This window comes from Asterias rubens, chromosome 11, assembly GCF_902459465.1.
Source record: "Asterias rubens chromosome 11, eAstRub1.3, whole genome shotgun sequence".
NCBI classification, from domain to species: Eukaryota; Metazoa; Echinodermata; class Asteroidea; order Forcipulatida; family Asteriidae; genus Asterias; species Asterias rubens.
Window position 1 is genome coordinate 1,249,972 of NC_047072.1, and position 72,089 is coordinate 1,322,060.

At 39.4% G+C, this 72,089-nt stretch overlaps 4 protein-coding genes across 5 annotated transcripts; 2 read left to right on the forward strand and 2 right to left on the reverse strand.

Moving 5' to 3' along the window:
- Positions 1 to 19,112: 19,112 nt before the first annotated feature.
- On the reverse strand, positions 19,113 to 29,019 carry LOC117296517 (protein DGCR6-like). The gene is made up of 5 exons (XM_033779487.1): positions 28,882 to 29,019; positions 25,854 to 26,155; positions 23,290 to 23,450; positions 21,702 to 21,808; positions 19,113 to 20,602 (listed from the first exon to the last, which is right to left on the reverse strand). The coding sequence occupies exons 2-5, from the start codon at positions 25,958 to 25,960 to the stop codon at positions 20,375 to 20,377; spliced, it is 603 nt and encodes a 200-aa protein (XP_033635378.1). The 5' UTR covers positions 25,961 to 26,155; positions 28,882 to 29,019; the 3' UTR covers positions 19,113 to 20,374.
- Positions 29,020 to 29,338: 319 nt separating this feature from the next.
- Positions 29,339 to 38,650, forward strand: LOC117296516 (importin subunit alpha-5-like). Its single transcript, XM_033779486.1, has 13 exons — positions 29,339 to 29,422; positions 30,669 to 30,886; positions 31,110 to 31,238; positions 31,557 to 31,738; positions 32,312 to 32,484; positions 32,727 to 32,809; positions 32,957 to 33,151; positions 33,581 to 33,649; positions 34,220 to 34,276; positions 34,448 to 34,624; positions 35,156 to 35,338; positions 35,906 to 36,055; positions 36,952 to 38,650. The coding sequence occupies exons 2-13, from the start codon at positions 30,827 to 30,829 to the stop codon at positions 37,039 to 37,041; spliced, it is 1,548 nt and encodes a 515-aa protein (XP_033635377.1). The 5' UTR covers positions 29,339 to 29,422; positions 30,669 to 30,826; the 3' UTR covers positions 37,042 to 38,650.
- A 1,585-nt stretch (positions 38,651 to 40,235) lies between these two features.
- Positions 40,236 to 51,828, forward strand: LOC117296648 (lactadherin-like). 2 transcript variants are annotated; one of them, XM_033779672.1, is made up of 4 exons: positions 40,236 to 40,997; positions 49,354 to 49,402; positions 49,952 to 50,280; positions 50,380 to 51,828. In XM_033779672.1, the coding sequence occupies exons 1-4, from the start codon at positions 40,863 to 40,865 to the stop codon at positions 50,518 to 50,520; spliced, it is 654 nt and encodes a 217-aa protein (XP_033635563.1). In that variant the 5' UTR covers positions 40,236 to 40,862; the 3' UTR covers positions 50,521 to 51,828. The 2 variants fall into 2 exon arrangements, with proteins under 2 accessions (XP_033635563.1, XP_033635562.1); XM_033779671.1 differs by lacking the exon at positions 40,236 to 40,997 and adding an exon at positions 46,665 to 46,999.
- A 4,516-nt stretch (positions 51,829 to 56,344) lies between these two features.
- On the reverse strand, positions 56,345 to 66,399 carry LOC117296607. The gene is made up of 4 exons (XM_033779624.1): positions 66,362 to 66,399; positions 57,966 to 58,190; positions 57,358 to 57,594; positions 56,345 to 57,017 (listed from the first exon to the last, which is right to left on the reverse strand). The coding sequence occupies exons 1-4, from the start codon at positions 66,397 to 66,399 to the stop codon at positions 56,846 to 56,848; spliced, it is 672 nt and encodes a 223-aa protein (XP_033635515.1). The 3' UTR covers positions 56,345 to 56,845.
- Between the last annotated feature and the right edge of the window lie 5,690 nt (positions 66,400 to 72,089).

Here is a 72,089-nt window from a genome sequence, read left to right on the forward strand (position 1 = left end):
GGCTTCTGATTTGCACCCGCCATAATAATAATTATAATAATAATATCGAAGTCTTATATAGCGCACGTATCTACCAAACGAGGTACTCAAGGCGCTGAGTATATACAAACTTTCAGAAAGATAGGTTTGTTGCAGTGATGAATTCTGAGACCCAATTATTTAGCACCTTATACGGGTTTACAAGGTGCTACGGCGCATACAGCAGCCAGGAACACCGGGGCGAACCCCTTCTCTTTTCGATAAGTGTACTGGGTTCTTTTACATTGCGTAACACAACACGTGGGACCAACGGCTTTACGTCCCATTCGAAGGACGAAGTAATGGTTAAAGGCAGTGGACACTATTGGTAGTTACTCAAAATATTTATTAGCATAAAACCTTTCTTGGGGACGAGTAATGGGGAGAGGTTGATGGTATAAAACATTGTGAGAAACGGCTCCCACTGAAGTGCCATAGTTTTCGAGAAAGAAGTCATTTTCAACGAACTTGATTTCGAGACCTCAGATTTAGAACTTGAGGTCTCGAAATTAACCATCTAAACGCTCACAACTTCGTGTGACTAGGGTGTTTTCTTCATTCATTATTATCTCGCAACTTTGATGACCGATTGAGCTCAAATTTTCACAGGTTAGTTATTTTATGCATATGTTGAGATACACCAACTGTGAAGGCTAGTCTTTGACAATTACCAATAGTGTCCACTGCCTTAAAGTGCCGTAGAGTGTTGTAGAGTGCTGACACGTTGATCCAGAGGTAGCTGGTTTAAATCTTGTCTTTGTTCAAGCCCAAAGTGTATAACAAAAACATGATACAAAGGATGTTTTTGAAAAGTTTTTGTTATTCAAAATGACCAACGTGCATTCCAGTGTTTTACAATTTATTTGAAAGAAAAACATTTCACATCCCATAACCTTCTTCATGTTAATCCTTCCAGAAAATATCTGTATCTTAACCTAGAGCAACTCCTTAAAAAAACCTCTGGTGTTGTTATTCTTTCCTTGCAAACTTGTAATGAAAGAAAGAAAAGTAAAAACAAAAGAAAATTGAAAAAGACGGTCTCTGGCTGACAGCTTAAAGTTGAGACGTCTATCTTGGGGTTTAATTTCCTTATCGCAAGGGTTGGGCTGGTTGAGACTAGACAACATGTCTTATTTATTAAATTGTTCCTCGTGCTTAAAGGCACTGGACACGTTTGGTATTCTATCAAGACCAATATCCTCACTTTGTGTATTCCAAACCTTTTAGGCATATTATCCCGGGAAAATGTTTGCTTACAGCCATTGGACCCTTTCGGTACACAGTATTGTCCAAGGCCCACACTTCGTGTACCACAACATAAAATAACAAACCTGTGAAAATTTAGGCTCAATCGGTCATCGGAGTCGGGAGAAAATAACGGGAAAACCCACCCTTGTTTCCGCACGTTTCGCCGGGTCATGACATGTGTTTAAAATAAATCATTAAATCTCAATCTCGAGAATTGATATTGTTTCAATGTTTTCTCAAAAAGTAGAGCATTTTTGTAATAATATTTCAAGAGAAGTCTTTCACCATTACCTTCGGCAAACCCTGTAAGTAATTTGTAAATCTGTGATTTTTTTTTTTCTGTACCGAAAGTGTCCATTGGCTTTAATAATGGTCACCGAAGTTGCAAGACCATACAATGAAAGAAAAACCCTTACTCGTTACACAGGGTGCTTTCAGATGTCTGAAAAACAGTTACAAAGCCATTTTCTGATTTAAGTTTTGGGGCGAGAAAACTTACCTCGTTGCGTATAAAATTACCCCTGTGCTACTAAAGTGATCTTGTAGCATGCACTGCAGTTGGTTGCCTTTACTTGCCTCGTGTGACAAGGCCCATGCACTCGAGAGACCCCAGGGTCAGTTGACCAGGATTCCGGGTCTCAGAGGGCCTGACCCATTTCTGAGTCAGGGTTGACCCGGAAACTTAAAATGAACTAATAACAACTGGGTTGTGAATCGTGTAAAATTGACACGTTTTCTGAGTCATTATGCGTACTGACTATTAATGGGGCCAGGCACCTTGGGACCAGGGTTCCGGGTCAATAATTCTGACCCACGCTGCAAAAACTGAGATGTATTGACACTATGGTTTGTTGTCACATACAGATACCGAACTTAAGAATCAAAATTAACATCTTTGTCATGTTCATCATTTTGTGTCATCACACAACTTCTTGCCAATGGTCCTGTACGCGGAACCTAGTAATCCGAAAGACAAAACAATCTTGGACAGTAATCTTACTCAAGGAGTGTCCAGACCAGGACGCGAACCCCCACTCTGCTAACCAGTAGAATTGATTCAAGTCACATTCTCGTGTGAGAGGTCCTTAAAGGCAGTGGACACTATTGGTAATTGCCAAAGACCAGCCTTCACAGTTGTTGTATCTCAACATACGCATAAAATAACAAACCTGTGAAAATTTGAGCTCAATCGGTCGTCGAAATTGCGAGATAATATGAAAGAAAAAAACCTTGTCACACGAAGTTGTGTGCGTTTAGATGCTTGATTTCGAGACCTAAAGTTCTAAACCTGAGGTCTCGAAATCAAATTCGTGGAAAATTACTTCGTTCTCGAAAACTATGGCACTTCAGAGGAAACCGTTTCTCACAATGTTTTACACCATCAACCTATCCCCATTACTTGTCACCAAGAATGTTTTTTTGCCAATAATTATTTGGAGTAATTATCAATAGTGTCCACTGCCTTTAAGCTATCACCCCAACTTACTATGAAGTCGCATAACAGTACAGTGCGCGCTCGCCGTCAAAATGTGCTCACGGGAGAATACGGAACAGGTTTGGGAATGCAGAGCATCACAAAACGCTACCCCACAAAACAGTAGTTTCCTGGGGGATGGCACGGGAATTGAGTCAAGTCTACTAACCAGAAACACCACGGCCCAATTTCACAGAGCTGCACAAGCAGCAAATAGTGCAATCCACGTTGAAAAGTGTGACATTGTAGTTTGGCTGGCATCCTTATTCTGGTAAGCATCATTGTTGTGCTTAGCTGCTCATGAGCAGCTGAGCAGCTATATGACGTATAGGGCCCTAAGATTGAGTCCGGTATGCTTAACCGATTGCATGACCACAACACACCACAAGATAGATGTTGAAACCACACACGCAAACAAAATTGACCAAAGATACTGAATCCATTACACGACGTACAAACGAGACTTAATGAAGTGGATCATTGGCGGAAAGGAAGATTGTTTTTAACCTTTGCTGAGTAATAAATTGGATTAGAGTTTCTAAGGATACAGTTACAAACAGATCTAGATGTGTTTCAAGTCGGTCGGGTCTGATGGATGTCGAAAGGTTCACTGCACTTTATTCACGGCGGTCCAGAATATGAAGAAAGTGGTGTTGTATAGTAGTGCTGGCCAATTTCAGTTTTGGGTTGAACAAAGACAAAATTAGTAGATCTTCAACAGCTCTTAAAGGCGGTTGACACCTTTGGTAGTTGTCAAAGACCACTTGTACTCACTTGGTGTATTGCATGCATAATAACAAATCTGTGAACATTTTTGCTCAATAGGTCATCAATTTTGCAAGATAATAACGAAAGAAAAAAGACACGCTTGTTCCACTAATAAAAGGTTTCAGCTTTGAGTTTGTTTTTTATTTGAGTGAGAAATTACCTCTCTAAAAAACTACGTTACTTTTAAAGAGGGAGCCGTTTCTCACAGTGTTTTATGTTTTATAGCTCCCTATTGCTCGTTACCAAGTGAGTTCGGCTAACAGATATTTTGAGTAATTACTAATAGTGTCCAGTGTCTTTAGGTAAATGCCAAAATCACTCGTCTGGAGTGGGGATAGAAGCTCCAGCCGTCTTAAAGGCAGATGTAGTCTCACAGAAATCCGGATTGAACATCAGCTCCCCCTCCAACACCAATTTACTGTCTCTCTTTGACAAGCTGTTGATGAAGAACAACCGAGAAAGGAAACGGGTACTTACGGGTTCTCAGGCCTTGTTCAAATGCAAAACAGGTTTGGGAAGTGTAAATAACGCAAAATAACACATGTTTCATATTTTCAATAACTCAGGGGACTTATTTCTTAAGAGGAGATGGGCAATCAGCCGTCTTGGCTTTTAAGTTTACCCATGAGAGCTCAAGATGTGGATGTATTCTTAATACGAATGTAATCCCTTCTGATTATTAATTTATTAAACATGAGAGTCCGACTGGCTCGTTTAAATATGGAAGTCCTGTTTGAAACGAGTGTGGAATTTGTAAGTCTGAGTTGATGGAGCGAGTTGGAAACCAAAAGCTGTCAGTGCGAGGAATTTGTTAATGAGCAAGATGCTATCAGAACCACATTTTGATGAATTCAGGGTTCTCAGAATGTCTTTTAAAGGCAGTGGACACTTAGATGGTAATTACTCAAAATAGTTTATCGCATAAAAACTTACTTGGTAACAAGCAATGGAGAGCTGTTGATAGTATAAAACTGTGAGAAACGGCTCCCTCTGAAGTAACGTAGTTTCGAGAAAGAAGTAATTTTCCACGAATTTGATTTCGAGACCTCAGAGTTAGATTTTGAGGTCCCGAAATCAAGCATCTGAAAGCACACAACTTCGTGTTACAGGGGTGTTTTTTCTTCCATTATTATTTGGCAACTTCGACGACCAATATTGAGCTTAAAATTTCACAGATTTGTTGTTATATTTTGCATATGTTGAGATACACCAAGTGAGAAGACTGGTCTTTGACAATTACCAAAGGTGTCCAGTGTCTTCAAGTTTGGAAGTATTTGAGATTGAAGGACATTTTTAATTTCTATAATTTTCCGTCATAGGCTTGACGGTCACTCCAAGGTGAGGGCTTTTACAAAATTTGCAAAATTTACAAATTTTATGTGCTTAGCAAACATTTGCAGGAATTAAGTCATGGGCATGTGACGTGGTATTTTGGCTGGTGACCTTAGTCTGGTAAGCATAATTTTGTTGTGCTTAGCTACTTGTTATGCTTATAAGTAGCTCTAAGTAATTCGGTTCTGATTTGGGTTGTCGAACAAAATCAGCTGCCACAAGGGTCGGTTACTACCCACTCATGGTGCTGAAACAGGGTTGATCCCTTCACAGTCCCTAAGGATGTAGGCATGGGTATCATCCACTAGGAGCCACCTACTCCTGGGGCTGAAACAGGGTTGATCCCTTCATAGTCCGTAAGGATGTAGGCATGAGTATCATCCACTAGGAGCCACCTACTCCTAGGGCTGAAACAGGATTACCCCCTTCACAGTCCCTAAGGATGTAGGCATGGGTATCATCCACTAGGAGCCACCTACTCCTAGGGCTGAAACAGGATTACCCCCTTCACAGTCCCTAAGGATGTAGGCATGGGTATCATCCACTAGGAGCCACCTACTCCTGGGGCTGAAACAGGGTTACCCCCTTCACAGTCCGTAAGGATGTAGGCATGAGTATCATCCAATAGGAGCCACCTACTCCTAGGGCTGAAACAGGATTACCCCCTTCACAGTCCTTAGGATGTAGGCATGGGTATCATCCACTAGGAGCCACCTACTCCTGGGGCTGAAACAGGGTTACCCCCTTCACAGTCCGTAAGGATGTAGGCATGAGTATCATCCACTATGAGCCACCTACTCCTAGGGCTGACACAGGATTACCCCCTTCACAGTCCTAAGGATGTAGGCATTGGTATCATCCACTAGGAGCCACCTACTCCTGGGGCTGAAACAGGGTTACCCCCATCAGTCCGTAAGGATGTAGGCATGAGTATCATCCACTAGGAGCCACCTACTCCTAGGGCTGAAACAGGATTACCCCCTTCACAGTCCTAAGGATGTAAGCATGGGTATCATCCACAAGGAGCCACCTACTCCTGGGGCTGAAACAGGGTTCCCCTTCACAGTCCCTAAGGATGTAGGCATGGGTATCATCCACTAGGAGCCACCTACTCCTGTGGCTGAGACAGGGTTACCCCCTTCACAGTCCATAAGGATATAGGCATGGGTATCATCCACTAGGAGCCACCTACTCCTGGGGCTGAAACAGGGTTACCCCCTTCACAGTCCGTAAGGATGAAGCATGGGTACCATCCACAAGGAGCCACCTACTCCTGGGGCTGAAACAGGGTTCCCCTTCACAGTCCCTAAGGATGTAGGCATGGGTATCATCCACTAGGAGCCACCTACTCCTGGGTTTTAAACAGGGTTACCCCTTTCACAGTCTGTAGGGATGTACTCTCTAAATGTAAAAGAGTAAAAAACACCACTCTTTACAGTTCGAGTTGTCCCTCAAATGGCTCTTTAAAAAGAGTGGTGGTTATTTTACTCTTTTGGAGGGTTTCACTCCGAGAATTGATAATTGTTTTAATGTTTTCTCAAAGAGTAAAGCATTTCATGGATTAATATTTCAAGACAAGTCTTTTCACAATTACCTTTTGTAAATCCTGTAAGTTGTTTGTAAATCTGTGAACTACAAAAAAAAAATCTGTTCCGAAAGAGTCCACTGGCTTTAAAGGATTTGGGTACTTTTTCAAAATGTCCATAGATTTACATTAAACTTACACAGTTTGAAGATAATGATAGTGGAAAGCTTCCCTTCAAATATTACTTACTGAGGTGCTGCAGTTTTTGAGAAATGAGTAAAACAATGTCATGAAAATACGTTTGTAAATGCTGGTCTCATGAGACCAAAATTATTTTCATGACATTGTTTTACTCATTACCCCCAAACTACAGCACCTCAGCACGTAATATTTTCAGGGAAACTTTCTACTATCATTATCTTCAAACTGTGTAAGTTTAGTGTAAATCTGTGGACATTGTGTTTTTTGTACATACACCCTTTAAGCCTCGACTTACGCGTGTTTTTACGAAAGATCCCATCCATTTAGACTGATTATTAGAGGAAGTCCAATAAGTAACCGGATTGTTATCTGTTTGGCAAAAGTTGTTAAATAATGTCAATAAAAATTTGTTCAATTTCCTTAGTTTATTACATACAAGAGGGGATTGTGCGCATTGTCAAGCTGTCAAAAATAGTAACTTGACCCCTGCGTTTCTGAAACATACGGAAGCCCATTAGTGCCACGTTGCCTGTTTTTTTTTCTTCTCCCGTGGCCACTAATAATGGTAATTACTCAAATTAATTATTAGCACTTGGTAACGAGTGATGGGAGAGGTCAATTTGATAGTATAAAACATTCTGAGAAACGGCTCCATCTGAAGTGACGTAGTATTTGAGAAAGAAGTAATTTTCCACGAATTTGATTTCGACACCTCAGAATTAGAATTTGAAGTCTCGAAATCAAGCATCTGAAAGCACACAACTTCATGAGACAATGGTGCCTTTTCTTTCATATCTCGCAACTTCGACGACCAATCGGGCTCAAGTTTTCACAGGTTTGTTATTTTATGCATAATCATGTTGAGATACATCAAGTGAGAAGACTGGTTGCTGCGGATATGACACGGGTTGCTACGGGTATAGTACGCTGGTTACTATGGGTGTAATACACTGGTTACTATGGGTATAGTACACTGGTTGATACGGGTACAGTACATTCCGGGTTGCTGAGGTTTAGTACATTAGTTGATACGGGTACAGTACATTCCGGGTTGCTGAGGGTTAGTACATTGGTTGATACGGGTACAGTATAGTCCGGGTTGCTGAGGGTTAGTACATTGGTTGATACGGGTACAGTACACTCCGGGTTGCTGAGGGTTAGTACATTGGTTGATACGGGTACAGTACATTCCGGGTTTCTGAGGGTTAGTACATTGGTTGATACGGGTACAGTACATTCCGGGTTGCTGAGGGTTAGTACATTGGTTGATACGGGTACAGTACATTCCGGGTTGCTGAGGGTTAGTACATTGGTTGATACGGGTACAGTACATTCCGGGTTGCTGAGGGTTAGTACATTGGTTGATACGGGTACAGTACATTCCGGATTGCTGAGGGTTAGTACATTGGTTGATACGGGTGCAGTACATTCCGGGTTGCTGAGGGTTAGTACATTGGTTGATACGGGCGCAGTACATTCCGGGTTGCTGAGGGTTAGTACATTGGTTGATACGGGTACAGTACATTCCGGGTTGCTGAGGGTTAGTACATTGGTTGATACGGGTACAGTACATTCCGGGTTGCTGAGGGTTAGTACATTGGTTGATACGTATTTATATAACTGACATACAGATCCTTGTCATTTGATTGGTGGACGTGACATTCACTATTACTCCCATCCGCACCGGCGATCAAAAATACCCATTCGCCCATGGGGAATAGCATTTCCCATTCAACAGTTAGGATCATCCTCGTTCCCAATGTTTTTGAGCAGTACAGCACCGCCGCGCCGCTGCTAAAACAAAGGAGCACCTGTGCAGAAGGTTGTAATCCGATTGCTATTAAATGTGTGCATTGTTGGCTCTACGCGGCGCTATCTGATTTTTGAATTTGTTCCGAACCAGTAATTTGTATGATTTTTAATTTTATACTTTAAAAACACATCAAATGACAAGGATCTATGTTAGTTATATAAAACAAATATTGAGTGGCTTTAATTCGTGGAATGGAAGGAATATTATCGCTCGGTAAAATTCCTCCCATTCCACTCTGAGCCACTCAATATTTGTATAATATGGAACGCCCCGCCGTTTAGAACATTTGTTGCTACGGGTATAGTACACTGGTTGCTATTGTACAGTGCGGTGCATTCGCGCAGCTTTCTATGAAAAGCAAGACATATCATGTGACGGCTCTAAACTGACCACGGCAGAATCTATAAGTAAGTTGCGGTCAAAAATAGATAAATGCAAGTGAAAATGTGCACATGTCATCACCCCCAGGAGAGTTCAGGAAAATTACAGGCAGCTCCTACTCGTTTCAGTTGTGATTAATTACGTTCACGTTTAAAGACACTGGACACTATTGGTAATTGTCAAAGACCAGTCTTCTCACTTGGTGTATCTCAACATATGCATAAAATAACAAGCCTGTGAAAATTTGAGCTCAATCGGTCGTCTAAGTTGCGAGATAATAATGAAAGAAAAAACACCCTTGTCACACGAAGTTGTGTGCTTTCAGATGCTTGATTTCGAGACCTTAAATTCTAAATCTGAGGTCTCGAAATCAAATTCGTGGAAAATTACTTCTTTCTCGAAAACTATGGCACTTCAGCGGGAGCCGTTTCTCACAATGTTTTATACTATCAACCTTTCCCCATTACTCGTTACCAAGTGAGGTTTTATGCTAAAAAATATTTTGAGTAATCACCAATAGTGTGCACTGCCTTTAAGAGTTTTCACTGGTGGCTGTTTTGAACGTCTGCAAGTTGCCGAAGGGAAGGATTTTCTATATACAGTTTTGATGGTGAGATTTCCAGAAGTGTTCGGGTAATTTCCTCACACAACTACTTCAAGGGGATGGGAATACTGCCGGTGGATTACCTCCAGGCTCCCCCGGGGGCATCTCGGCCAGCTCGGCGCTCTACTCAATACATCTTGTTTTTAATTCTGCAGAGATACAATAATATTTAAAAATTCCAGGTTTTATGGGAGGGAGGGGGGGGGGGTGCAGGTTTAGTTTTGGTTCATGTGAAAACGAAAGAGAGAGTGGTAAATATGAATGTTTAGTTAACAGTTGCTTTGGGTGGAGAAGCTTTAGTGGTTCTGTTCAGCAGAGTGTGGGACTATCGCCATACCTTATCTTGATTCAAATACATTAGGTTTATCAGTAGCAGTTTTTGCCAAAATGTGGCCGTACATTATCTTGATTCATAGTGATTAAGCATACCAGTATAGCAGCAGTTTTGGCAACATCACCAATGATGTACATTATCTTGATTCAAAGACAGTAAGAATACCATTAGTAGCAGTTTGGCAACATTACCAATGCTGTACATTATCTTGATTCAAAGGCAGTAAGCATACCATTAGCAGCAGTTTTGGTAACATTACCAATGCTGTACATTATCTTGATTCAAAGGCAGTAAGCATACCAGTAGTAGCAGTTTTGGCAACATTACCAATGCTGTACATTATCTTGATTCAAAGACAGTAAGCATACCATTAGTAGCAGTTTTGGCAACATTACCAAGGCTGTACATTATCTTGATTCAAAGACAGTAAGCATACCAGTAGTAGCAGTTTGGCAACATTACCAAGGCTGTACATTATCTTGATTCAAAGACAGTAAGAATACCAGTAGTAGCAGTTTGGCAACATTACCAATTATCTTGATTCAAAAGGTCCATAGTGTATTAGCAACAGTTTAGCAAACATGACTGGTCCATACCTTGAATCAAAGCTTTCGAGAGCACCATTAGCATAATTACAAGCCCTCTATATCACAATTACATACATTCAAGTAAACACTAAGCACTAGTGTTGCATTCATTGCCAGTGATTTACCTTATCTTGATTCAAATGGAGTAAATAGTGGCCGCACTGCGGTACCAACAGTTTTGCAAGCATTCCCATACCGAAACTCCCAAAAGAGCTAATAATAATTTAATAACAACCAATTTTGATATTCACACCGAGGGGCGTCTCAAAGCGCTTCCACTATACCCCTGCAGCCGATTTCACGAAACTTTACGCAACTGCGTTCCACTTGCGGAACGTATATGGCGCAAGTTGCTCCGTAAACGTTGCGCAAGTGGACTTGCGCAGTTGGTCATTTATTTTAATTAAGGGAATCAATGTGTGGTGAAGAGATGTTCAACTAGTGGTTTAAACCCGCCGAGGCCTGGTTCTTGATAATTTTACCGAGACGAAGTCGAGGTAAATTATCAAGAACCAGGCCTCGAGACGAAGTCGAGGTAAATTATCAAGAACCAGGCCTCGGCGGGTTTATAACCACTAGTTGAAAACCGATTCAACATCCACTTTGATTCCCATTCTAATACCTTTTCGGTAAAAAAACAACTACACTCTTTTGTCAAAAAGTAAAATAAATGCAAAAATTATAATTGTTCAATGATTTCTTTCAACACAACACCCCAAGCTATGAAATGGAAAGGCCCTCCGCCGCCCTCGGGTAAACAACTCCTTATAAGGGATAGCTGTGCGCATCGCGCGTATCGTGTGATGTGTCTTAACTGTCCCGGCCGTTGCTCTCGACCAATAGATGAATGAAAAAACTGTCTTATAAGCACAGGTGCAATCCCGTGTTTCAACACTTTTTACTGGTCATTATCAAAGGTGTAAACACACCCACGTGACGCACTCTCCACCAATAGGAATAGCGAAACTGTCTTAGGTATTTATGAATAATCATTAAACCATCTCAGTTCCATGGGGGTTTACAGCCTGATGTGCACCAAATATGCGCTACTATTCGCTAAATTAATCACAAGAACCATCTCTGCCCTCATCGGTGTTTGCTCAATGACATAAGTGTCACGACCGGGACTCGAATCCACACTATGCTGGACAGAAACCCCAAAGTTTGAGTTCGGTGCTCGTATCTGCTCGGCCACGACACCCTAACAAACTGCAGCTAGCAATCCAGATTGATCTGACATCTATGATGTCATTTACATAAGGTTATGTTGACTAATTCCGAACATCCTCTCCAATTACCTCATGATTAAATTAATAATTGCAGAATTTAAACTCATGGGTATTTATAAACCAGGGATGTAAACTGTTTAAATTTTTTGCTGAAGCGGTTGTGGCTTAGCGAATTTCTCAGCCATGTTTTATCATGCTGTGAAAGGTGCACCGATCCCCTAAGTCTTCAGTAGCAAGTCAGTTAAAGGCAGTGGACACTATTGGTTATTACTCAAAATAATTACTATCATAAAACCTTTCTTGGTGACGAGTAACGGGGAGAGGTTGATGGTATAAAACATTCTGAGAAACGGCTCGCTCTGAAGTGATAGTTTTCGAGAAAGAAGTAATTTTCCACGAATTTGATTTCGAGACCTCAAGTTTAGAATTTGAGGTCTCGAAGTTAAGCATCTAAACGCACACAACTTTGTGTGACAAGGGTGTTTTTTTCTTTCATAGTTATCTCGCAACTCCGACGACCAATCGAGCTCAAATGTTCACAGGTTTGTTATTTTATGCATATGTTGGTATACACCAAGTGAGAAGACTGGTCTTTGACAGTTACCAATAGTGTCCACTGTCTTTAAAGGAACACGTTGCCTTGGATCGGTCGAGTTGGTCTTTGAAAAGCGTTTATAACCGTTTGTTATAACATTCATATGGGTAGAAAGATGTAAAAGTAGAATACAATGATCCACACAAACATGCCTCTAAATTGCACGGTTTTCCTTTTACCTCGTCGACTAACACGGTCGGCCATTTATGGGAGTCAAATTTTTGACTCCCATAAATGGCCGACCGTGTTAGTTCGCACAGTAAAAGGAAAACCACGCAATTTCGAGGCAAATTTGTGTGGATCATTGTATTCTACTTTTAAACATATTTCCAGTCTGACATATGCATTTTATAAAAAAACGGTAACAAACGCTTTTTATAGACCAACTCGTCCGATCCAAGGCAACGTGTTCCTTAAACCTTTCAGGTTTTTGACTGGTTCTTATTTTTTATTAATACCTTCTTTCAATTGCACCAGGCTTCGCTCACCGGGAGGTTGCTCTACAAAAGTTTGCCCTCAACATAGCAAAAATGTTGTCTTTAGTCTGGGTGATTAAATTTCGAAATCATGGCTTTAGTTGCGCTTCCGATACGGTGTTTTTACAGAGGTTGATATGCGCCCGAGGTAAAAGCCGACGTGGTCTCGAAAATGCCCACCTTATGTCAAAATTACCGGATATACAGAGTCCCATATGCAGACGTTGCCAATTCAAGTAGGTCGCCAACTTTTTTGAGAACAAAAAGGAAAGGTAAATCCGGGGAGCTTAAAATAGTTTCTGTGCATAATTGCTTCTTCGAGGAAAAAACCCTCCGTCAGTGCATTTCCTAGTGGCTTTTGCTAATTGCTGGTGCCAGACTATGAATGGGCGTGGGTTCCGGTGGCATTACGTCACATTTACACACACAGACTGAGTCTGATCCCCTACCTCCGTGGTCCTGATCATGGGTCTGATATAGGAAGGGCTTAATGGCACTGGACACTATTTGTAATTACTCACAACTAAATATTAGCATAAAAGAATTACTGTGGATATAGTACTATATATAAATCATTGTGAGAAACGGCTCACTCTGAAGGAACATAGTTTTTGAGAAAGAGGTAATTCCTTTAATACTCAAATAATAAACGACTTCAGCTGAAGTCTTTTATTATGCATCCGAAAGCACACAAAGTTTTGCAACAAGGGTGGTTTTTCTTTCATTATTCTCTTGCAACTTCGATGACCAATTTGGCACAAATTCTCACAGGTTTGTTTGCATAATGTTGAGATTAGCACATCGAGTGAGAATACTGGTCTTTGACAATTACTGAATGTGTCCAGTGCCTTTAACATAACATGGAGTAAGGAAACGAAGATAGGCTAACTATGGAGTTCTGATCGTAGACAACGACGTGTGAACAAACTATTGAAGCTTTCCTATCTCAACCTTAATAATAATTTTATCAAAAGATCTCTTGAAAAGTTTCCAAAATGCATCGTTTAGTCTCCTTATAAAGCCCGATTCATACAAACAACGTGTTGTTTATGGTTGACGTCCCCACTTTTGGTTTATTACATGGTCATCACGTATGACGTCTGCGCGCACGTACGTAACTTCACGTATGCTAAAACAAAAACGTGAGATTTTAACGACACAATTTTCTGGCGTTCACGTTCGCGCGGAACATGCAGCTAAACCTCCCTACTTTTGCGTACTTTGCGTACGTGCTCAGGGCTTCAGACTAGAGGACTGAAGCCAAATCCAAAGACGAAGCCGTGGATTTGAAAAGGGTTTATATGTGTCTTGAAGTTTCGAGGGATCGTCCTCCGAGTACAACCCCCTATTGTCTTCCTACAACTAATCCTGTCTGTAATCATGGGCTTGGGAGCGGGGGCGTTGCTAAAACCCGACCAGAAATAGACACAGGAAGTGTTCTCATCCGGATGATCAGCTGGTTGGAGGCATTTCCAGGAGTGGGCGATAATCGGATGTGACAGATGTAGACTTGTGGGGGGAAAGTCATCGGGGGACGGGGTTGGGAGATAACAACTTTTTCCGGATCGCGCAGTTGTTGGGGGATTTTGGTGTTTTCTCTCGTACTTTTTTTTTATTAGAATGATGTTGATGATTTCTGTGAGTGTACAGAGTCGTTTGGCAGGTTGGGTAGGAATATTTGTGCTCAGGGCACTTTTACTTTAGAGGCAGCCATTTCTCACAATGTGTTATAATATTACCAACAGCTCTCCGTTGCTCGTTACCGAATAAGTTTCCTGCTAACAATTATTTTTGGTAGTTACCATTAGTCCCCATCATGCCTTTATACAAAACAGTTTATCACGTCTCCAACATACCCCACCTTCTTAAATCTCTCGACGCCCCTCGATTACCCCAAAATTCCCACTCCAATCTGATCTTAATGAAACAGTACACCCAAACCCTCCACCACAATCACGGAGTAAGTCCTTAATTCTGAGAGGTTTACCTGACTGGAAACTTCCCATTACCTAAAATTAAGCCCCTTAATCACCTGACAACCTAATCAGGAACTTGGGAAGCTACGTCCAATGCAAGAACAGAGAAACCTCTATTTGAAAGGTGTATATTATTTTCTCCCCCCCCTCCCCGAAAAGAAGGTTCAGGTCATGCCACAATGACGTATTAAAAAGTATTGCCATGTCTTTTCTATAATTGCATCAATATGTAGTAAAATGTTGGCACATAGTTACGTCACAAGCTCACAGAGCAGCGCCCTCAATGCAGTGGAAAATGTAACTGGCCGCGACCGAGCTGCGGGTAGACTCGTCCGCTGTTGTCATCCGCAAGGATACGTATTCAGATGCAAGTCGGATTTAACTGCGAATATGATGAAGGTCATGTGAAATGATGCAAAACTGGCGCAATTCACAGAAGTCTCGAAATGTGACATCAGACGTTCAGGCTACTAGACTGGTATGCCTTTAGACGATGTGACCTGTGACATCACATAAATACAAAAAAGAGCTACAGAGCCTGGCCTTCCTATAGGCACGATTTGTACACAGCTTAAATGGAAGAAAACATGAAGTCTGATATTGTATGGAGATTGCACTGTCAGATTCTTATCACTATCAAGTCTTACGATATGATGAAAGGGGGCACATCTCAAAACTTGTCCAGCTTTCACTTTCATAACTCTTGGTTTTATGTGGAAATTATGACACGAAATGTAAACTTTTCCCAAAGGACCAGTGTAGTGTCTTGCCTGCTACGTGGTCAAACTTATTGCGTTTTTAAAATGGTTTATTCGTCCGAATAAAGCCATACGGCCATGATACATACATTTTATGCAGTAATTTACAGAAACTTTGTACAAAATAAATAAAAACATAAACACTGAATACTTTTTAGAAACTTAGGGTAAACCTAACATTCAACAAAACGAACAGTAAACATAACATTCATCAGAAAACAACTCAATTCAACAAAATTAATCGAAAGCACTATAAAACAGTAGTCAATAACCCTTCACCGAAAAGTTCATTGTTCGTGAGTTCACAACATTAATCAAACTTATTGTAAACAAAGTTCACATGGTCTACACGTACCACATAACAAGTACAATATACCAGAAGCAGATACCCACCCTCGGCCCCTCCCACAAAGACGGTGTATTTTAAATTCAACTTCCGAAGTTGAATCAATAATGGTTTCAGAAAACGATTATCCGATTGCGAAATAATGTCCCTCCCACGCTTCCCTTGGCTCAATGTCTGCCAGTAGTTTGATTAGCGAATTATAAAGTAACATCACTGACCAATCAAACGAGGCTAGTCATCTGCCTCCAATCATTGAGGAAGGATCCTTCGTAATATGCTCCAACCACCACTACTCATTAAAGGAACAAGTTGTCCTGGATCGGTCGAGTTGGTCTTTAGAAAGCATATGTAACCGTTTGTTATAAAATGCATATGGTTAGAAAGATGTTTTAAAAGTAGAATACAATGATCTACACAAACTTGCCTCGAAATTGCGTGGTTTTCCTTTTAGTTTCCGAACTAAACACGGTCGGCCATTATGGCCGACCGTGTTAGTCGACGAGGTAAAAGGAAATGCATTTTATAACAAACGGTTACATACGCTTTTCAAAGACCAACTCGACCGATCCAAGGCAACTTGTTCCTTTAAAGGCATGGACACCTTTGGTAATATTGTCAAAGAACAGTTTTCTCACTTGGTATATCCCAACATAACAAATACATAACATACAACAATCGGTGACAATTTGCTCAACTTTGTATTTTCAGATAGGCTTCAGCAGGTCTTTAATTATCTGAGTATTACCTCTGTCTCAAACACTATGTTACTTCAGAAGGAGCCGTTTATCACAATGTTTACACTATCAACAGCTCACCATAGACCTTTGTGGCCATCTTGATTTTACTCCATTCCAACTCATTGTTACCAAACTGAGGCAGGACGAAATATTATTCTGGTGCCATGTTTGCGCAATCAATGTTAGCATTAATTACTGTTATTGGTTACAAGAAACATGACCAAGATGGTGACAGGGTGATAAAGGTATATTGCTCGAACCAATAATTTTTTTATGAACAATCATTTTGTGTAATAACCCGTAGTGTTGAGCGCCTTTAATCAGAGCGTGTGGGGACTGCGAGAAAGTGAGACCGATGGCTTGCTCATTGACTCTGACATTGAATGATCGATCTATGTTTTCAACACTTTGTGTTAGGAGGTTCGATTGATAAGTGTACATGGGTTTTATGTGGCAGTGACTTTGCATGCAGTGGGTGAGACTGTTCATCCATAAAATACGCCCACTCCAAATGTTCACATTATGCAAACGTAGTTATTATAAAGGTATGATTTAGATTGGGAAGGGGGGAGGCCTGATAAGCGAAGTAACCATGTAAACTTGCGGTACAGCCATGTCATTTGTAAAGTCTCTTTCTACACAAGAACAATATTTACAAAAAAAACTCAGGCTAAGCACCCAGCCTCATTTAATAAAGTTATTTTATTCGTCTGTTAGTTTTCCTCACACGTTTAGGATCGGTGGTACATTTTGTAAGAAAAAAAACCCACATAAATATTAAACATAATACAAAATGAAATAGCACCAAAACAAATTATCATGAGGAATTTTATAATCTGAAATGAAATAATTGTAAAGAACGTTTCGAGTAATAAACTGTTTCTTGAAAATGCAAAAAGCATTTCCGATGAAGTTTTTACAAGGTTATCAACAAACAAGCCAGCTTTTAATAATTTACGTATATCGTCAAAGAACCAATGATGCACCATCTTTGTAAACTGTAAGCAGTTTCCAGGTTATGGTGGCCAACTTGGCCCAATTTCAAAAAGCTGCTAAGCAGAAAATGTTGCTTGGAAAATGTCTTTGCTAAAAAAAGAAATGACCGGGGAACCAATATCATCAACAGCAACTGTGGTAGCTGGTTGGTAACATATTTGCTAAGCATAATTATTTTTGGGCTGAGCTTATGTTTACGCAGCTCAATGAAATCAGGTCCATGAGCTAGTACTGCTTAGCAAGCTTAGCATTTTTTCCTTGGCATGTATTGATACTTAGGCCCTACAGTACAAGCAGTATGTAATTGGGCTCTTAAAGACAGTGGACACTATTGGTAATTGTCAAAGACCAGTCTTCTCACTTGGTGGATCTCAACAATATTATGCATAAAATAACAAACCTGTGAAAATTTGAGCTCAATTGGTTGTCGAAGTTGCGAGATAATAATGAAAGAAAAAACATCCTTGTACACGAAGTCGTGTGCTTTCATATGCTTGATTTCAAGACCTCAAATTCTAAATCTGAGGTCTCGAAATCAAATTCGTGGAAAATTACTTCTTTCTCGAAAACCACATTATTTCAGAGGGAGCCGTTTCTCACGTTGTTTTATACCATCAACCTCTCCCCATTACTTGTTACCAAGTAAGGTTTTATGCTAATAATTATTTTGAGTAATTACCAATAGTGTCCACTGCCTTCAAAATTAGAATGTTTGACTGAGTAAATTTATCTAAATACCCAAACCAAAGGTTGTGTCCAGCACATATCAAGAAGGTTATATACATGTAGTGGTATTTTGACTTCGTCCCACTAAAAAAAGGGGGACACAAATTAACGAAAAACGCTGACTTATTCACCATCTCTCCTCAGGCAATTCTACAGATGAAACACTTTCTTTTCCTCAAACCTGTCACAAACTCTCTGAAGTAATTGAAATTTATCTCACTCAATTTCAAGCCTTGCTCATTTCCTCGACCGAGTTTCCAACTTTAACAATGTTTTTCCTCCCCGTCATTAGGCTTTCGGGTCCATTTTGTGAACCCTCTGCAAACTTCGGGAGTTGTTGCATCAACTAAATTCAGAAGTGCATTTCTTTTAAAAAGTGCCACCCCCTGCATTTGTGGTAATTTTTAGCTTCCGGAAATACCTAGAAATTTAAGTTGTAATCTATGTAAAATAAATAAAGGCGTTTAAATTGAAGGTAGTAAGTACAATTGCTGACTTGGTGGATTTTTTTATCCAAGTATAAATGTCAAAACAAATAATAACATTTGGCTCGTAAACCACACATGCATTGCTTTCAAATGTCAGTCAATAGAGCTGCTTTAGCACAACATAGTTTACATAGGATTTGAGGCATTGCATGGTGAGGTATCATTGTATATTTGGTTTGCGGTAACACTGTGTGTGTATCTACTTGCCAGGTAGAGTTTGTTCTTAGAGAACTTGTCTTGTCAGGAGACCTGACGATGACTAGAGCAAGCTAGTCGAAACGTTGAGACCAATTTCAGCACTGACTCCGCGGCAGTACAGTTAATTACGATCCTATAAGCTAAAGTAGTAATCCCAGCCTATTTCTTTACCATCCGCCCAGGTAATAGTTAAAAAGCAGGACAGTTCTTTTCAGACCTGAAAAGTCTCCCGAAAACCCGAACAATCTACTCAACGGTATAGAATTCAGCAAGACAGTTCTCTAAGAACTGACTCTACCTGGCAAGTAGATACACACATGGTGCAAACCAAATATATATTGATACCTCACCATGCAATGCCTCAAATCCTATTGGCAAAATAGCTTATCCCTGCACTTCCTTTTCTCAAAATGTCATTTTTCACGTTGGCTGTTTTGCCATTGCAGGGCCAACCTATCAATCAAAACCAGTGTAGATAATGGTAATGATGGTTAGGAGAGTTGACTGTGTACTGTGTGTACATTCATCAAATAATATAATTTGCTGCACTGGCAGGCACATTTTGACCATTATTCTAAGCCACTGTGGATGACTGTAATGAGAATCACAGTAGGAGGGTCGACTGTAAACTGTATAATTATATTATGTACATTCACCATACATCATGTATTGCACTGGCAGGCATACATGTAGTCTACATATCATTCAAAACCACAGTGGATGATGGTAATGAGGGTCATAGTAGGAGGGTTGACTGTGTACTGTATGTATTGCACTGGCAGGCATAGTTTACCTATACTCCAAAACCACTGTGGATGAGAGTGAATTGTCAGAATTCAAGATTTCTTTTGCCAAGTAGTTTTTTTCTCTCTCCCATAACATCTTTATTATTAAATTGCCCCTTGGAGATTTGGTCACCTTGACAAAACCCGAGGGACAGGAATTTGGTCATTTTGTGTATCACCGCTAACTTCCTGAATTCATTATTTGAGGTAGTGAAGGATCCTCACCAATAAAAGGGATTATTTTTTAGAGGGGGAGGAGTATAGTAGGTGGGGGTTCATCTGAGGTGAGGTTTTTTTTGGAGGGGGGAGGATCATGTTGGGAGATGAGCCAACAAGTGAAAGGAGCAGTGGAAGTAACTTAGCAGAAACAAATGGCATGGTTGTTTAGAAATACATGTGCCTTGGCAGGCCTTAAAACTTACTCTCACAGCACCCACAACAATTGCCTGGGTGCCTTTGTTTTGAGAAAGAGGTAGTTTATCACTCCAGTATTACAAGTCTTCAGGCCTGAAGCCTATGATTTGTGCAACAAAAGTATTTTTTCTGTCATTATTCTCAAAATTTCACAAACTGGTTATTATATGCATAGCGCTAGGATACACACCAAGTGAGAATACTGATCTTCAACAAGTACCAAAGGTGTCCAGTGCCTCTAAAACTTTGTTGATGCAAGTGCTCTCTGCAAAATCAAAATGGCCGAGCACTCTCACAGATTAAGTTCGTGGCCTGGAAACGTCATGAGTTGCTTTCATTTTCGTTTTAATCGAAAACTTTCCCCGTCAAGTGTATCCCGATGGGATTTGGTTGAATGGTGTTTTACTCAATTTACGAACAATTCCCAGTACGTACATCTGTAGCCGCACCTCCTCCGGCTTGGTCGTCCTGAAGAAACCGGCCACGCCCGCCTTCTCCAGAGTCATCTGCTGCTCCGCCACGCGGTGATCGATCTCAAGGACAATCCTCTCGTCCATCTGTTTGATTTCTTCCTCGATGCGTTTGTCTTGGGCCTGAAATTATGAAAGTGGTCGAAATGAGGGCGCTGTTCAGATGCTTCTACTTCTTCACTGATAATAAAAATATTAATAATAGTGAAACCTGTAGACGATGTGACCTCTGACGTCACACGAAAACCATACTATGATTCGCGCGCATACCGCCGGGCAAAACCTTTGTGTTTTGGCAGCCAGCTAGAAAGTGTACGCAATCTTACTATGACTACGCAACTCAGTGCCCGGCGAAACATGATGTATATAGTGTTTTGTCAACAGAGGGCGGTTTGAATGTAAACATAGGTCACGTCGTCTATACAGCCCACAAATCCATCTAAGTGCTCATGGCGCTAAATACAAACAATAACATACAAAATGTTTAATAACCATCATTAAAACATAAGCCTAAGCAATAATAATAATAATGAAAACTTATAAAGCGCACAAATCCATCAAAGTGCTCACGTCGCTAAATACAAATAATAAAATACACATGTACAATAACAAAAACTGAAACGTAAGCCTAAGCTAAGAAGAAATCCAGAAACATGTGGTAGAGAAATACAATACAAATACTGTACAATATAATAAGAAAACATCGATGGGTGAAAATCAAACCATTTTCTCAAATATTTGATCGAAAAGATGTGTCTTAAAGGAACATGTTGCCTTGGATCGGTCGAGTTGGTCTTTGAAAAGCGCTTGTAACCGTTTGGTACAAAATGCATATGGGTAGAAAGATGTTGTAAAAGTAGAATACATTAATCCACACAACCGCGCCTTGAAATTGTACGGTTTTCCTTTACCCTGTTGACTAACACGGTCGGCCATTTATAGGAGTAAAATGGCCGACCGTGTTAGTTCACACAGTAAAAGGAAAACCGTGCAATTTCGAGGCAAATTTGTATGGATCATTGTATTCTACTTTTAAAACATCTTTCAAACCATATGCATTTTATAAAAAACGGTTACAAACGCTTTCCAAAGACCAACTCGTCCAAACCAAGGCAACGTGTTCATTAAAGCTTTTTTATAGACCAACAGGTAAGGTACAGTAAACAGGAAACGTCTTGCACCAAGATTAACGACCTAGATGAATACTTTGATTGTCACTAACCTGTTTTTCTTTGTCGTTGGTATTGGTTACCAACTTGAGATTGTGGGGTTTGCTCTGGCAGCTCTGCAAGGCAGATTTGTGTTTCTTGGTCATTTCCTGCTTCATACCTGATAAAAAAAAAAAACAAGAAATAGCTTCAGCAACCTGCTTTTGTACCAACCTAAGTGACCTTGGCCTAATTTTATAAGGCTGCTAAGCGAAAAGGAGGTGCTTAACTGCTTAGAAAATGTTTCTGCTTAGCAAAATATACAGTGCACGGAGACAGGGCCCACTGACATCAAGCTGCTCAAGCCCAAAAGGTAGATAGACACAACAAAATTATTATTAGCAGAATAAGTGTACCAGCCAAAATACCATAACACAATACCATTTGTGACTGGTATCACGCTAGTTTGTGCTTTACATAGACAATTGTTAAGCACTATTTTCTGCTTAAGCAGCTCTATGAAATTTGGCCCTGGGGCCAATTTCGTAGAGCTGCTTAAGCAAAGAAATTGCTTTAAGCACGAAAATAGCTTGCGTATTTTACACATGTTACTGGCTCAAATTTAATGCCATATACATTGCTTGTGACTGGTACTTAGCTGTTGTTAACTTAGCATAACAATTGAGTGGTGTCTTGGCAGGTAATCTGATTTTACTAAGCAAGGATTTTTTCGCTTAAGCAAAATTTTGTGCTTAAGCAGCTCTATGAAATTGGGCCCTGGTCTTTGACAATGAACCAATGTTGTTCTTGCGCATTATTAGTCAAAGAAGGATGGTGGGGCGTTCGGGTTAGAGTAGGGTTTTTTTTCTCCTCGCCTTCCACCTCTCGGACCCCAGTTCGAATCACGCTGGGGGCACTAAAGGCTCAGTACCACTGCAGCGATAACGATCCGATAACAATCCAAGAGAACGCATTCCATTGGTTGAATGAGCGTGTGCGTATTCTGCGTGGAGCAATTCAACCAATAGAGCGCGTTCTCTTTCGTCGTGATCGTTATCGTTCTCGTTGCAGGGTGACCAGGCCTTTACCCTGGATTGTGTTTTCAGGTGTAACTCGACTGCGTAGGTTTTGCCAGAATTATTTTTCTGGGGTTTTCCTCCCACATCTAAAACTGAAACTTCCTCCCTTTTCTTCTCTCCATGGGGATCTTGGCAAGTCCAGTGATCAAAGGCACAGGACACTATTGGTAATTGTCAAAGACCAGTCTTCCCACTTGGTGCATCTCAACATATGCATAAAATAACAAACCTGTGAAAATTTGAGCTGGTTTTATTGGTTGTCGAAGTTGCGAGATAATAATGAAAGAAAAAATACCCTTCTTACACGAAGTCATGTTATACTTTCAGATGCTTGATTTTCGAGACCTCAAATTCTAAATCTTAGGTCTCGAAATCAAATTTGTGGAAAATGACTTCTTTCTTGAAAACTACATTACTCACAATGTTTTATACTATCAACAGCTCTCCATTACTTGTAACCAAGTAAGTTTTTATGCTAAAACTTATTTTGAGTAATTACCAATAGTGTTAAGTGCCTTTAAACTTGCTCCTCTGAGAGTACTTGGCTTCACACCCAGAATAAATCAAATGAAATAAACTCTACCTTTGTGTGTATTGACAAGCTGCGCTCGCTGTTCCATCAGTTTTCGTTCAGTCATCTGCTGGATCTCAGCAAGATGGTTGACGATCTGGAATACTGTGCCGTCTAGCAGCGACAAGGAAAGACTCGACAGCATGCTGTACGGCAGGCGCTGTTGGTAGTTCCTACATACCAAATGAAAGTGACGGCATTGGGTTAAACAACGGAAACCTAACACACTGCCTTGTTTAATTGTCTAACAGTCTGGTGTTTTACTGGTAGGGACTTTGCATAAATAAGACCGGTTCACCAACATATCCCTTTTTGTGAAGTGCGTAAAGCCCTTTCATATGATGTATAGATTGTCAAAATAGCTTATGTGGTTAAGGAAATATGAACTTATGAAATATTGATGACTGTGGAAGAGACTAACCGAAAGGGAAATGTATGTTGAAAAGGTCTTGAACGAAGACTATTGTATGCGAAGCTGTTTCGCGCTCTTGGGATGATCAATGAAGCGTGACTCTGCTGCACTGCTCTGTGTAGGCCTACGTGTAAAATGTTTACACACATACCAATGGGGGATTTACGTAGTTCTTTAAACATGAATTTTGAAATTTTCAACCTCTCTTTTGAACCAGAAGAAAGGGTCAAAATGGGGTTATGTCTGTGAGGCGTTTACAGAGTTTTGAATGACAATTCCGATGATGGGTTGATTGTAAAAATTCCTCATGTAGATCAAAAGTTACGATCTTTTGAAATAATAAACTTTGAATGTTCATAACTCACGAATGGATGCGTCATCATGACGTAACTCAAACGGTTTCCTCTCCTAATGAATATCAAACTATGTGCGAAGTTTCCAGTTCATACGAGCTTGGGAAAGGTGTTTTTGTTAGCGGACAAAGAAGATTCAGAAGAAGAAGAAGTATTAAGAGGTAGAAAACCGAACAAAAATAAGGTGTGCCGGGCTGTTGGCCCGAACACCTAAAAATCTCATCATTTACAACCCATCCCCGCCAGGCTTGGATGAGACCATTGGGTGCCGAGCGAATCACCGCTCTAACCTTTCGAACTGTCAACAAATCAAAACAGAAAGTGAAGGGCAAGGCGTCACTGTCCCTAACCCTCAAATTTATTTTGATTTGAAGAAATTTTATTTGGCTCTGCGAGGGAGGACGTGCCAACCTTGAACATTTGACCCGAGCAAACGGGTTTCGGTGACTCGTTTTTTCCTGCGGTCGTATCATCCCCCGAACTCAGGCTTTTTGACAATCTTGATAAAATATGACTGATTGATAGCCTCCTACTATCTGTCTCATGGGAGTTGGGGTTGTTTTCCTGCCAAGTTGAGAGAGGGGGGTAAAAGGGGGCTACATGGGGGGGGGGGGGGGGTCATTGAGGTTCAGAGGAAAGATTTGGTGCACAAACAAATACCGGGGGAAGTTAGACTCAGCATTCTCTATTTTTTTGAATCAACATGTTATCTTCAGAATACAGATCTATACATCAAAAACTTGACCCTGCATTTAAAAGCAGTCGCCAGTATCAAATACTATCAAGTAGGATTTGAAACTTTGCACAGTGGGAGTATATTTAGGTCAGGTTTTGTATTTCTCCCACCCACTTTCAAGGACAGGGCTGTTCAGTGTTTGGAAGGTGGACACAAGTTGAAATTAGTTTGTTTGTGCTATGCGCTTTCTTGCTTCTGAAGAATCTTAAAGACGCTGTCACTATTGGTACATGTAATCATGGGCTCTTAAAGACAGTGGACACTATTGGTAATTGTCAAAGACCGGTCTTCTCACTCGGTGTATCTCAACATAATGCATAGAATAACAAACCTGTGAACATTTGAGCTCGATCGGTCGTTGAAGTTTGGAGATAATAATGAAAGAAAAAAAAAACACCCTTGTCACACGCAGGGTGTGTGCTTTCAGATGCTTGATTTCGGACCTCAAAATCTAATTCTGAGGTCTCGAAATCAAATTCGTGGAAAATTACTTCTTTCTCGAAAACTACATTACTTCAGAGGGAGCCGTTTCTCACAATGTTTTATACTATCAACAGCTCTCCATTGCTTGTTACCAAGTAAGTTTTTATGCTAATAATTATTTTGAGTAATTACCAATAGTGTCCACTGCCTTTTAGAATCATATTTTAATATTTCTCAACTAAAAACATTGTTTTTTTTCTGAAAAGTTTGCATATATAAGCATTTGTTTAGCAATATTTTCTGCTGAAAGAGACACGTTGACTTGGATCGGGTGAGTTGGTTTCTGTTAAGCGTTTGAAACCGTTTGTTATAAAAGTAAGATACATGTAACTCTAAGTAGAATAACGATGAAATTGCATGGTTTTCCTTTTAGTTTGTGAACTAACATGGTCGGCCATTTTGTGGAGCCAAAAAAAATTACTCCACAAATTAGTTGCCGTGTTATTTCGATGCATGTTGATCGTTATACTCTACTTTTAAAACATCTTTCTAACCATGCATTTTATACCCCTGTAACAAACGGTTACAAACGCTTTTCATAGACCAACTTGCACGAGCAGGAAATTGGGCCCCGGTTGTATCTCATACTTACACGGGCAGTTCTCTGCAAAGACGCTGTATCTCCATCAGTAACGCATACTGGCGTTGTTGGTGTTCGTACCGCATGGCGTCGTCCCCCTGCACCCCATAAGCAGCCATGCTGGAACCCTCTTAGCCCAGGTTGGACTCCTCTGCAGCGGTCAGTGCAGTGGCACAGACGCCCTTCATGTACCAGGGCTAGAACCCTCCTTGTCACACTAAGCTAAGGGGTGCTCACATCACATGAAGGACACTTGTGGTTGCCCTCTTCTTGACCGATTGCTGATGATGTTGTCAGCTTGTCCACTTTATCATCTGCTTATAGAGTTAAGAATTTTACAATTCATTAAACAAATAAAAATAATAATATAGACATTTGTAAAGCGCCTAATGCAAAAAATGCATAAAGAGAACCACAAAGAATGAGTGAAAGATACAATTACGAGTAAGCAGATTACAAATAAGCAGCTTCGAACAAATAAGTTTTTAAAGGCAGTGGACACTATTGGTAACTACTTAAAATAATTATCAGCATGAAACCTCACTTGGTAAAGAGTAATGGGGAGAGGTTGTTAGTATAAAACATTGTGAGAAACGGCTCCCCCTGAAGTGACGTAGTTTTCGAGAAAGAAGTAATTTTCGACGAATTTGATTTCGAGACCTCAGATTTAGAATTTGAGGTCACGAAATCAAGCATCTGAAAGCACACAGCTTCTTGTGACTTGGGTGTGTTTTCTTTCATTATTATCTCACAACTTCGATGACCAATTGAGCTCAAATTTTCACAGGTTTGTGATTTTATGTATATGGTGAGATACACCAAGTGAGATGACTGGTCTTTGACAATTACCAATAGTGTCCAGTGTCTTTAACAAAAAGACTTAAAACACTGTAAAGAACTACTTCTTGAAACTATAGGCAAGGCTCTCACGAGGAGCAGTTTCTAGAAGTAGTAAAGAACTAGCCTGGCAAATATGTACAGGAAGTCTATATGCTGTATTAAAAAGAAATGGAGCCGCGTAAGAAAATGATGTTTTACCATAACAAATGAAACAAACTCTATTTTTAGTAGTTTTGGAACATGTAAGCAATGACTAATGAATAAGGGTGAACATGTTCAGATAGACATACTAGTCAAATTAGTCAAGACTACTGTTGAAGTCGCGACATGAGTGCATCAAGTCTAGAATTCACCTCATGTTGAAACTTGTATTCATAACCTAAAACAGTTTATCCAATCTGATTGGTCGAGAGGGCATCGCGAGGTGTTGTTTGAACGGATGATATAACACCAGTAAAAAGTGTTATAACATGGGCGTGACACGCGTGCTTGCACCTGCACATATAAGACAGTTTCTTCATTCCTATTGGTCGAGAGCAACAGCTGAAACAGTTGTGCCACATCACGCAATACGTGCGGCACGCACATCATCTCCTTGTAAGGAGTTGTTTACCCCAGGGCCTTACCATTTCATAGCTGGAGGGGTGTTGTGTTGAAAGAAATCATTGAACAATTATAATTTTTGCATTTATTTTACCTTATGACCAAAAAGTGTCGATGTTTTTTGACCGAAAAGGTATTTATGAATGGGAATCAGAGTGTGTTGAATCGGTTTTCAACTAGTGGTTTAAACCCGCCGAGGCCTGGTTCTTGATAATTTACCTCGACTTTGTCTCGGTAAAATTATCAAGTCCAGGCCTTGGCGCGGGGTTAAACCACTAGTTGAAAACCTCTTCACCACACATTGATTCGCTTAATATATGGCAAAATAATTATCAAGAGAGCAAGGTGGAATACCAAGGACTACATGTATTCCATGGTACAGGAGAAGGCTTTAAAGCCAAAGTGTATAGTTTCCCTGACTAAGTAATTGGTGCAGATTTACAGTTCAAAAAAAGAAAAGCTAAAAACAAAGGCCTATAAATAACAAAATAAATACAACTAAATAAATGAATAACATTCTTTTCTTTTTCAAATTAGAGAAAAAAAGATCTGAGTAGGCCGACTTCTAAGTTTTAGAATTAGGCCTAGAGTGGTGGTAAGACCTACAGTATACACGATGTAATAAAACAGATGGAGACTCACATCAATAGCAGTTACTCTCCAGAATTCAGAAATTATTTGAAGGCAGTGGACACTATTGGATTAGCGGCGGCGAACGTATTTCCTCTGAAGTAAGGAAGTTCAAACTCCTTCCGTGGTCCTTTCTCTATGGATACACCAAGTGAGAAGACCGGTCTTTGACAATTACCAAAATTACAAAAATTTCGAAAAAAGGAGTACAGCGCCCCAGTCACTGGGTGGTCAAGGTTAGACTGCAGGGCAGTGCAGGACATGCAATCACAAGGTTGTGGGTTCCAATCCTACCAAGCTAAACACTGATTTCACAATGACTAGAACCAATTATTGTTGTCTACTTACTGAATCACAATTTCTTGATTTGTGTAATTCATAATCACAGACATTAAACCAATGTTTGTATGAGAGAGATTGTTTATATCCCTTTGTGTGGGAGTTTGCCGAGTTCCCTTGTTGATGGGAAGATCATTCAAATAAACAAACAAACAAACAAACAAACAAACAAACAAACAAACAAACAAACTACAAAATACAAAGTACAAACGAAAGAGTACGAATAAGAAATACAATTTTGCAAACAACTCGAAGTACAAATGAAAAAGGTGGGCCAACAAAAACCTAGCTCAAACTGTAAACCGTTACAGCGCATAATCTATGGTTCGGCGGCCATATATAAAGCTTGTGTGCAAATACTACAGTTAGATTAATCTGGATTGTCATACAAATCACCATACATCTTGGTCTTTTGTGGGCAACCCTCTTTTGTGCACGTTGCCCGCTTGCAACGTTTTGACATGCCTGCAAACGTGCGTGCAATTTGTATGCAAATGCAAGCGCCAAGAAAGCTGGGAAAAGTCAACATTTAGAGCTTTTTAATCATAATTTATTCAGACACCTAGTACTGAAGTGGGGCAACGATTTTACACTAGATAACAAGTAAACATGTTGAAAAAAAGGATACATGAAGATGTAAAAATGAATAAATTGTCGACAGTTTCCTCAATGTTTACTTCATTTATGCCATTGCGAGAGTGCATGTGCGAGTATACTGTTCAACCTCTTGCCCAACTTGTATTGTGTGCAAAAATCGTCCCCACGTAACAAAACGTTCGCTTTGGAATGGGCATAGAGAAAGGACCACGGGAGGTTATCATTCACTCTTCACGCATACTGCGAGATCTCGTGTCCAATCCGCGAGAATGCTAAAACAGTTTTTACAACCCCATTCTTTAATATCCTTTCTAAATTCTCATTTTAAAATCCAAAATGCCTTAATATTACTACGTAGTTGTGACTGATATTCAGATTTATATGAAATTGACATTAAAATTTGTTTTAAAACATCAGCGAGTAATGTAAAAAATGTGGTCAACCACATTGTTTGAAAACTGTTTACTGAACAGCCAATCACGTTCGACGTGAGCTGGCCCTTTAAATTTCCCGCATGTTTCAAAAGCCTTTAGTTTTTGAATCCAGTTTCTTGCAACTCGTTGACCGAGAAGGTAGGTTTTTCATCGCTTAGCAAAAGTTCTTTTAGAAATTAATTTAAACCATGAAAATGATTTCTTTCTTTTAGGATACACTTTTAATTACATGAACCATCAGTGTTGTATCCTAAATGCTGGAAAATTCATGGGTAAAAAGACAAATTTAGACAGTTTTGTCTGGTCTTTCTTTCTGGTTTTGTCTGGTTTGACATTTTTCGACACCACGTATCGTGTATACATGTATGACTGCCGATGATTGACTGCTGTATTTAAATTTTAAATCGATTTACGATTCAAATTTATTTCAGTTTTCAATTTTTCTTTAATACGCTTTTATTTTAAATCCGTTGTTTTTATATTATAGTATTGTTCATATTTTTTATAATACATTATTTCTGTAGTGACCTGGTGACTGTTCTGTTCGGGGAGTTTTTGTTAATTTTGTTGCATGTCAAACTCAAACACCATCATTCAAATTCGGGTATGTCGGGAGTATTTTTTTAGTAAATATTTCATTTTTGTGGAAAGATTTCCGTATCCTAGCCTGCCACCACTTTTCCAAAATGTTGAGTTTAAGGTTAGTTGTTTCAAAAAAAAAAAAAGTGGTGGACGGATTTTTCCCTTTTTTTCGTCATTTTCAACATGTTCAAATCAAAGTTCAACAATGCCAACTCAAGTGCCGAAGTACGGGTGCATTTTAAAATTTCCAACCTACCTGCTGTAATTGAATTGTTAATAGGAAACGTTTCCGTATGGTGCCACCGCTTTTTCATTCAATATGAAATAATATAGTATCTAATTCTAATTAACCTCAATGAGATATCCCTTTTTGAAAAAAAAATTGTGAAAAAGTGGCGGCGAGGTGCGGAAAGTTATCCATACTAAAATCTAATTGAATTTTTTAAAAATATTAAATGGTGTATGAATATGATGAAAATGTCATTGCAGCATATTCCTGAATTTCAAGTAGGCCTAGGCCTAACCTACATGCTGTAGCTAGACCCAGTACTAAACTGGGGCGCTGTAGGCCTAGGCCCCTACTCCTTTTTTTCGAACTAACTCAATGCAAAAAAAACAGTATATAAAATAAAAATTAATATGGAGTCTTGGGTTAGAAAAAAATGAAAATAAATGTGTCCTTTTTTACTCAAAAATGTTAAATCTGAGGAACGCTGTGGCATGAGACTTTATTTATGTTGGGATTCACCAAAATTATAAAACCCTTAAAATTAAACATTTATTGTTTCATTTTTTTCCACAGAAAAACTACTGAAAAAATAATCTCAACCTAGAACTATAAAAAAGGTATAATTTTCTCATAATCTTCAAGCTAACTGCAGAAAATTTCGTAATCAGCACAAAACAGATTAATTGCTGCCTTGATTTAGTGGTTTGCTGGAAAAAATCTTCTCTACCATCATGCCTGGAATGGAGAATAACCGCCTGTCTTCCTTTAAGAACAAGGGTCGAGATAATAGCGTAAGTAATTAATGATGTGTTTTCTCCGTTTTTAACCGGAAGTCTGTTTTCTTTATTAAGCCCCCACCCCAAAATAAAAGAAAATCACTTTTGTGTGTTTCGGTTGTCGTTGATATGTTACTTGGATCAAATTCATAAGAAAATGAAGATAAAACTATTTAAAAACCTTTTTTAAGAAGAATAGTTTTAGCATTTAAACAAAGAAAACCTTTTTGTTCTGTAGGAGATGCGCAGAAGACGTCAGGATGTCACAGTTGAACTTCGCAAATCCAAGAAGAATGACCAGCTCCTTAAGCGTCGCAACATCTGCGCAGAAGAAGAGACGCCAATGCCTCTGCAGGAACAGAAACAGGTTTGGACGATTTCCTAATACCAAAATACGACTCTTGTCACATACTCTGGGTGTTTAGTTTTAAAGCCTTGTGCATGCCAGTGAACTAACCAAGGTTGTAAAAATGACCAAAATTGTCTTTTATTTGGGGGCCTTTTGGGAAGCACAAAGGCAAGTTGAGAATACTAGCCCTCTAGTCATTTTTTACTAATGTACTATAAAAGGGAAAGCCCTCGTCTTGTATCACTTAGTTTTCAAAAAGAAAAAGGACCAACTCATTTCTTAGGAAAACTCAGAATTTCAGACCAAGCTTATAAAAGTGATCCATATTTTGTTTAGGTTGCTGCCATGTCACTGGATGAGATTGTCACATCGGTCAAATCAACCGATCCCATCAAGCAGTTCCATGCCGTCCAGTCAGCGCGTAAGATGCTGTCCCGTGAGCGCCATCCTCCAATCAACGCCATCATCAAGGCTAACCTCATCCCAACGTTTGTAGAGTTCCTCAACTACCATGACAAGTAAGTGTATCCTGCCTGTTCATCATCACTGACCAGTTTTATCATCAGGGCCCAATAACCGTAGCTGTTTTTGAGGATTAAGTTGCTAAGCACAACCAAATTATGCTTACCCGGAATAAGGTTACCAGCTTAAAAAAAAAATACTTTTAAAATGGTCATTGTGTGCTTGGTATCCTGCTTAGGTTTGCTTAGCAGAAAAATACTAGTCAATCTTTACATGTATTTGCTTAAAATCAGCTCTATGAAACTGGGCCAAGATGTCTGCGCAAAAATATGTCTTGACAACTTGGCTGGTGAATTGTAGTATTTTGAACATTATTTTGAAGATGCGTCTTGCTTTCACAATGGCCTTTGCCAGTTATGTTTTTTTCCAGGATAAAATAGATTACATAATTAGTTTGATTCCTGCTTTTCTTTCCCTTTCAGAGATCCTGTTTTTGTCAACAGTTTATTTTTGAGAAACCTGCTTTATACAAAAAAAACAGCTTCATGTTTTAAAGTGTAAACAAAAATTCAACTGCATGTACATGTATTCCCATTTTTACTGATTGAGTTGTTTTCTATAATTTCTAGTCCCAGTATTCAGTTTGAAGCTGCGTGGGCTCTGACCAACATAGCCTCTGGAACGCCAGAGCAGACCCAGGCTGTAGTGAGCCAGAATGCAATCCCAGCCTTCGTCAAACTTCTCTCATCGCCGCATGAGAATGTTAAGGAGCAGGCTGTCTGGGCTCTGGGAAACATTGCAGGTACTGAAAATCATAGCGTTTTGACAAATGACAATGTACAAACTCTGTTTCATCAAGCAAGATAACATCCGACTTAAGTCCGATTTGTTTTGCTCTATTTGAAAATTCTTAAAAATTGTTATTTTATTTAATCATGAAGTGAGCCCTTCAAGGCTTTAAGTCTTTCTCAGCTTGGGTTTTATATTTTTTCAGATCATAACTTAAATTTTAAATAACTTAACTTCTCTTTTTTCCCCTTTTAGGTGATGGACCAGCATTGAGGGATGAGGTTATCAGACACGGAGTGTTAAACCCCCTACTACAGCTCATCACTCCAAACACGCCGGTAAACATTTATTTTATACTTTTTTAAATCATTTTGAACAACCTATGATCAGAATACAGAATTTGCTTTTCAACTAAATTTACCTGCTATGAAAACTGTTTTTTAAACTTTATATTATTACGAGTTTGTTGTTTTCTCCCAATCCAGACAAACTACCTTCGTAACATCTGTTGGACCGTGTCCAATCTGTGCCGTAACAAGAACCCATACCCACCAGAGGAGGTTGTTGTTGGCGTCCTCCCTGCCCTGGGCTCCCTCATCTATAACTGCGACAAAGAGGTACTGGCCGACGCCTGCTGGGCCTTGTCGTACCTCACCGATGGAACAAACTCTAGAATTGATGTGAGTATTCATGTATTGGCATGTAGTGGTCGAGCAGATAAGAACATTGGACTCAAGCTCTGGTGTTTCTGATCACTGAGCTTGGTCCGAGTCGAGTCACGGTTGTGACACAAGTGTTCGCTAGACACTAAACCATTACTGCTGCATCCTTCGGGAGGGATGATTTGCTGTTAATCCTGTGTATTGCACGTAAAAAAACAAGTAAACTTATTGTAAAGAGAAGGGGTTTCGTGCCCCAGTATTCCAGGTCTGATCAGCAACATACTGCGCATAGCAGTATAATAACATTTACATGGTGCTATATAGGAAAAGCTCTCGTACTTCAAAAACTTAGCTCCACATACCTTGCAGGACAAAATACTGTGCCCTGTGATGCATTGACATGAGACGGCATCATTTCCCTAACTCTCTTGTGTTTCTTCTTTTCAGAATGTTGTACGATCGGGTGTCGTTCCAAGACTGGTGCAACTTCTAGCATGTGAAGAAATCTCTGTAGTGGTAGGTCTTTTTGGATTATTTTCTAACAACTGAGCACAAAATAATTTAAACGTTTTTGTTTGTTCTTAGCAATGTCAATCAGGGATGCGTTTTTGGCTGTGACAAATAACCGTTTACATCTTTGGCTGGTCATTAACCAATTGCGAATTCAGTATAGACGGTCATTGGTTACAACTGCAAAAACGCACCCTTGTTCAACGAATGCGCTTAGTATTGCTCAAAGATTTTCTAAATAGTTTTATTGCATAATTAGCTCTCCATGTATGTATGTTTTATAGGAAGTTATCGTCAACACGTGTTATCTCAGTGGTTTTTTTTCTCTGCCTTTCATCTCTGTGGAACCTGGTTTGAATCCCACCTCAGGCCGGGGCCTTGCATCATTGACAATGGGATTTTAGTCCCTACCTGATTGCATGGGTTTTTCACTTTGAGGTTTTCCTCCCACATTCAAAACGGAACTTTTCTTGTTTTCTATTCATCCTGATGTTGGTGCTAATTGGGCTGTATGATTTTGTTAAAGATTGAACTTGGCCTCATTTCAAACTTGCCACCTGTTTTTTTGTGTTGCAGACCCCAACTCTTCGAACCCTAGGAAATATTGTGACAGGAACTGATGATCAGACTCAGGTAAGCTTCATGTTATCCAAGTCAAGATTTCAGTTGAAATAAAGTAATGCTACTCGTTACAAAGTCAAGTTTCTATGCTAATAATATTTTGAGTAATTATCAAACGTGTTCAGTGCCTTTAATCTGAAATTGAATTTGTTCTTAAAGTAACTGTAGCTTTGCTTCTCACAGGTGGTCGTTGAGAAGGGCGTCCTCCCAGTCATGGCAAGCCTACTCCGCCATCCCAAGAACAACATTCAGAAGGAATCTTGCTGGATGATCAGCAACATCACTGCCGGCAATGTCACACAGATCGATGAGGTCATCAAAGCTGGTCTTCTTGGACCTCTCATTGATGTCATGTTGAAGGTAGGGGAAAACAGAGACACCATTGATAACAAGTTGTATTATGTTTCCTTCTACTACTGTACAGCAGGGATGAGATAGTAAAGACTTGTATCTGAATTCAGACTTTCTTGGTAACAGCAGAGCTGCAAATTTCCGCATTCTGCCGACAATTTCTTAAAAATAAACAAATTTGGAAATCTCCCTGATCTTGGAAAGTTGAAGTTATGAGCGGCCAATCATCTTGGCAGTATTCGGCACCATTTAAAAATGTACAACGTGTAGGTTATGTGTATTTGATAACAGTCATGTTATTGTTTGAAACTGAACTTAAAAAATCAATGAAGAATGCTGTTGGAGTCTTGAGTAGATCATAAATGTCTGCAATCGATTACACTTGTTAATACTGGGTTTTATTTTCAAATGTAAAGGCCAGCTGTTTTTAATTTTGGTTAAGTGCTTGTACAATGTATTGTAGTTTAGTGTTTTGTTACAAAGTTAAAAAAGGCCAAGTCCATAGTTGTAAATACTTTTCTTCACTGATATTTTGCACAGGGTGACTTCAAGAGCCAGAAGGAAGCCTGCTGGGCAGTGACTAATCTGACCTCTGGTGGTAGTGTGGAGCACATCGTCCACGCTGTCCAAGCAGGATGCCTCAAACCACTCTGCAACCTCCTCACTGTCCAGGATGCTAAGATCATCCATGTCATACTGGAGGCCATCAATAACATTCTCCTGGCAAGTACTATGCTCAAAGATACTCAAATTGCAGCTGGGCCTAATTCACAAAGATCTAAGATTGATCGTAACTGCAAATCAATCGTAGTTGCTAAGTACAATGTGATGTCACAATACAATACATGCTATGGTGATACTGAAAATTTTTCTTGCACCCACAGCAATTGCCATTATGCTCTGTGCTTTTGCTGCGGTGCCCTGCGCTTGGGAAAGCCCACAGTGTCGCTTTAAAAAACGTGTTTATATTTGTGATTCTCGTGATACATGCATATAGAGTCTGTGAACCCGAGTTGTATCGTCTGGGAGGTTCCAGGTCGAGAACAGAGGGGCAAAACTATTTTTCAGAAATCCTTTCCATTCTTTAACTCTCACATCCTCTGGTTAAAAGTATCTATAAAGTACTTGTTCACATTGCTACCCTGGACAATTTCAAATCCAACCTCAATTTCCACCCATTTTAACTTTCAATCTCTCGTTCTTTGTAATTTTCTCTTTTGTCAAGCAAATCAAGAATTCCTCTAGTTATGTTTTGCGCTATATAAGATTTATCTATTATTATTATTGCAGGCAGCTAAGCAGCTTGATCAGCTCGAGACTGTCTGCCTGATGATTGAGGAATGCGAAGGAATTGAAAAACTAGAGAACCTACAGGAGCACAAACAGCAGAGTGTGTATGAGGCTGCAGTCGAGATCATTGAAAAGTACTTCTCAGAACCGGTAAGTCAACATTGGCTTTGCATGTAACGGGATGGTTCCAGATGCGTTTTGGTTCCAGATGCATTCAGCGTAATTTGAGGGCATCTACAAAATCTTACATTTTTGTCAACCATTTTATTTTTATTTATTTTTTTTGGGGGGGGGGGGCTGGAGGATTCCTGTCGTAGACTTGAAGAAAATTTAAAATAAAACGTTCAAGTTCATATCATCATGTCAGTGCACAACGAAGCGCTTTGTGGTCCGGATGTATAGTACACACATAAGTAGCACATTGGAATAATATGAAATATTTTGCACTGAGCATTTCCGTGTGACATTTCAACATTTTGCACTGTTCAGTGCTCGCAAGTGTCGGACGTCTGTCTATTGCATGGTCTGCCTCATTTATTTAATGTTTGTTTGGATGTAGTCTGATAATCTAAGGGCCAGGTCACACGAGGCAATTTACAAGCAACCAGTTCCAGGCAATCTCCGAGAAGGAAAGGCATTCACATGTCAATGTTCACCTACTTTTCTTGTTGATCGAAACACAATGCTTGAAAAAAGACTTGTGCCCCACCAAAGTGGTCCTGTAGCATGCACAGCAGTTGGTTGCATCCAAGTTGCCTGTAAAGTAAAAGTTGCCTTATGTGACAAGGCCCTATGACTTTCATAAGGCTGATACATCTCGCTTCAAGCGCTCTTTTTGCGTCTTAATATTTTTATTGTTATAATTACCATGGTCCTTTTGGTTGTTTTTTTAAGCAGTTTGCCCCTAATGTCACAAATGTTTTATCTATATTTATACATAGTTTCATCTGTTTTAAATGATACCTGTATTGGTGGTTATCACCTGTTGGATGTCAATATAAATAAATCAATCTTAAAAACTCTTTTTTCTTTTTTCCATTCCCCAGGGTGAGGATAACCAAGAACTAGCGCCAGAGACAAAAGAGAATGAGTTTGAGTTTAATCCCGTTGCATCCAACACGCCCATCGCTATCTGATTCGTCTCCGTGGTGATGGCCTTTGAACCCCACTCACTTCGTATTGTGTACAGTTTTGTATATTGAGTACTAATTGTGAAATGACTGGATACTTTCTAAACCTGCTGGAACAACTCTGTGACTTAAATCTTCTGTCAACATTCTGTCCCTGTTGCAAGTACCTTTATTGTGTCATGAAGGGAACGATTTCATGCAGCACTTTTGCATAGCAAAATATTTTGCCGAATCAGACTTTGTGCACACAGAATGCTACATATAAGAGTAGTAAATGATGATTTTTAAGGAGCAATTGAAACATTTTGTGTAGCATTTTGCTACGCTATGCGAATGAAATAGTTGATTGGCATGTCTTGCATTTTGTGTTTTCAGCCCTTGCAGTTACTCTACCGTGTGTATGGGTCTACATTATTGGGATGCTTGGTGCCAGCAGACTTACCAGGTAAAATCCATTGTTCTTGGTGATATGCGCATGCTTAGAACTACGTAAACAATGGATATTTATTTGGTAAGTCTGCTGCCACCTAGAGTTCAAAAAGTCTCTCATTGCAGTTACAGTTTGTTGAATATTGCTAGCTATTTGACACAGAATTTCAGTTTTGGTAAACCATATCTTACAAAATTCTGAATTATTGGCAATAATGTCAAGGGGGAAAAAACTGCACTTTTTTTCTTGTTGCATCTGAATGAGGCTGAATTTGGGACAAACTTTGGTGTGGCCATGCACCATTTTTTGTACTTTGAATGTTTTGTGGTGGACTGATTACAGTGGTGTATTGAGGACACATGATTGTGAAATAGAACAATATGCAAGGCTGGTATTTCAACGGTCTTAAATTTTTGTTTTGCCCACTATTTTGTTGTCAATTCATGCGACCTGTGACTCGTATTGCATATTGTTTCATGGCACTCGACAGTGACGATCATGATGAAAAAGTTCAAATTATGTTTCAATGTGTTTTATAGTTTGGTTGTTAATTGTTCAGGTCTAACGACTAGAAATTATACATGTGGTTGAAAACATTTTGAGAAGTTTGAGTAGAGCTTTAGTTTAAAAAACGAAAAATTATAAAATTGTGTTTGAAATCTAGAGTGTGAGAGGATAATGCTTTGAGCAAGCCAAAAGTACTTTATGGTGAATTTAATCAAGAAATTGTGCGCAAACTTTGTTTGGCATACACTGATATTAGATGCATAAACGCCTCGCGATAATTACATGTTTTTGTTGAAACTTGATTCTCAAGACAACTTTAATTCTAAAAACTTGCCCTTTTCTACAATGTACTTTGTACAGGTTTTAACAGCAATTTTGCAGTCAGTGTTTTGTTAGGGAAAAAAATCTGGATCCAGTTTTGTGTCAACTTTCCAATTGCAGCGATGTTTTTTGCTGTACATAGCCAGCTGTACAAAGCCAGAGTACTTGTACATTCACTTTATATTGTACATAAAATCTATATGGTACTTGGTTGGAGAATGGTATTGTCATCACCATACATCTTGTATATATTAGGGCATGTGGTTTGAAGTACATTTTCACCAACAATCTATGCATAGGCCAATACTTTACACAAAAATCATTTTGTATTCAATAATAAAATGTTTTTGTACCAAGGATACAAATCGACAGTGTCAGTATGTGATTGTGTTTTCTTTACTAGGTCTTTTGTAGTTTGCAAACACAGTATCTGGGCGGATCTATGATCTACAGAAGGGGTGCCAATAATGGGGCTAATTTTAAACATTTTCTATAGTCCCAAAGTAGTGCAGGTTAAAGGCAGTGGACACTTGGTAATTACTCAAAATTAATATTACTTGTTAACGAGTAATTGGAAGAGGTTGATTGTATAAAACATTAAAAGAAACGGCTCCCTCTGAAGTAACCATAGTTTTCGAGAAAAGTAATTTTCCACGACTTTGAGTTCGGAGACTTCATCTCGAAATCAAGCAAGTTGTGTGCTTTCAGATGCTTCGAGACCTCAAAATCAAATTCCGAGGTATCAAATTCGTGGAAAATTACTTTCTTGAAAACTATACACTTCAGAGGGAGCCATTTCTCATAATGTTTCATAATGTCTTCGGACTAGCGCACGGCAAACCGACGCACTATCACACGGCCGTCGTCTAGCAAAACTAAGACATTTCATGTGACGCGCTCTAAACCAATGAGCAGGCAGAATACTTGTAAGGGGTGTTAAAATATAAAATATTGTAAGAAACGGCTCCCTCTGAAGTAACATAGTTTTCGAGAAAGAAGTAATTTTACACGAATTTGATTTCGAGACCTCGGATTTAGAATTTGAGGTCTCGAAATCAAGCATCTGAAATCACACAACTTCGTGTGACAAGGGTGTATTTTCTTTCATTATTATCTCGCAACTTCGACGACCAATTGAGCTCAAATTTGCACAGGTTTGTAAATTGTATGCATATGTTGAGAAACACCAAGTGAGAAGACTTGTCTTTGACAATTACCAATAGTGTTCAGTGTTATTAAAGCCATTGGACCCTTTCGGTACACAGATTTACAAATAACTTTACAGGGTTTACAGAAGGTAGTGGTGAAAGACTTCTCTCGAAATATTATTCCATGAAATGCTTTACTTTTTGAGAAAACAGTAAAACAATATCTATTCTCGATAGCGAGAATTACGGATTTATTTTAAACGCATGTCATGACACGGCGAAACGCGCAAATACAAGGGTGGGTCCCGACTCCGATGACCGATTGAGCCTAAATTTTCACAGGTTTGTTATTTGATATAGAAGTTGTGATACAAGAAGTGTGGGCCTTGGACAATACTGTTTACCGAAAGGGTCCAATGGCTTTAAGTGAGTTGACAATATTTATCACCAGCTTAATGTGTGTTATTTTTGACTTAACACTTTAATTAAGACGTTGACCAATCTCGGGTCTATTCGAAATCTGCCCGTTTCCTATTGATCAAAATCTGTTAAATCTAGATGGAACTTCGATGTATGCCGCCATGCCAATTGTATTACAGCCAAACCAAGACTTACCTCTGAAATTCCCTGCATTCCTTTGAACGAAGACTGCGCCAAACTACTTTATGCAAATCTATTTGTTATGCAAATAAGACAATTCTGCGTTTGTTATACTTTTTACACAATGGCGTGTTTTCATTGACATCTTGATGTAGTTCAATACGCGACAGTACAGAGCGGACCAGACACTGCTGCGCTTTAGGAATGTATTCAGCATTATCAGTGAATATGGCTTAGTTTTAGAATTGTGTTAATGGCTTCAGTTTATGTGAATTGTTCCATAAAGTTGAGTAATACACCACAATAATGCCCGCCATTGACGTTGAACTGTGGGGGACACGAGAACTCAAGGAAATACCCCAAATTTTCTCATGAAGACAACTAGAAACTTCACTACGAACTTCAAATTCGTGTAAATTGTTCCATGAAGTAATATAGAAGTAATAATCGCCACTGGGTTGAGTACTGAATACATGTACTAAGAAAATGCCGATATTGAACTGTGAGGGACAACAGAGCTCAACGACGCCCAACTTTCTCACGAAGACAAAACTTCTTGTCAACTATGGACTATTTCTGTGCTTTCACTTGCTTTTTGTGCTCCATTATAATTAAGATGGCTTCATCCCACTTGTTGCTGAGTGACAGAAGGACTCTTTTCTAAAGAAATAATGTGGACAGGCGAAAAAAGTATTTACTTGACATCTTGCCCGCGCCAGAGAAGACGAGCCCAGCGTGCAGGGCCAGAGCTCAGTCACACAACCCCGGGGTAGGAGTTGCTGTCACACCGCCCACGGGGCCAGAGCTGCACCACACAGCCCATGGGGCCAGAGCTGCGTCAGCACGGCGGAAGGATGGCTGCAAAACACAGCACAGCGTGGATTGCTGCTGCCGCTGCGTGTTCAACCAGAGTCAACGAAAGGCGTGTTGCTGTACTTCGAGCAGTGGACCCAAAGGTAAAGAACCATGTTTATTTCAAGTTCTGGCGGGTCATGTACACTTTTTTTTCGAAAAAGTTCTAAAATATTGATGATAAAATGTATCAAAAGATAAGGGCTCGACTTCACAAAGAGAATGTCACAAAATTAAATCACTATGGCTTGGCAATAATTATTATTGACAATTCATCTTTAAAGACACTGGACAACTTGGTAATTGTCAAAGAACAGTCTTCTCACTTGTTGTATCTCAACATTATGTATACAATAACAAACCTGTGAAAATTTGAGCTCAATATAGGTGGTCGAGGTTGCGATATGATAGAACAAAACATTAACACCCTTGTCACACGAAGTTGTGTGCTTTCAGATGCTTGAATTCGAGACCTCAAAATCTAATTTTGAGGTCTCGAAATCGAATTCGTGGAAAATTACTTCTTTCTCGAAAGCTACGTAACTTTAGAGGGAGCTGTTTCTCAATGTAGTTTATACTATCAATCTCTTACCATTACTCATTACCAAGTTTACGGTAAAGTTTACTCATTACCAATTTTAGCGGGCTTTAGTCTTTGCAAATAGTGCCCACGGTAACAGCGCCCTCTCTTGATTTGAGCCGTGAACAACAACTACAAAACTCCTTTTTCTGTTCTTATTTGACATTTAAGACCGAGCTGTGTTATAAAACACATATTGACTGGCATAATTCGGTAACTTGTGTACGTCTATTCCCCCTCGGGCCTGTGAGTGACCAGAAGAGGGGCCTATTTCCCTCGGCATTCGGCCTCGGGAAATAGGTCACTCTTCTGTAACTCAAAATCCCTCGTGGGAATAAACGTATACATTGTACTAGTTTACCTCGTAGCCAGTCAATATGTGTATAATAGAGTCCACTGCCTTTAAAATGAATCTTAGCACTTTGTGAAATCGGTCCCTGGTTTTTAATGACTATTTTATGCGTCAGATTAAAAAAATATATATATATATTTCGCTATACAAAAGCGACGTTGGACTTTTAGTGCACGCATCGTTATTTACAGCCAAGCATGCAGCTCAAAACGCAGCGTGATGGCACATTCCACTCAATGGGCACGATGCGAATCTTGACCGCCAAGACGGGCTTGAAGAAGTGCCTCTCCACTATGCTGTTAGTGTCGGTGTTGCCACTGAATACCTGGAAGGTGGATAATTAATAGCAAACAGTGGGATTTGCGCTCTCCTCGGGCTCCTGGCGACGGGGGTCCGCGATTCGCCCCTCCCGGCCGAGTGCCTGGTCCGATTCGGTCAGAACTTTCGCACACGAGAGAGGACGTACCCAGCAGCGATCCCTGTGATCGGGGGCCCTCCCGGTTGATGCTGCCGGGCGACGCACCTTCCCTACTCTCCAAGTCCCACACTTCGTGTATCACAACTTATATATAAAATAACAATCCTGTGGAAATTTAGGCTCAATCTGACATCGGAGTCGGGAGAAAATAACGGGGAAAACCCACTCCTGTTTTCGCGCGTTTCGCCGTGTCATGACATGATTGTGTTTATAACAAATCCGTAATTCTCGCTAACGAGAATTTATATTGTTTTACTGTTTTCTCAAAAAGTAAAGCATTTTATGGACTAATATTTCAAGAGAAGTCTTTCACCATTACCTTCTATAATAATATCATACAAACATATAACTGACATTGTATAATCATGATGATAGTAGAAAACATCCCTTGAAATATTTTGGTCTGAAATGTCATAAATTAATTTGATTAGAAAAAAATAAAATTATAACTGCGTTTGGAGTTTATCGCTCACTGAGCGTTTTATTCGATGTCATGCAAAATGTATTATCGACTTCCACTATTTTCTCGTGAACCAGATGGCCGATCGATCTCAAACCATCTGCAGGTTTGTCAGTTTATGCATGGTGGGTTACATAAATTACTTTACTGCCAGCTCTTTAATTGTCCCTTCAAAAATAATAATAATAACTTAGTTTCGTTTGATAAAGAAAAATTGCTCCAATATAGGTCAGTCATGAAACAAGTAGACAGAAAACAAATTGGAAAAAAAAATACACATAATTTTGTTTCAAAAGTACCTGACAAGTCATTGGTTTTGCAGTTGCGTCGCAATACGAAAAATACGGCAATCCTTGAAGGTTGTCACAGACGTGCTCAGCACTGGCGTTGTTTATCTGACAGACTTTATTGATGTGATCAAACATCCATGATGGCTGAGACACCGAACTGAACATCTGACGGCAGAGATGCCTGAGATATTCATGAAGGACTGGCCTAGTAGGGCGTAGTGTTCTACCGATTGGTGACAGACCCCTCGGTAGAGACCACTCGGTAGAGACCACTCGCACTATAAGACGCTGAAACCTCAAGAAACATCTCAAGCAAGAGGAAAATCAAACTACTCAAGTCGGCCATTTTTTCACTCAGGCTGATCGTACAGTTTTGCCGTAAACCGATACAATAACTACTTAAGAATTTAAGTTATTCTTACGCAGTATTAATTAATAAAAAATTAATGCGAATCCATTTCGATGGTTCATATTAATTCAGTGATTACGACAAGGGATCTATTTCATAGCTTAAAGGGTTTCAGTACTTTTTTGCGACACAAAACAATATGACAACATATGTACATTAAACATACAGGGTTTGAAGATAATGATCGTAGAAAGCTTCCCTCCAAATATTACCTGCTGATGTGCTGTAGTTTTTGAGAAATGAGTAAAACAATGTCACGAAAACAATTTTCGTCTCGGTAGACGATCATTGTTTGAGCACGTCGTACAAGGGTAAAAATATGAAGCGCTTTTGGACGCCCTTCGGGTGTGAAACGCGCTATATAAAAACTAGTTATTATTATTGGGCCCATATTTTCGAAAAAACTAATTGTCGTTAACAAATTATCCAGTTAACCAGTTCTGCAAGCGAATAAATGAATCGGGATTATAGGTTGGGATAGAAGTTGCCCCTAAAGGCATTTGGTTTTTGGAACAACTCGATTGTTTTAATGTTATACGGAACACGTAACAACCTATATAGGTCTACCTTTTAAAAACTGTTTTGTAATTATGCTTTTAGTCATGTTTTATCTTATGGCCTGCATGAGCCTATTAAAAGTATGTTCTCTCTTATCTCTTCAGTCTCCTGACGATGACTTAAGCAAGCTAGTCGAAACGTTGAGACCAATTCAAAAACTGACTCCGCGGTAGTGCAGTTAAGTATCGATCCTATTTAAAGCTAAAGAGGTAGTCCCAGCCTATTTTCGTTACCATCCGCCCGGTTAATAGTTAAAAAGCAGGACAGTTATTTTCAGAACTGAGAAGTCTCCCGAACAAAACTCTTCCTGGCAAGTAGATACACACATGGTGTTACCGCAAACCAAATATACCTTGATACCTCATCATGCAATGCCTCTAATCTGAATTTTATGTCCGTGTACTTTAACGAATTGGATTATGAATAATAAAGTCTGCGGTAAATTGTACGCCCATTAAGCACTCAATGCGTGGTTTTTGGTAATATTGCAATAATGGACCATTGCTGATTATAGCAACCCATTAAGAGTGCTTCAAAATTTGCTCTTTGCATTTTTTTATAATGCATCTCAGTCAAGAACAAGTAGGATATAAATGTTTCATTGTTAAATTGGGTCTATAAAAATATTGTATGTCTTTGTCAAGAGTATAACGCCAATGGATTCATCACTCTTCCACCTAATTGGTCGAAGTATGATGAGTCTAGAAACATCACTATATTTTCATTGCCACTATGGATGCAAAACGGTAAATCAGTCTGGTATCAATTCAGTGATAGCAAATGATCTTTCCGATGCTGTGAAGTTGTTGAGGGAGCCAGACGAAACATGGGCCCAATTTCATAGCGATTGTTAAAGGCAGTGGACACTATTGGTAATGACTTAAAATAATTATTAGCATAAAACCTTACTGGTAAAGAGTATTTCTCTATATTTTGTTAGGACTATGGCTCTGGCTATGCTATAAATACTATTCCAAAGGGAGAGATAGTTTTCTAGAACAGTATGTGAGTCTTGTCTTGTATTGAAATCCTCAATTTTTATTCCCGAAATATTGTGATGTGTAAGGCTGCTTTTGGATGGGGTCAAACTTGATTATTGCCAGCCTCATTTGCGCATGAAGCCCATCCTCGTAATGTGCTTACTTTTTGTCACTTTTAATTTTAGTCATAATAATAAGTGACTGTGTTTTTGTGTCGTGTATTGTATATTGTGTGCTGTGGTTTTAGAATGGCACTAGACACCTTTTGCAACTATCATAGACCAGTCTTCTCACTTGGTGTATCTCAACATATGCACAAAATAACAAAACCTGTGAAAATTTGAACTCAATTGGTCGTCGTAGTTGCGAGATAATAGGGACTTTTCGTTTTCGGCGACGGTTGTTCAGCTAAACGTTGTCGTTTTCAGCACAACGAAGATTCATCCTAAGTACTGTCGTAGAAATTGAGGGACGACCGTCCTCAAAGCCGACGCAGGCGCAGATGACGCCAAATGTCATCTTTACCGTCGCAGAACCATCCGGCGTCGCAAACGAAAAGTCCCTAACGATGGAAGAAAACACACCCTAATTGTCACACGAAGTTGTGTGCTTTCAGATGTGTGAATTCGAGACCTCACAATCAAATTCTGAGGTCTCGAAATCAGATTCAAATATTTTAGTGAGAAATAACATCTTTCTCGAAAACTACGTTACTTCAGAGGGAGCCGTTTCTCGCAATGTTTTATACTCCCAAACAACAGCTCTCAATTGCTTGTGAGGTCAGTTTTTATGCTAACAGTTGTTTTGAGTAATTACCAATAGTGTCCATGTGCCTTTAAAACCAGTACAAAAGATCATTATTGTAGACCTCACTTATTGGTTGTATTTTAGCAAAATGCGCGCCCTTGTTAATTAGAGGACCGGAGGTTAACTTCAACATCTCATCAATATTTTGTTTAATACCCCCATTATACCACCACAACGCACGAAATAGCGCGCTGAGTCTTAAATGTCAATAAATAAAAATAAATAAAAAAAACTACAGACACAAAACACAACACAAATTAATAATGATAATTATTGATAATTGTAATTACCCTCACAGGAAGATGAGGGGCAGAACGACGTGGCTAAAAACAAACCAAAATCGATGTCATATTTTATTCACAAGGGCAAGGTACAACCTAGACTTGGCTCAAGTCCCAATCCCGTGCCATCGCCAGAAAACTATTGTTTTGTGACGCAGCTCTGCATTCCCCAACCTGTTCCGCACGCGGGATAGACTTTTGTCAATGCCTTTATTGCTTGGACATTTTCGTCGAGCCACGATCCCTAGCGACCGGAACGGTATAGTCGAGACCAAAATCGGCACTCGCGCGTATGGTCTGCGAAGTTGTTCAAGCAGCAAAGGTCTTGACAAAAGGCTATACGCAGGACCATTTTTTTGACGGCGAGCGCGCACTGTGAAGCTTGTTGTTGCGATATGCTTAGGGGGACCTCTCACATGAGAAAGGGACTTGAATCAAGTCTATGTGAAGAAAAAACCCTGTGGCGATTATGGTCTTTGAACATGAGAGGTTATGATAATTTCGCATGACTACATCATCTTGGTATATTTATAGCCCATTGTTCAACCCCGAGAGTGTTGAGCTAGCGGTAATTACTTATGTGGTAGAAAATGGCCATCGTCGGTTCGATTCTTCTTTTGCTTGAGATGTTTCTTGAGGTTTCAGCATCTTATAGTTATAGAGGGGCCTGGTATCAACCGATAGAGCACTACGCCCTTCTTGGCCAGTCCTTCATGAATATCTCGGGCATCTCTGCCGTCAGATGTTCCGCTCAGTGTATAAGGAACAGTGGATGTTTCTCCTTTAATTACGATCGCATAAATCGAGTTTGTCAGATGAACGGCGACCCTGAAGGGATAAACTGTTCTCATTTCCAAGACTTGTTATCGTTTTCATATTACGATGCTAATGCAGACACCATGACTTGCCAGGTATGTGTTATTGAATCCTTCAAATTTATTTGTTTAAAAAATGTATAACATAACGATTTATGTGTTAAAAAGTACTGGATACCTTTCGTTAATGTCAAATACCAGTCTTCTCACTTGGTGTATCTCAACATATGCATAAAAAACAAACCTGTGAAAATTTGGACTCAATTGGTCTTCGAAGTTGCGAGAAAATAATGGAAAAAATAACGCAAAAGATGTGTGATTTCAAATCTTGAATTCGAGACTTCAGCTAAGGTCTCGAATTCAATTTTAGTGAGAAATTACTTCTTTCTCAAAAACCATACGTTAGATCAGATGGAGCCGTTTCTCACAATGTTTAGATACCATAATCAACAGGTCTTCATACATCGTTACACAGTAAGTTTTAATGATAACAATTGTTTATGCGAGTGTAGAGACACGGTAAGGAGAGCCGGTCCTCTATAACTAATAAAGGACGAGCATTCGCCAAAATACAATCATTATTAACAATAAATGAACAATGACAGTTAAGTAAAATATATCAAATAAACTTCTCCTGTACAGGTTTTAATGGTAACCCATAGCGAACAACACAAAAAGTTATAACACTACGGTATATACATTACATAACATTACACAGTGCACAGTGTAAGTTCACAAAAAGGTCAGCACACACAGAGGCTAAAGGACGCACGTGTGTGACAGTGCTGCCTGGCATACACACATGGTTTTACAAATAAAACGATCCAAATAGAGAGCTACAAAATCACAATAATTTGGGCATTAATGAGGGTAAAAAAACAAAAAATAATACTCACAAATATCTCTACAACTCTATTGATCCCATATAAACAGGTTTTTGGAGCATGGCCAGAGCCATGCTCCCTATAAAAATAGAGAGAATCACAGACCAAATAAATAAATTAAGTCGAAGCTATAGAAAAAGAGAATGAATGTCATGTGACATCCCCAAAAGTACTTGGCGGATCCCTACACGAGCAATTACCAATAATGTCCAGTGCCTTTAACCCTCTAGTCCCTGCACCGCCCGAGTTTCTGAAAACTAATATTTGTTATATAGAGTCAGATAAAAGCCTTGAAAAGCTATTGTGTCCATTTTATCCTTACAAAAAAATATTATAGAGCCGATTATTGTTCCCAATGGGAGCTTGTACTTTTAAACAAACATTACCGAAAGGGTAACAAATTGTGCATAAATATTAAGCTATCTGTTAAAAAATGAACTACGATTCCAGTTGTTTACTGCAAGAATCTTGAAAAATTGGTTTTCAGAAACTCGGGCGGTGCAGTGACTAGAGGGTTAAACCAATCGACTGTTTTTTTTTTATCTTTGCAATGAGTGCTTGTCATTAGGGCAGTAATAACACGTGAAAATGTCTTCCCTATATAGAAGTCGCCAAGGCCGTATTGATTTTTATTTAATTTATTTGTTTCATTTCTCGGGAATATAAAGTACTATATTGATTCTGAAATACAAGTGAAGCCACAGACAAAATAATCTGTATGTCTGTGAGTGAAGCGCACTAGCGGTTTCTTGTTCTGGTATGGTTTAAGTTTTTTTCTCCTCAAAATAATATTTGAGTTGATGTCACGAAACAAGCCGTTTGTAAAAAACTGACATGACAAATATTGTTGATATGGACTGTACACAAAGCTTAATTTTAGCAATTGTGTTTCTGGACGTAAATTTGTTGCCAATTTGTTACATTTGTTTGTGTAAACAGACAAAAAACGCTCATTAAAGGGGCACGTTGCCTTGGATCGGGCGAGTTGGTCTTTGAAAAAGCACTTGAGACCGTTTCTTTAGAAATGCATGGTTTGGTTAGATAGATGTTTTAAAAGTAGAACATAATGATCCACACAAACATGCCTCGATGTTCCAAGGTTTTCCTTTTACGTCGCGAAATAACACGGTCGGCCATTTTTGTCTAACATTTTTATTCCATAAAATGGCCGACAATCCCTAAATGATTGCCGATAGTCCCGAGCGTTTATGTCCACGCAGAAAGATAATCCCAATCTGAATACACAATATTTAAAAAAAACGTTACTAGAGTAACGGTTGTCAGATTAAAGTTTTGGGGTATAAAAAACATCTATCTTCGAAGTAAAAGGTTTCTCAAAATAGTTTGCACTATCGAAAACTAAGTAGGATTTGAAACTTTGCTTTGTGAACGTAAGATATAGAAAGGTTGACGACAACACCATGCAATGAAAGCTATATCGAAGGCTGATGTAGGCATCTAACCGACAGTTTTGTTGGCATTAATTTTAAGAGTGGTTTACCAACATGTACCTTTCTTTGTAAGTGATTTATCAATAACAATAATTGTATCTACCTTGCTTTACAGATCAGTTTAGATGGAAAATGTACGCCTTTAAAAGACTGTTGGGGTTTTGGTGAGTATTTAAGTTTTTTCTTATCGTGTTAAAGAACGTAATTGGATGTGATTTATAGTTAGGTTATCTTGATTTTTCTTTTGGTCTTTTGGTTCGTTCTTGCATAAACGATGTGTTTCCATGGATTTGTGTATTTTTTTGTTAAGAGCACCGGACTCAAGCTGTGGTGTTTTTTTTTATCAGCAGAGTGTGAGTTCGAGTCCCGTTCGTGACGTTTGTGTCCTTTAAGCAAGACACTTAATCATGAAGTTTCGTCCTTCGGATGGGACGTAAAGCCGTTGGTCCCGTGTGCTGTAAAATAACCCAGTGCACTTTCGTTAAGTGAAGGGGGTGACAGTCCAGGGGTTCCTGGTTTGATTGACAGCATATTACGTCACAGCACCTTGTAAACCATTTGGTGCTGCAAAAGGAGTAGGTCTCGTAATTCAAACTTAGTCACACATACCTGGCAGGAACTTGCTGAAGCTCCGAGCGTCACTGAGTGACGGATATGAGCGCTATAGGTATAATAAACCACTACTAAGTATTATCTCGCTATCCCCGTTCCAGACAAACTCGGTCTTGAAGATGGTTCGATCCCCGATGAGAGCCTCTCCGCATCAAGTAGCTATGACCTAATCCGGACTTCAACACCGGCTGGTGGCCGTCTCAACAAGCTACCGCCTGACGATGATACTATAGGAGCATGGCATGCTAAGGTAAAGGATACCAACCAGTGGATACAGGTGGATTTAGGCAACCCGACCTACGTCACTGGGGTACTCACACAGGGGCGTACTGGTGGAAACGCCCAGTGGGTGACAAAGTACAAAGTGCAGTTCGAACCGCCCTCACCGGCATGTCTCTTTGAAGTGAGAGACAAAACTGGTCACACTCAGGTACGCATTCAAATACTTTTCTTATTGTCCGTTTTAAATTTGTTTTCCAGATTTTAGGAACCCCCCATAACAACCCATACTATTATTCCCTGCTTTTAGATATTCAACGGTAACTTCGACCGAGATAGCATCGTAGAGAGGCGCTTCTTCAAGCCCGTCTTGGCAGTCAAGATTCGCATCGTGCCCGTTGAGTGGTATGCAGTCATCTGTCTGCGTTTTGAGCTGCTTGGCTGTAAATAAGTTAAGCGCAGTAAACGACCAACCGCCACATTTGTTGCAGAATGGGGAAGCTATAATTAACATGAAACGTAATTTACACGACCAATTGAGCTCAAATGTTCACAGGTTTGTTATATTATGCATATGTTGAGATACCCCAAGTGAGAAGACTGGTCTTTGACAACTACCAATAGTGTCCAGTGTCTTTAAACAAACAGAACCTTTTGTTCAACCAACTCGATCTAAAGTAATTTATAAACGTTAACATTTTAATCTGCATGAGGAAACGTCAGGCCATGAATAATTAATTACATTAGATCCATTTTATTTTCCCGTTTCGTACTATAAAATACATGAGGCACAAGTTGTGTGTTTCACTATTTGCCTAGTTGCAATCCCCAAAGTGTTGAACGTCATTGATATCCAAAACTGGACTATTCCAATCTATAATGGGGTAAATACCCAAGCTGGACTATTCCAATCTATAGTGGGGTAAGTACCATCTTGGTAAATACCCAAGACTGTTGGTTTTGAATGGGCTGCTAGTATAACGAAATCCACAGCCATGTCAAGCGTACAAAATAATATTCTACTTGTCTCAATGCCAAGGTAAACACAGCCCACACACATCAAAAATTATGACAAAGATGAACAATGGCAGCCATCTTTGTTGTTTTGGGCGGTGCCTTTGATGTCTGTCAGACAATCTTGTTTGCTGTGGTTTCCATCACCCTGTTCATCAGTAATTAAACGTTACTGTAGCCTCGAAGATGGAACATAATGTAACCGGCATTTTATGTGACGTTTGGATAGCGCGCAATCACAAAACGGTTTATAGGCAAGCGCTGCTGTGGCCATAACATGGGGACAAATATTGAGCTATTTTGAACTGCTTCGATCTAAATATTGAGCTTCATGGTAAAAATGTGCAATTAAAGGCACTGTACCCGTGCAAGTGTCAAAGAACAATATTCTCACTTGGTGTATTCCAACATGGACTACAATAACACAAAATTGTGAAAATTTGGTCATCGAAGTTGCAAGAATAATAATACAAGAGAAAGACCATTGTTGCACAAATTTGTGTGTTTTCAGATGCCTGAAAGGGGGCTTCTTTTAGTGAGAACCTATTTCTGTCTCAAGAGTTACGTTACTTCAGATTCAGAGGGAGCCGTTTCTCACAATGTTGTATTTTATCAACGGCTCTCTGTTGCTTGTTATTAGGTCAGTTTATATGGTAATATGTTTTGAGTCAATAGATGTTAAATCTCCGTAAAATAATCAAGAACCAGCCGTCGATTTCACCAAACTCTTCCTAACTTAGGATTAATCTTAGGACTTAGGACGGGTTCAGTTCCGTATCCAGATACGTAGGACGCATTGAACCCATCCTAAGTTAGGACGGGTTACTCGTCCTAACTCGAGTTAGGATTAATCCTAGCGTTTCGTGAAATCGGCCGCAGTGCCTTTAAACGATCAGCATAATTTTATTACCTTAATGCGATAGACGCAACGTTATGGCGAAAACCAATTCAATTAAAATGTGTCGCAGTTTGGCAGAGAAAACATAATGTATGTGTTTTGTTTGCGCTAGGATTGTACACAATGGGAATATATTAAATATTGTTGCCATAGACACCACACTCTAGGCCAGATTAATATTGACAATAAAGGCTAGTAGGTGACTTGTTCACATGAATGAAAGAATGTAAATTTTGATGTAATATGCATTGGAAATCAGCGCATTCATTAGATTTGACCAGGGAACTGTCAACGTTATCTGTCATGTTGGTTTTGCATTTAATTTCCATACCCACTTTATATTATTTATAAATTAGATGTCATCAGGAGCAATGTATTTGTGCCAAATAAAATGTGCCCATACAGTTTAAACAGTTCTTGTATTTATCTTTTCTTGAATAGTTACCCTTAACCGTTGTTGTCTTTGCTCACGGAGAGCCACAACTGCTTGGTCTAGAGGCTGGATTGCAGCTCCCCTGCCTCTGCCCCCTCTTCTTCTAACCCCCCTGCCTCCTCTAGCTGCCCTTCCAGTGCCTTCAGTCCCAGCCCTTCCCCGCCCTCCTCTTTCTCTGCCACGCCCACTTGCCGTAGCCCTGCCCAAAAGTCTTCTGCCTCGCCGGCCTCTTCCTTGGTTTGTCTGAAATAATACATAAATAAAAAAATGTATAAATAAACCAACAATTAATTAAATAAGAAACAAAAGTTAAATAAAAAATAATCGTAACTAGACATTAAGTGTTTGTGAACAAACACAAAGCTGTTCCGTGTTCTTTTGCTTTGATTATGTGTTAAAATTACCAAGGAGTCTATAACTGAAAAAAGGTTTGAAAAATACTGTACAGTGTCTTGAGTTACGGTGCCACTTCATGGGGTCACGGTAACCTAAGGCTAATCTCTAACGCCCAAGGAGTCTGTAACTGAAAAAAATAGAAAATCGGTTGTGTAGTTCTTGAGATATGGTGCCACTTCTGGTTGACCCGGAAGTAGAGGTCAACTTGGGGTCATGGATTTTCAAAGTTTATTTTTAATGCCTTAGGAGGATAAAACTGAACAAACAGGATTGAAAGTCGGTTGTATAGTACTTGGCGTATGGTCCCACTTCCGGTTCACCCGGACGTAGAGGCCAACATGGGGTCACGAGTTTTCACAGTCAATATTAATGTCAAGGAGTCTGTAAGTGAAACAAATTGAAAATCGGTTGAGTAGTTCTTGAGATATGGTCCCACTTCCGGTTGACCCGGAAGTAGAGGTCAAATTGAGGTCACGGTTTTTCCAAGTTTTTCTCCTATCCCCAAGGAGTCTTATAACTACAAACAGTCGACATTATTAAAGAAGAATGTCGTCTTCCTGTGATAATTTATCTCGGAATGTCGACATCATTAAAGTAGGATGTCGTCTTCCTGTGATAATTTATCTCGGGATGTCGCCAGATGTCGTCTTGCTGTGATATTTTATCTCGGTATGTCGACATCCTAAACGTCAGTTGTCATCTTCCTGTGATAATTTATCTCGGGAAGTCGACAGTCTAAAAGAAGAATGTCGTCTTCCTGTGATAATTTATCTCGGAATGTCGATATCCCAAAAGTAGGATGTCGTCTTGCTGTGATAATTTATCTCGGGAAGTCAACATCCTAAAATTAGGATGTCGTCTTCGTGTGATAATTTATCTCGGGAAGTCGACATCCCGAAAGTAGGATTTTTGTTGTTGAAATGATTTTACTTGTATACGTTTTGTTAACTATAGTATTACATTTCCAACAATATTTCTAATATTCATGGAAACACATATACTTTATAAAACAAGCCCTACTGATTCCAAATAAAATATTACTTTACCATTATCTGTGTATTTGCACTGGGAAAAGAAACGACAACCCTAGCACTCGCATGACCCCCTCCGCCCCCATAACGTAAAAGTAGGACATTGAGATAATGATATGCACGTGACCCCAAAAACGTCATAAAGGAGATCGAGTCACGTGACGCGGAAGTACAGATAGGAGCTTCAACGTGTGTGCATATGCTGTGTTTCGCCGTAGCGATGCGAGCTTCACAATTTTATCCTCTGGTTGTATCCCAGGTTAGTATCATAAAATTGGTGGCGACGACCGGAAGATTACCCTAAAGTTCAGTGCCGATACCATCGAAATGCCCAAATCGTGTGTTGTAGGCGGGTGCGTCCAACGCTTCAGGTTGCGAGGACATCAGGAGTTGGATACAGGGAATAACCAACAACTTGTATTGGGTGGCAGCGTCTACTCCCGATGGTGACGGCGATTTGATGCTAGCCAAATTTTCAAGTGTTGTCAACCATATCCTCAATATTCATCATCACGACAGTCTACTCTTCCCACAATGTAGCCACGGAGAGCTTGCAGAAAGAGCACGGCTAACTCCAGGTACAGTCATTTGAAAACATAATGTTTTTTGGGCACAAGCATAAAGGAATTGACTAGAAAGAATAATCTGTGGGCCTGACCCCCCTAACTAATTATGGGATCTGCCCTTGATTTTTGCAATTTTCCAAAGAGTAGATCATAATTGGGTGAAACTTTTAGGTTGGATGATTAAGGTGTACAAAAAAAAATGTACACGTACAGCGCATTAATATTTTGTGCATTCCACCAGCCTTCATTTAAAGGTTCGGCCAAGGTTTTGGCAGTACATACTGCAACACCATGTATGTTATCATACAAGTACATCCTTGTTTATTTCAGAATATACCTTGCTGCGCTTCATTTCAACGAGAACACCAACAGGGCACAGGCCATGGACAGGGAGGGCAACCCAGCATTCAGCATCTGCTATCCAAGGGCCAAGCAGACAACGGGAGGATATACTGTCAGGAAGGTGCTGATACAGGCCACTCACAGTAAGTGCATGGTTGTGCAAGTATTTACATATGCTGGCACAAGAGGTTTCTTGTCCTGATAAATAATTTCTTTGCAAATAAACTTCAACTGATCAAAGTAATTTTTACTTTTTATTTGGGGCACAGTACAAAGACTAAATTTCTGTAAAGATACAGTTGATGTTCAAATCTCCTTTTTTATAGTTTTTTTTCAAATGAACAACTTTTTTTTTTTGGGGGGGCACCCCCTTATTTTTTGTATAAAATTTCCCTCGTTTCACAATTTGCGCCTAGTTTTTCACCCTTCACATTCCTCTAGCAATATTTTGCATGCATCAAAGTTCACCAGTTGATTAGGCAAATCCACATAAAGTTTTATGTACACATTGTGGGTTGTGTCCTTATAATTGATTTTATTACATTATAGATTTCAACAAGAGGATCGTGGAAAAGGTTCTGTTACTCTGCGCAGCTGGGGCAGACACCAGAGCCAACTACCTGGAGCTGAAGGCAAATCCTGGATATCTAACAGCCAAGGTAACTCGCCCTAACAAAACACAGGCTGTGAAAGAATTTGTGTCAAGGTTTGGTAAAGCGGTGGAGCCTATGGGAAGACCAGAGGGTACTGAAGGTGTGGTTGTTCCAGCAAGTATTGCAACAAAGAAGAAGAAGAAGAGCAAGCATGCTGACAAAAGGCATACCGAGGGCCAACAAGAGGGAGAACCTTCATCCAGAAAGAAACGCAAGAAGTAAACGCCAAGTTGCCGCTAGCACATTCTTTGTGATTTGGTTAAAGTTGTGTGTAAACCAAAACGGTACATTGAAAACTTGTGAATAAGGACTGTTGCAACTAACACAAAATTGAAAGTTTTTTGGTTTTAATACCTTTGATAAATTCTTGTGAAGCATTAAAATAGATACTGGCAAGGCATGTACCTACCTACAAAGCCACAACAAATATCAACTCGGAATGCTGCGTTTGCCCGATTTAAATAAGCTAAATGTTTACGTGCACAATCTTTATTATACTGTTGCCCACTAACTGTCACTGAACAAAACACAAGAATTAGTCAAATGCGGTCAGTTTCATATTTCTAAAAAGAAACGCAATAAGATGTTCTGTGTGAAACACTCGACTGTCAAAGAAACACAAAGAGAACTGGATATTTGGAACCCAAGAATTTACTCTTTGTAAGCAGGACTTCTTTGTTAAGGTATTGTTTAATGACTCGACCAACCTGTTGTACTAAAAATGAACAAACCACAAGATTTAATAAATCGCAGTGCCAATTTTGTACTAAGTGAAAGATTTTTTTTGTAATTTTATATTGCCCATGAAAATGGTGTGTCTGCATTCCACTGCTCACTGGGAAGATGTACAGTTTAGTTTGTTTCAGTTTGTTTACTGCAGTATACATGTGTGGGTGGGGGGGGGGGGGGGCGGGGGCGACACAACAGAGCATAATCCTTTGATATTCATTATGCATTCATTTCAGCATGCATTTATTGTTACTTGGTTTGCACACTAGAATACTATTCGACTGAACTCGACCAATATAACTAGCCATGGCTACCACTACATTTTCAAATAAAAATGTAACAACGTATTTTTCAAATTTGACATCATGGTGAGGTCTATGACTATTAAATATTAACAAACACATGTACGTTTTTTTTATTGTAAAATACAAATTCTGTTTTATTTTTCCTACTCGTCCATGAGTGCATCACAAAATTGAATTTGACATGGCGTTCCCTCAAATAGATTCAAATAACTTTGAATGTAAAATATTTTGTAAAAAAAAAAAAAAAAAAAATGCAAAGGCCTCTTATTGTAAACTTAACAAAAACGCATGACCGTTCAGACTCATTTTTGAAAGACTATCATCATATTTACATTGTAAAGTGTATATTTACTCCTAAACCATGTAAAAGTGTTACTGCCATCCAGTTATGTGTTATTATATTGTAAATCTACATGTCATCAAGGTCAGGAAATCTAAACCCTTCATAGTTGCCTCCTTCATCGGGGAAAGTCGTTCTGGTTATCTCCATTATGCATGCTGGGAGGGGCACTCTGTTGTGTCTTCCAAGGTAACCATAACACCACCTGATCACCTGCCGATAAGACACATGTCTGTACTTTCTGTGAAATAAAAAATAATACCGTTCTGTTTTACAATCAACAAACTGTATATCATTTGTCCATTTGTTACGTTGAATTGACCAATGTACTAGCCAGTATCAGTGTTACCAGGATAAGTGGGATTGACGAAATGGGCTCAAACAAGGAATAATGGGCTTATCAAGAGAGTCGCCTTTATTGTGGGGGTGGGAAAAGTGTCCTGATACATGTTCATGTATGTACCGGTTCTCATAAAATAGATTATCTGAATATAACAACCAGGTTGTGTGCTTCTATTTCGGTTCAAAAATCTTACAGAAAAAAAAGTTGAAATTTATAAACATTGAAAATTAACTCTTACCGTGGAAGGTCACCTTCAACAGCTCTAGCCCCATACTGTTGTCGGTACGCATAGTACGCTGTCTCTAGTGTTCCGGGGTTCAGACATGTAGCCGAATACCAGGGATGGTCTGTAAAACATCTGAAACCCTCAGTGTCGACTCCAGTATGAACGATTTTCTCCTGTATGGCTGCAATCTCTTTACAGCAAATGCAGTTATGAACGAACTCCATCACCACACATTTACCACAGGAACACCTTCAATTCAAAAAGCAAGACAATTAATTAATAAGTCAGACATTTTTAAGAGAACTGTGGCATGGAATTTAACTCGACATTCATGTACACAACTCAATTTCACCTGGTTGACATCATGACAAATTAGACACTAACAGTTACAGAAAACTACTCACAGACAAAGGTGTCTTTGCATTGTATGATTGTGTAGATAGACGAGCGAGTAAGGCCTATGAGCCAAATGACCTGGTATACACCGTACATACTACATGGGTACGTGTTTTGCTGTCATCAATATCAGCAAAAGCCTACATTCACCGGCTATGTTTTTTTATGTAAAATCAGTGAACTATACTACATGTGTACGTCAATGATTCAGAAATTAAAATTACCAGTCGGTATTGTTAAATCGTTCGTTGTTGGCAGCTTGGTCATTCCCATCTTGTTCTTCATCGGGGTCGGCGTCGTCAGCAGCAGCAGCGTCACCTTGCTGTTGGCGTGGTCTTGCCAGTGGCTCGAATCTATATGGTTCAGCCCCATGAACCACCTCATCCTCATCGTCTGGCTCAACGTCATCGCTGTCTCCCGATCCCCCTGAGGTACTTTCAGATCCTTCACTGGAACCATCAGAATCTACACTGATTTCTTCTCAAAATTCGTCACCGGAGTTTTCAGAGTCTGACATGTTTACTTCGTCGAAGAAAGAATCAGCGGACAATAAATGAAATAATGCACGCGCACATTACATGTGGGGCTTGCGTAGCGTGCGTGAGTTGTATGGGTACCAGACTTAGTCAGTCTCCTTTATGACGTCACAGCCATTGCGCAACAACCAATCGTGACCTCTGCATTTTCAGAATCGCGACGCGCGGGCTTTTTAAAAATTCCTTTTTTTAATATTTTTACAATTTCGAAAAATTATCTTTGTATACTTATATATTGTGTTTGATACATCAGCAACTAGATTTTGAAAGTGGATTGAATGGAAACTTCTCATTTTCCACGCACTTTAAACTAAAATAATGGACGGACAAAAATGTCCCACGTAAAACTCCATAAGGTTTGGAACATAATGGTCCCGCAAGGTCAATTACGCGCGAGACTTGCTTAGTCTACACAGAAGGTAATAAATAATTTATTACAAGCAAATGCAATCGTACAATAATAGAAAACAAAAACTAAAAATCAATGCAAATCACATGTAGGGGATGGAGGGGCCCATAAAAAGCAAACCTTTATAACGAGTGCGGCCCCCCCTTTTTTCTAACGAAGAAAGCAATGTAAGCAATTCTATTTAGTGGGTGTAATCTTATGTAGCGGCAAAACAATTCAAAATTACAGGAAGAACAAACACAAAAACAGTTAGCGTAAAATAAAACTTAACCATATATTTAAATGAAACAGATAAACAAAATACCCAAATGCACTTTTGGTATTGTCATTGTTAAACTCCGGTTCCATTGTGTGCTGTATGTTACCCTCCACGCATAGATTTTCATGTGAATAATAGCTGTGTATGATTCATGGTTCGCTGAATAATGTGGCGATAACAAACTTTTATCCTTTTGATCACCATCAGCCCCATGTATAATAAACTTCAAGGGCTGACGATTGCACTTTTGGTATTGTCAATGTTAAACTCCGGTTCCATTGTGTGCTGTCTGTTACCCTCCACAAATAGATTTTCTTGTGAATAGTAGCTGTGTATTCATGGTTCGCTGAATAATGTGGCAATAACAAACTTTTATCATTTTGAACAGAATGCTTGATTTATTATCTAGAGGTAAATGCTTGATGCCAGTAAGAGTATTGTGCACGTACACCATGTAGTTTTTGTTGGAAACCGTTCGCTAACAGCCATTTATGTTACCCTTTGAAATAAAATCAGAAAATTTATAAGTTTGCTTGTTGCATAAAATTAAATTGAAGATGATGCCTGAATGGATTTTTACGATCAGAGTTGGACTCTAGACTGACGTGTTTGACTCCTTGAACACTCCAAGTGGTAGTGCAATTCCAATACTTATTTCTGATGTTCTCATGATGTCAGCAACTTTGTCCCCTTGTACAATTAAATATGCAAATATGGGTCACGTGGTTAATTAATTACGATTTTTTTTTTTTGGGGGGGTCGGCGGTTTGATGTTTGATCTAGTAAAAGTTGATTTCACAGAACTCTAAACCGCCAAACTCTGCGCTTATGGTCACCATTTTTCGCTTACTGTGTTTTTAAACATCATCGTGTCATGCATGCACACAGGTTATGTTGGGCTAACATTTGAGAAAAAGAAAAGGCAACACTGTCGATATAAAGATAAGAATCAAACTCAAATATTACAAAAAGAAATATATTTTTAGTTTTGGGGGATACAAAAATATTGACTTCGGACGGAGATTCGAACTCGCAATTCTCAGATGTGTAGTCGCGACTGATGACCACTAGGCTAGAAGGGCAGGATGCAAAAATGGTGGGTTTTTACATGTGTGCATCAACAGAGGGGATTATGATCCGGCGAAATAATTCTCGTTTCATGATTTTGCGACCATTGTCACTAAATATGAACTGCTAACGCCTATAACTATTAAGTAGGGTTGAAATGTAGTATTAGATGCCTTAAGGGGGTTTTTGACGACGACGTCGATGTCGTCAAAAACCCCTATCTAATTACGCACGTTCGTTTTAACGAAAACCCATGCACAGAGCATCCATGCACAGAGTAATTGGTCCAGAACGCGGTTAGAAAAACAAGGACAAATTTAACGCACGTTCTAACGAAAATCCCAAACCTCCGTACTTTGTGCGTGTACAGACTAATGTGTCCAGAACGCGGGTAGGAAACAAAATAGTATAGACTCCTCTCAAGAAGTCAACAACTCATTGAGGTACATACTGTGTTGTATTACCAAAGAGAATGTTTCACAATAACATGAAAGTGACTGCATCAAGTTTACAAATTAAAAATTCAAATGAAGACCACGTGGTTAATTAATTAAGAATTTTAACACTTTTTTGTTAGAGTAAAGCTTATGTTCTAAACTTCAATTTGATATATGATTTAACTCTTTTATCCTCATACTTTAGGAGACGGGGCCTGAACAAAAACGCTGTACAAACGCTATGGGGTTTTAGTCGGAAACAAAGAATAATAATAATAATAATAAAAATAATAAAAATCTCGACGAAAACAACACCTGTTCCGACGGTAGGTCGGAACAGCTAATTATAATAATAGCAGGGGATGAACAGCAAATTTTGTTATTGAAATAGCACATACCAACAACAGTTGCAAGAAAATGTACATATACAAATGAAATATACAGTTCGTAAGGAACTTTATGGTATACGTATGCAGAGAGAGTAAAAGCTTTTTTTGGTGGGGTAAACACTCTTAGTGTTTTTATTTACTCAAACCTCCCAAAAAAGAGAAGACCAGCTGTCGTATACGCACAACCATGCGAACGTGTGAATCCATACAAAAATAGGCCTATGTTGTTTTTGTTTCATCCCGATAGTGTCAAACCCTCCAAATTCATCTGCAGAAAATGTTATAAATAGATAGGTATTTATGCTTTAGAAAACGGAATTTGTTAACTACCTGAATGCCGGGAGTCCACATCTCTTCTGATGATTCTGATGATGAGCTCGTTTTTAGGTGTGTGATGTGTCAACAAATCAACGAAACTACAGACGGAGTCTCGCGGCGCGGCGCTAATTTAGATTTAAAAAAAAAATGCTGTTCTAACTCAAGGTTCATTACATTCATTATGATATGTTGTAAGCTTGTATTATTTTGTTGGCGGGCCCGAACCGCGCGTCCTACCTTACGTACCGGGCAAGTCACCCCTCCAACTATGTAATTCATTATGATATGTTGTAAGCTTGTATTATTTTGTTGGCGGGCCCGAACCGCGCGTCCTACCTTACGTACCGGGCAAGAGAGAAAATGTGTTAGAGAGAAAATACGTGTATACTGCTGAAGATGGTTCAAGTTAATTGCCCTTCAATGTTTACATTTCCTCTTTTTTTTTATCACCCAGACGTGCAGACGGTTTGTTATTCTCTTACAGAAGTCTTTGACTAATAAAACGTTCATAATCTTGGTGACATGATCAGAGTGGCACCGTAAGGAACAATCAATCTCAGCTTGTTCCTCCACGATCCCAGTCACCCCTCCAACTATGTAATTCTTTTCACAATTTTGCCTACATTACGTGTGTTCAATACAGTGCTACATGGTGTCGTTTTTTTAAATTTTAATCTGAAACGTATTGGCACTCTGTTTTTTTTCTACTCTTCTTATAGCTGTGTTCAAAATGTATTCCTCCATGGTTCACTAGTTCTCTGGGGTTTCAAATAAGGTGTAGTTACTAACCCTTTCATTTTTATTCTGGATTTCACTGACTGGTTTAGCTTTCTATAGATTTGTAATAAATAAAGTTTATTTTGGTTGTTGACGAAACTTACTGCTCGACTGAGTCATTGTTTTACTTCTTGTATCTCCTCGCATCTTAGCCCCATTCGATAAATATATTCCCCGAGCACTTCTCAGTTTTGTTTATTGAAGCATGCTCGAGTCGGAGTACACCCGGCAGCAGGCTCACACACACTCGCCTGCCGGGTGCCTGTGTGTTGCATGCCACGGTTCAACCATAGAGGAAGAAATCAACGGGCCACCACTCTGCTGGGACTTTGGTTTATTTCACAAATGTAAACGCACGTACAAAGTGTGACCATGGTCCAGGGTGCAACATAAATTGTCAGATAATTGATGGTGCGTGACAAAAAGAGTAGACGTACATTTTAACAATTTTTACTGATATATTTAGACCCCACAGAGGCAAATTAAAATTACAAAATAAATTTAGAAATTTTGAGAAACAAGATTGAAATGGAGGAGTGTCGTCTCGGAGGACGGCCGAGAGAGGAGACTTTGGTAATAAATTGTCGATTGTTTGTTTTTGTTTGGAAAATGTAATACTAGAAATAATGTCCTTTGTGAATTAAAACAGGAATGTGAATGAGTTTCCTTATGGAAAATTGCAGATGCGAGCTGGTTGCCTGTAAATTGCCGCCTGTGACAATGTAGGGAAAGGGACAAAAATATCTGTTTATATGGACATTATATGCAAGTTCCACATTTATCTCGGTACAGGACCCCTATAGTTTGACGATCAACATGGTCATGGTGTGCGTTGATAATATCATTCCATCTCCATGAAAAAGAAAGTTAAAAATAGTACTAAAAACGTCCATTAGAATTTATCTTCACTGTCATTCTGCGCTGGTATAGCTAGCAAGTTAGCATTATTTGTACCGCATGCAGCATGCAGGCCGACGATACACACACACACACACCCACGCTAAAGCATAGAGATCGCTTATCAAAGATTGGCCCTTCGGTGACCTTTCTAACCAACTGCAGACGGCCACTCTCTCCCCGAAGCCTGAGTAGGAGCGACTGTACCAACGACCGTTCACAATAGTTGAGATACACCAATAGACTGGTCTATTTTCACATAGTTGTTATTTTGTGCATACATTTTTTTTTTGAGAAGTGAGAAGACTGGTCTATGACAATTACCAATAGTGTCCAGTGTCTTTAAGGCAGTGGACACTATTGGTAATTGTCAAAGACCAGTCTTCTCACTTCTCAAAAAAAAAATGTATGCACAAAATAACAACTATGTGAAAATTTGAGCTCAATTGGTCGTCAAAGTTGCGAAATAATGAAAGAAAAAACACCCTTGTCACGCGAAGTTGTGTGCTTTCAGATGCTTGATTTCGAGACCTCAAGATCTAAATCTGAGGTCTCGAAACCAAACTCGTGGAAAATTACTTCTTTCTCGAAAACTAACTTCAGAGGGAGCTGTTTCTCGCAATGTTTTATACTATCAACCTCTCCCCAATACTCTTGACCAAGAAAGTTTGTGTGCTAATAATTATTTTGAGTAATTACCAAAAGTGTCCAGTGTCTTTAAAAGGGCTTCTTTTAGTGAGAAATTACTTCTTTTTCAAAAACTACGTTACTTCAGATTCAGAGGGAGCCGTTTCTCACACTGTTGTATTTTATTATCAACAGCTCTCCATTGCTTGTGACAAAGTCAGTTTTTATGCTAATGTGTTTTGAGTAATTACCAATAGTGTTAATATGTCAAGTTGATTATAACTAGCCATACGGCCTTGTAATCGGATCAAGTAGTGTTCCCTTTAATGGCGATCTCAATTCGACTCTTAAAGGGAAGGTATACGTTTGGTAATCACGCTAAAAATTAATGGCAAGTAAAAAAAACCTTCGGTAAGAAGCCTACAGCAGCTTTCGATAGTAAAAAGCACTTTGAGAGACCACGTTGAAGTCACCAGGTTATTCATTTCAAAGATATAAGTTTCTACCCCCCCCCCCTATTCGAACCCGAGAGGTGTGACTGTTAGAAACGTTTCTCATATTGCGTAGTCCTGTTAGGATTTATTCTTCATGTGTGGACATTATTCGCTACATATTTTCGGTGAAATCTCAAAAACACCGTTTGATATGACATTGTTACAAGTAAGTTTTATTATTCACATCGACATTGATGTAGGAAATTTGAAGGTAATAACACTAAAAACCAAAAGGTATCGGCTGCCTTTAAACTAGGTTGGAATTCTTTTTGTATTAACATATTGCTTTGGCGCAGGAAATTTCCCTACGGCAAAATATAGCTTCGTAAAAAAAGTCTATATTTTCCCATAAGTTATGATCAATTCACGGAATTTAGCACGAGTCCCATACAGCCTTAAGATCGATCCTACGTTAGACCGATCCTAGGATCGATTTCGCAAGCCACAAACCACAAACTAGTTGTCGGACGAGAGTGAACACATGTACAGATTCAGTGTTTGTCGTTCTCGTACCTAGTTGCATTCGATCTCTTGTCGTCATTTCCCCCAGAATACCCTGTTAATCATTAGGGTAATGTAACGAGGGTGTTTTTCATTATTCTCTTGCAAATTTGATGACCAATCGAGCAACAATTTTCACAGGCTTGTTATTTTATGCATATTTTGGGATACAACAAGTGAGAGTATTGGTCTTTGACAATTACCAAAGGTGTCCAGTGCATTTTAACGATCAGCATTATTTAATAACCTTGATGCGAAAGACACAACATTGTATGGCGAGAACACTTCAGTTAGAATGCGTCATAATTTGTCAGAGAAAACATTCTAGATATTTTGTTTGGGCCAAGATTGTACACAATTGGAATGTATTAAATATTGTTGCCATAGACGCACTCTTGTAATGCAACTGAAAATGCATTTACCTTGTAATAGGCCAGATTAATTGAACAATTTAATTAAAGGCTGATATGCGGCCCTTTTTAAGTAAAACTTAGGGTGCGTTCGTTAGCTTCCCTGGGCCGACCCCGGTCTGCCCCCGGTACGTTCGAGTAGCCTTGACGTCATTTCAGGGGTTCACCTAGCCTGAACGTCTGACGTCATTCTTCGAGGCTCGTGAATAACGCCAGAGACCGGCAGCAAAAACCGGCGTGTAGTTTGACCTTTGACCTCCCTCATTTCACATAGAGATACGCGACGACAGGCGGTAGTACTGTAATGTACTGTTTGGGCATGGAAAGCTCATGTCACTGCACGTATCCAATGATATCATTGTATCCAATGGAATCACTGGATGTAGCGGCGGGGACCTGTCTTTATCCTTGCGAATAAAGACAGGGGCCCAGTCTAGGGCTCACCCGGGGCAGCCCCCAGTGCCCTGCTTGTGGAGTGGGTCACTTGGGGGCTTGCCCGAGGTGCATGACGTCACCACGAAAGGGTGATCGTTCGATTAGCTCTCGTCAGAAGCTCACCCGAGTGAGCACCGCGGGGTCGACGCGGGGAAACTAATCGAACGCACCGTACCCTTAGTAACCCGCCAAAGTGACCCGCTTTCGGGGTGCGGAGTACAAAAATCGGCGATACATTGCCAAGTTCGGAGATTAAAGGTGTTCTTTCGACAACAAATAAAAACAATTCAAAAACTCAAGACTACGAAGGCTTTGACAAAAGGCTATAGTAGGCCGAGAGAGTATACTTGTATACTTATTTGTATTCCGTTGTTATCGTTACACACACGGGTGGGGGGGGGGGGGGCTGTCTGTCGTATTAATTAATACTTTTTTCCCAAGGGGAAGGTGGATATCTCTTGATTGGAATCATATTTGGGGGTAGTTTCCTTGTCGAAGGATTTGCCTGATGCGTATTTATGTCGGTTGTTTACAATACACATGGATATGTAGACTGGGTCCATGCTGAGCCATAGTAAAACGTTGATATAGACAAAGAACCAGTCTACCTATAGAACATTGCGCAACAATGTTACGAAGATTAATTGACAGTTGCAACGGCTGGAAAAGCGTATAATTATACGCTGGCCTTTTACCGCTTTTGGGCTTTTTAATCATTTTACACCACTTAATTGCGTAAACGGTGAGCCGGTGTGTCCCGGTAAAGGAGGCTTAGCCGTTACAAAAAAATCCCTTGTCAAGAGTAACTTATCAATTATAAACAATACATTTACAAATAAGAGCAATGTAGCAAGTGCACCATGGCAACTAATGCGGTGTTTATAAACAAGTCGACGCTGTTCATCAACTACGGTTCGTTGAGTGGGGAGTGGGTAATGTTTGGTATCGGCAACTCATCATTTTAAGCAATAGTGCGAAAAGGGCCGTCTTGAGTAGTTTGTTGCTCCTCTTCCTTGAGATGTTTCTTGAGGTTTCAGCGTCTTATAGTGTGAGTGGTCTTTACCGAGGGGTCTGGTACCAGCCGGTAGAGCACCACGCCATATTAGGGATGTACCAGAACGTAAACGATTAAACATTACCATCAATATCGTAAACTTTTAAAAATCTTTATAATGTTAATTTTTTTTTACAATCTTGCAGGCTTTAATGTTTATGTCAATTATGTGAAAAAATATCACACTACGTTACAAGGAATTCAGGCTACATCTTCAACAATTTTCTCATGCTGGTTCTTTACTTTTGAATAATCGTCTCTTCCAGGTAGTGGACACTATTGGTAATTACTCAAAATAATTATCAGCATAAAACCTCACTTGCTAAAGAGTTATGGGGAGAGGTTGATAGTATAAATCATTGTGAGAAACGGCTCCCTCTGAAGTGACGTAGTTTTCGAGAAAGAAGTAATTTTCCACGAATTTGATTTCGAGACCTCAAGTTTAGAATTTGAGGTCTCGAAATCAAGCATCTGAAAGCACACAACTTCGTGTGACAAGGGTGTTTTTTTTTTCTTTCATAGTTATCTCGCAACTCCGACGACCAATCGAGCTCAAATTTTCACAGGTTTGTTATTTTATGCATATGTTGAGATACACCAAGTGAGAAGACTGGTCTTAGACAAATACCAATAGTGTCCAGTGTCTTTACACAATGTACTTCAATATAAATAAATATAACGAATGTTGTTAATTTCTGTTTAAAGGCTTTTGAAACCTTTTGTGTGCAAGTTTTTGCGGTGCCATTAGTTCCAATATACGATTTAAAGATCTTCAAAATTGATTCCCGATTTCATTATAATCCCAACAAACTTATCATTCATTCAATCATTAAAGGATTCGGGTACCTTTTCAAAATGTCCATAGATTTACATTAAACTTACACCGTTTGAAGATAATGATAGTAGAAAGCTTCCCTTCAAATGGTACTTACCGAGCTGCTGTAGTTTTGGAGAAACGAGTAAAACAATGTCATGAAAATGCGTTTGTAAATGATTAAAATAATGTTCGTCTCGTGAGACGAAAATTATTTTCATGGCATTGTTTTACTCATTTCTCAAAAACTACAGCACCTCAGCACGTAATATTTTCAGGGAAGCTTTCTACTATCATTATCTTCAAACTGTGTAAGTTTAGTGTAAATCTGTGGACAGTGTGTTTTTTGTCCTACAAAAGTTACATAGACCCTTTAATCTGAAGAGTTTAATGTAAAATGTAGGAGCGGTTACAATTGAATAAAAACAACATTAGTTTCAGTTTTGAAGCTCATGTGTTATAAACTTTATATCAGCGCAATCCTCCAGATATATGTTTTTAAACTCTTGTTAAACTCTTGTTTGCCGACCACCATAAAACTGTGGTGCTAGTGACTTTCTCTCCTACCTCGGCTACGGTATCCTCGTCCCGTGATGACGTACGCCCCGCATCCATAAGACAATCCAAACAAAACCACAACAAATATATACATCTTTTTCCAAAGTTTCAATATGGTAGAAGAAATATACGAGGTCTTCATGGATCAAGTAGAATTTTTTTTGGGTGTTTAGAAACTCTACGATCTCCAAATGTATTCTTTTCCCAGTTTATTTCAATAACAAAAGTCTCTGTCATTCGTCAAACAAAATTGGATTTAAAAAGCCCCTGACACTGTTATTAGCTCCTTTACAAAAAAAAATATGCTTGTATTTTCTCTATTATTCTTCCTCTTTTGCATCAAGTTCAACAACTGTTTTAGGTTTTGACAAGCAGGAAGTATTTTTTTATCGTTTGTTCCTGTATTTTTTCTTGAGTTGTTTAAAAACCCTTGCCCCGAGGCAGTTCATAATGACGACTGGATCGAATACCTCAATTTACACTACATTGTTTTTTTTATAGAGAGAAAGCGTTTTCGTGTTCCTTTTTGGTGTACGGTTTACGTAACACCGCTTTTGTATTATGTTCTACAAAGACAAAATACATTTTCTTGTTGTTCACCAGCAATTATGCAGAAACAAGTTACATAATATCTGGGGGAACGATTTGTGCATCCAAAATAAGTCATTATTTGATTCTGTCAAATATGACTATATAGAGTGTGGACATTGTTGACAGCCATTCTAAAACAAGGAAGGGATTGGTACATTTCTCCATCTTAGCTTCCACACCAGACTGAGTTTGTTTCTGATACCTGATCCATGCATGAACACCCCGTGTATTTTTTCGACCACATTTTGAAGCTTTGGATGAAGATGTATCCATCAGTTGTTGTGGTTGTTCTTGTATTGTCTTATGGATGCAGAGCGTGTGTCATCACGGGCCATCCGGAGGATACCGTAGCCGAGGTAGGAGAGACTGCCACGCTGACGTGTACCACTGACTTTACAAACTGTCAATATCATGTGTGTACGATTCATTGGGAGCGTGAGACAAACAACGAACTTGAAGCAGTTTCTTATTGTAATTCTGTGTTTCAAGAGTATCCAGACAGATATTCAGTGTCTTCTGGTCCTGACTGGTCTTTGACGATTACAGGAGTCCAGCCAAGTGATGTGAGGCGATATCGATGTCGCATTTACTCATATGAAAGTCAAAGTTCACAAAATTCTCTCTCTGCAAGCCTCATCATACCATCACTAATCAACATCCGTGTCCAGCCGCCTCCTCCTCCAATAACAACGGGAGACAATGCTATATTTCACTGTAACATTCAGTCACAGCGTGGAGCTCTACCGACCCTCAAAGTGAAATGGTTTGTGAATTGAACGGATCAATCATTGTATCGTTTGGATAACGACGGATACATTTTAACATTTCTTGAGATAAGTGTTAACTACACTGAAGTACATTGTAAGGCATTAAGTGGAACTAAATCAGTGAAAAGAAGTGATAAATATCTGATACTCATTCGCCCTCGGAAGAAACCGATAACACTCACTACTCAAGTACCTGAGACTGAAGAGTCTCTCACCGTCAACCCTACTGAGTTTCCCCCCGACACTGATGAGCCTTCCACTACTCAAGTACCTGAGACTGAAGAGTCTCAGCCCAACTCTGGCAGCACAACTTCCCGAAACAAACCAATTGTGACCGTAGAGGGAGCACATCAGTCCCCATCCATCCATCCTTCTACCAAGAATCCTAAACTCCAAGACTCGACCTCGGTTGATAATACTACATTCATAGGCTTCACAATAGCATGTACACTAGCGGCTGTCTTCGCCTTGCTCTTCCTTGCATTGCTCCTGTACATTATCGTGACCAAAAAAAGATCCAAAGCCAATCCTAATTCAACCCGTGTAGTTCAAACAGCTCCAGATGAAGATGCAAATACGTATGAGGAAATGGAAACCCAACTACACGGGCAAGCTGCTTCTACTGGCCGTAAAGAAACCTCACCATCCAGCTACCAAGATCTTATATTCAAGTAGTCTATGACCCTTTTAAAAACCAGGGCTTTGGCTTTGGATTTGGCCCAGGCTAGCTTGGCCCCGTGGTTGTTTGCGCATGCTTTGCGTATACGCGCCCACAGGGTTTCAAACGAGAAGACGGAGCCTGAAGCCGAAGCCGTGGTTTCGAAAAGGAGCCGTGTTCCTCAAATTAATGGACGCCAGCTTTTGTATTTTTTGTAGGAATAAACCGTTTAATTTTAAAGTTAGTTTTAAGGACCGCATATCCTATAATCGTCATCTTTGAACAATAGTTTTAAAAAGAACAATATTATCCGGAGAATGGCGCTGTTATAAAATGTTTAACCGATGAGCTTCAAAACTGAAACTGTAGTTGTTTTTTCTTTAATGATTACCGCTCCTACATTTTCCATTAATTTTCTGATCAGTGATTCATATCCCCTAGTCCCCTATATTAGTCTTTGTTCTCAATATTTACATTTTTATTAAACTCAGATAAATTAAATAAACGTCTCCTTCAAGACAATATTGATGTAAATACTATGGTTTTTTTTTAAGACAATGAGACGTGTGGCAATAGCTTGTCACGTGGATGTGACGTCATCTATAACCTGCATGCTTTGCTTAATTTTTAGTCAAGAAATCACCACAAGCATAAATTACTTAAATAAATAAATAACTTTAAATTGACAATGAGCTATTAAATAAAATCGAGAAACTCATATGTCTAAATACTAACAGTCATAGTTTTAAATCAAAGAACATTCAACCTGGCCACATTTGATAATTACTCAAATGAACATTAACAATTCGGTAACGAGCAATGGAGAGCTGTTAATAGTATAAACAACTTGTGAGAGATTTTTGAAAAAGAGGAAATGTCTCACTACAGTATTTCAGTCATCTGAAAAAGGGTGCCTTTCTTTCATTATTTACGTTCAACTTCGTTGACCAATTAGCCAAATTAATGTTCACCGATTGTTTTATTAATGCATGTGTTGATACATCAAGTGCGAATACTGATCTTTCACAATTACCAAAGGTGTCCAGTGCCTTCAAAACTGTCTCATCAGATTTTAATCCACTGTGATAACTCTCGGGTCCGAATAAACCATGATTCCAGGTCACGTGGGGGTCTGACCCATTTAGAGGTCAGTAAATTCCGGGATCAGTGTCAAGTAACCCGGAATGGTTCAAAAAGACGAAAAATACAAGTTCAAATCCATGGGTTTTACACCGTTTCCTGGTAAACCTGCACCCCTCGTCCCGGGACTGGAATTCGGGTAAGTTCTGACGCCGTAGTTAAGTGAAGTTGTTATAACAGTAACTCACATCAGTTAATGGTTTAAGTTGATCTTGACTGGATTTTCAACGCGTTGGAAACATTTATTGCGTACAATGTTGAACATTATATACACAGGCTTGCATAGTTATAAGTTAAATTAAAAGTACAGTTTTCTTAAAATCCGGTCTTTTATAAAAACATTCGTGGTTTTAATAAAGTAAGACGATATGAACCTAAATTTGTCGAAGTAGGCCTAGTGTTTTGCTTTGACTCTCCTTAAGGGTTTTGACCTTTCAACTGGAATGGCGTTGCCTCAAAACATTCTTAAAAACATTTTAGTATCCTACTACAATGGGAAACGTATGAGGAAAAAGATAAAATTTTAAAGAAAAATGCAAATTGAAGGATATAACAGTCATTTTGAACTGCCTCAGGGCAAGGGTGATTGAAAACTCAAAAACAAAATACAGGAACAATCGATACAAAAATCACTTCCTGCTTGTCGTAGCCAACAAACCTTTTTTTTATATAACCAAATAAAGGCCGGAATGTTGATGACAAATTTGTTGTGGTGGTCGATTACATCCTTGACGAAGACTACCCCATATCCCCACCATTGTACCAATGCTGTACGTACTCATTTCCTTTAGAGTTTTGCCGATTCCTCCTTGACTGGAGACTACTCCATATACGCTATAGAGCTATGAGCCATTTCCACGTTATTGTGTGATTGTGATTTTCAGACATTTTTGATAAACGACTACATCGTGGTAGTACAAGGTGTATCAGTGTGTAACAATATTGGAAGTGTCGTGGCCGAGCGGTTAAGAGCAACGAATTCAAACTCTGGTGTTTCTGATCAGCAGAGTGTTGGTTCGAATCCCCAGCCGTGACACTTGTGTCTTTAAGCAAGACACTCAACCATTGCTTTGTCCTTCGAATGGGACGTTAAGCCATTGGTCCCGTGTGTTGTGGTAACGCACTTAAATAACCCAGTGCACTTATCGACAAGAGAAGGGTTCGCCCTGTGTTCCTGGCTGGATTGGCGGCTTATTGCGCCACAGCACC

Bases quoted from the DNA above. Each gene is read 5' to 3' on its own strand.
- LOC117296517 (XM_033779487.1), bottom strand. From the start codon at position 25,960: ATGGCTGCTTATGGGGTGCAGGGGGACGACGCCATGCGGTACGAACAC. The intron at 23,451-25,853 runs GTAAGTATGAGA...TTTGGTATGTAG, and splicing joins CTTTGCAGAGAACTGCCCGT to GAACTACCAACAGCGCCTGC. The intron at 21,809-23,289 runs GTAGAGTTTATT...TTTTTTTATCAG, and splicing joins GCTTGTCAATACACACAAAG to GTATGAAGCAGGAAATGACC.
- LOC117296516 (XM_033779486.1), top strand. From the start codon at position 30,827: ATGCCTGGAATGGAGAATAACCGCCTGTCTTCCTTTAAGAACAAGGGT. The intron at 31,239-31,556 runs GTTTGGACGATT...TATTTTGTTTAG, and splicing joins CTCTGCAGGAACAGAAACAG to GTTGCTGCCATGTCACTGGA. The intron at 34,625-35,155 runs GTAGGGGAAAAC...TATTTTGCACAG, and splicing joins TCATTGATGTCATGTTGAAG to GGTGACTTCAAGAGCCAGAA.
- LOC117296648 (XM_033779671.1), top strand. From the start codon at position 46,679: ATGGCCATCGTCGGTTCGATTCTTCTTTTGCTTGAGATGTTTCTTGAG. The intron at 49,403-49,951 runs GTGAGTATTTAA...TCCCCGTTCCAG, and splicing joins AAAAGACTGTTGGGGTTTTG to ACAAACTCGGTCTTGAAGAT. The intron at 50,281-50,379 runs GTACGCATTCAA...CCCTGCTTTTAG, and splicing joins ACAAAACTGGTCACACTCAG to ATATTCAACGGTAACTTCGA.
- LOC117296607 (XM_033779624.1), bottom strand. From the start codon at position 66,399: ATGGCGTGGTGCTCTACCGGCTGGTACCAGACCCCTCG. The intron at 58,191-66,361 runs GTAAAGACCACT...TGATGGTTCCAG, and splicing joins GGCTGGTACCAGACCCCTCG to TGAAGGATCTGAAAGTACCT. The intron at 57,595-57,965 runs GTAATTTTAATT...TTTGAATTGAAG, and splicing joins CGATTTAACAATACCGACTG to GTGTTCCTGTGGTAAATGTG.